This window comes from Cololabis saira, chromosome 4, assembly GCF_033807715.1.
Source record: "Cololabis saira isolate AMF1-May2022 chromosome 4, fColSai1.1, whole genome shotgun sequence".
NCBI classification, from domain to species: domain Eukaryota; kingdom Metazoa; phylum Chordata; class Actinopteri; order Beloniformes; family Belonidae; genus Cololabis; species Cololabis saira.
The window spans coordinates 47,631,102-47,703,006 of NC_084590.1; the positions used below are offsets into that span (position 1 = coordinate 47,631,102).

The window sequence follows — 71,905 nt, forward strand, 5'->3', positions numbered from 1 at the left end:
TTTGGATCAGAATCAGCAGAACCTGGACCTGAACACTGACCTGCAGACCAGCAGAGGAAGATCCCGCTTTGGTCCTGATGCTGGACTCCTGGTCCTGGTTCTGATCCCGGTCCATCTCCGAGTCCTGGTTCTGATCCCGGTCCATCTCCGAGTCCTGGTTCTGATCCCGGTCCATCTCCGAGTCCTGGTTCTGATCCCGGTCCATCTCCGAGTCCTGGTTCTGATCCCGGTCCATCTCCGAGTCCTGGTTCTGATCCCGGTCCATCTCCGAGTCCTGGTTCTGATCCCGGTCCATCTCCGAGTCCTGGTTCTGATCCCGGTCCATCTCCGAGTCCTAGTCCTGGTTCTGGTCCTGCAGATCTTCAATCTAAAAGTTCGTCTGCAAAACCTCCACTGTGAGGACGGAACCGGAACCACGTGACCTCTTTATAACTTTATTATCCAAACTTGCTGAACAAACAGCAACCAGGTTTAAATAGTTGGAACAGAAATACAATGATGGAGTAAATGATACAAATATATCTGAATCAAATGTAAAGTGATTCCATGTGATGAAACCAGAGACATATGCCGCGTTCCATTTGTCCTCGGAAGTGGGGATTTCCCAGTTCCCAGTAGTATTTTTCAACTGGAACGCCCCTCGAAGTGGGAGAGTCTTCACCACCCCCGACTTCACATTCCAACATGGCTGCCCCGGTTGTAAACAGTAGTTAGAGCTCTGTAAAATTTCGTAGCACTTCATTCTAGTTTTGGTCACACTAAATCAGTCGTATACAAGTATTGTTCGGCATATATATGCTGCTATAGTGTAATTTACATTTTTCATGTGGTATATGCGAACTACAAACTTGTTTACCTACTTTGTAACTGGAACGCTGATAACTCGGCTGTGACGTCATTCCCAGTTCCCAGTTCCGACTTCCGAGGTAAATGGAACGCAGCACAAATAAAGACCTGAACATTGAACGTTTTCTGGAAACTTTACATTTGATTCAGAGATATTTGTATCATTTACTCCATCATTGTATTTCTGTTCCAACTATTTAAACCTGGTTGCTGTTTGTTCAGCAAGTTTGGATAATAAAGTTTTTTTTTTTTAAAAGAGGTCACGTGGTTCCGGTTCCGTCCTCACAGTGGAGGTTTTGCAGACGATTGAAGATCTGCAGGACCAGAACCAGGACTAAGACTCGGAGATGGACCGGGATCAGGAGTCCAGCATCAGGACCAGAGCGGGATCTTCCTCTGGTCTGCAGGTCAGTTTCAGGTCCAGGTTCTGCAGGTTCTGCAGGTTCTGCAGGTCAGAAACGTGTTTTAAACGTGTTTCTGTCTGAATGTGTGAATGTGGAGGAAACACGGACCAGCAGTTAAGGCTGATTTATGGTTCCGCGTCACACCAACGCAGAGCTTACGGCGTAGGGTCGCCGCGTACCCTACGCCGTAGGCTTTAACGCAGAACCATAGATCAGCCTTTAGTGTTTTATTGTGATGTTGAAACACATAATCTAAAGTTAAAACACACAATCTAAAGTTAAAACACACCATCTAAAGTTAAAACACACAATCTTCGTTCGTTCGTTTTTATTTATCTCGAACATGTATACAGACCCGTCGCCAGACCTCAATCTTAAGGGGGGCATATCAACTGCATGGGGAGGCACCACTGTTTTAAAATCGCTGCATTGGCTCCCCGTGCGCTTCAGGGTTGATTTTAAGGTTATTTTACTAGTTTTTAAGTGTGTTAATGGTCTTGGGCCTTCTTATTTGTCTGCGCTACTTTTACCCTATCGACCCTCGCGGACCCTGAGGTCCTCCGGCCTTTTAACCATACCAAGAGTTAGAACCAGGACACACGGGGAGGTTAATTCAGTTTTTATGGTCCCCGATTGTGGAACAGCCTCCAGGAGAACCTCAGGGCCGCAGAGACTGTTGATGTTTTTAAAAAGAGGCTCAAGACCCATCTCTTTAATCAGGGCATTAATACATTTTATGTTTATGTTTTATGAAAAGCACTTTGTGTTACATTTTTTGTATGAAAGGTGCTTTACAAATAAAGTTTTATTTTATTTTATTTGATTTGATTACTTCAGCCATATATTCGCGCAGCACTGATACACGTAACCATCACGTTGAACATAACCAACAGTAAATATGACCAGCTATATACCCTATATAGCATAATTCCTTGCAATTTTAAGCATAACATAAAAGCAGTATCCACAAAACACTTGACTATGCAACATAGATGTAACGCCAGAATCGTCTCTCAAACTGAAGAAGCATCACGGCGGGTGCATTTTAAAACAGTCAACAGAGGGATATGCATTTCCATTACGCACACGCGCGCGCACACATATACACACAGGCACACGCACTTTGATCCTACTTTAGTGGAGGCAGCGCTGTCCTCTTATTGGTCCATCCTGTGTCAGTACAGCGGGAGGCGGTGTCGTGCCAAAAAGTGATTGCCTGCCAGAATCTGTTTTCTTCTGATTTCTTCTGATTTCTGGCCGCGGGAGCGCGCACAGCAGCCCGCTGAACGATAGCGCTAAAACGTCAGATTTTCAGATTATGAAGCTCAAGAATGAGATCAAGTCATATTTAGGCAGAAACAACTTTTCATTAACTGTATTTGGCCTCCAATCAATTTTTGGCAGGTGAAAAGGCCTATTTTGTGTTGTAATGGTCCTTTAAAAGAGTTAAAAGCAATCCTGTGAGCTCTAGTGTTTATATTATGAAGCTCAAACATGACATCAAATCATATTTAGGTAGAAACAACCTTTCATTAACTGTATTTGGCCTTCAATCAATTTTTGGCAGGTAAAAAGACCCATTTTCAGGGGAGAAATCAGATTCTGGCAGGAAATCACTTTTTGGCACGACAGTCCATTTTCCATCTACGGGGGGGACCGGGGTGTTGGTCATTTTCTTCGCCAAGAACTCACGGGCCACAGCATATTCAGATTCAACCACATCAGCTCCAGCTAATTCCAGTAGAGGGGTTACATGGATGTATTATAAAACTGGATGGGACACTAAAAATGGCCGCCCATTCATTTCAATGCATTCTGCTCAGCCAGCGCATAAGCCGAAAAAATCTCTGACTTCCGGGTTTACTTCCGCGTTATGCGGCCCATAGAGCATGCGCAGTTGAGTCACCTCCCATGATGCTCTGGGGCCTCCCATCATGCCCCGGGGCAATGACGCAATAATAATTAATATAATGTATAAATTAATGTATATTATTACATGTATAGCGTTACATATATTATTAATATAATATAATTATATAATATATATTAATATAAACATCCGTGGAATGCACGGACACGGCTGTGACGTCAGCCGTGACGTCACGCCCAGAAAGAGACTTTTCTTTGACTTTTCTGGCCGTTATAAAACATTTTTGACGGATATAAAGTCCATGACTTAAAAATATAGAATACAAAGATTAGTAATTGCCGGGGATTACAGCTGGAGGTTCCTGTGAACAGTTTTAGAGGCTTCTCTTTTACTATTGCGGTCTATGGGAAAAAAGCTTTTTGGGCCGCATGGGATTTTTTGTTGCAGTACCGCGGTTGGCCACTGGAAAAAATCGGCGCGCCTTGTGACTGCCAGACCCGGGGGCTGAGGGGTTACCTTTGATGGGTCCAGGAAATTATCCTCGGCCTCTGGACCCAGAGCAGCCAGTGCGCATAAGCTCGCTGCTGCGGCGCAGGAGAGATGGATGCGCGTTTTGGAGAGCGCAGCAGCTGCGCTCTCCAAAACGCGCATCCATCTCTCCTTGCACAGCATCGATGACACTGTAAAATAGCCTCTTGAACTCGGTCTTTTCGTCTATGTCACTCTGTGCTTGCCCAATGGTTTCTTCAACTGCAAATTCACGGAGGTTCTTGTTAACTGTGCGTCTTCTCTTGCTTGGACCGGGGCCGGTCACTGGCACAGCCTCGCTGGCCGTGACTGGAGGACCGCAGAGATCTCATAGCGCAGCAAATTCATTTTCTGTGCGCAGTGTCTTCACAAGTCCATATCTTCACCAGCGAAAACTCGACCGCAGATGAATTCATTCATTCGAATTGCGCGGTAACGGTTATTGACGTAGGCTACGTCAAGTACAGTATAGTAATCTAACGTTTTGGCCGTCGCAGTGTAAATTTCCCAATCAAACATAAACACACCATTCTTATATTATATTTTTAATATTTTAGTGATAAAGAGAGCAACATTTTACCTAAACCTAAAATAATAAAATAAAGATTAAAAAAATGTTTGTTTGTTTTTAAGTGCCCCCAGTGGGGGGGCACAGCTGTTGCTATGGGCGGGCCCGGCCCCCTATGGCCCGCCCATAGCGACGGGTGTGCATGTATATATAAAAAAAACAAGAAAAAAGATAAGAGAAACAAATCCAGGTGGACATTCCGCCACATAAAGAAAAAAAAACACATATTTCAGTTACATGTTGGAAAAGGAGTGGGAGGAAGTATAAACTTATTTAATCCCACCCCCTTTCCACAACTAAACATAAATTATATGCCTGTATTTACGCTTTATACTCTACACTAATTTGTATAAATAAATGTATATAATCTTTACAAAAATAACCTGTTTAATACCAAATCAAATGTAAGCTCTATCATAAATATAATATAACTATGATATAAATATAATACGTATATCTATACAAACATACAAAGACAGCATGACTAAATAGCAAAACACACACAATCTAAAGTGAAAACACTAAATCTAAATCTAAAGTCCCACCAACTGGTGAGTCTTCAGTTCTGGAAACATGTGGTTGGTTCTACAACCGAGTAGCAGCAACATCTCCAGAGGGGTTTGTTGGAGCTCCGATCCTGGGTAGTTCTGCTGTTTGTGCTGAATAAGAACAAGGGACTCAGGGCCCGATTTACTAAAGGTTTGCGTGCGTAAAAACCTGTGCAAACTTGACAGCACCCGCAAACCAATGTGCGAGCTGATCTACTAACAGCGTGCAAAGACGACTGCGTCTCTGAAATGCGCAAAATTGCACACGCAATTCAATTAGTACTTTTGCCCTGATGAATAATCAATATGGGGCGTACCCGGCAGAAATCCTAAATACTGGGAGGGGAAGATGCAAATTGCTCCATTTACCACACACAATGAGATTTACCAAGCCTGAAAGTAATTGCGCGTATTGTGATTGCGTCTGTATTTAATACGTTCGAAAGGAAGGTGCTAATCTGCTGCTGCTGTTATTGTGGCAAGGAGGCGACATCCAAAATCAAAGAATACGCAGAGAGAGTCTTTATTTTGCTGCATGCTATTTTAAAAATGGTTGCACAAGTTTTATTAAAGGCCACTTTTTCTTTAGTTCTTCGCCTTATATCTTGCCACCTTCTCTTATTGTGCCCCCCTCCACTCGCCCACAAGCAGGCCAAGCCTTTGTGCCAAACTTTGTATTTTATTGATTACTTATCTTATTGAACGTGAAATCATTCTTCGTAAATTACATTTAATTAAAACCCGTGCTTATTAATCACAAAACACAGGTTAAACATCATGACCAAATCCGCTCCGACCCGGTGTGTCAGGATCAGCGCAGACAGACTGCAGCTTCGCCTGAATTATGCTTCTGCGTTAAATCGACGGCATAGCCGACGCGTAGGGCCGCGGTGCGGTGTGCGTCGCCGCGTACCCTACGCCGTCGGTTCTGCGTTGGTGTGACGCGGAACCATAAATCAGCCTAGTGTGCGCTCTGTGCGCTGTTCTGAACACTTCTCTTCTTTCGGCATATGATGGTCTCGTCTGTCACACATTTACTGTCAGTGTTTGCTATATAATATATAATATTTGCAATATACTGTGGACATCTGAATAAAAACTTAACTCATAAATAGATTGAATCAAAGCGCTCTCCAGCTCTGCGTCTGATATAGCTGATGTCTTTTTCTCCTCAGATCATGCCGAGCACCGCCGGGTCACGCAAACCCGACCAATTCAATATTAAAATCAAATTCAGTCCTGTGGCCCGTTTTTCTATTTCGTATTTTTGATCTGTGCCTAAAATTGAAATATGAAAAACCAGACGTTTTTCCGTTTTTTGTGTTACCAACTGCATTTATTCTTGCAGGTTTTCTCCGATATTGCGTTTCTTTTGGTAATGTTTAAATTTCTTTGTAGTTCATGAATGTGTTTATTTGCCTCTTCCACTAATATCTCTAACTCCAACTCGTTAAATTTCATTTTGCGCTTGTGACTTGTGACTGTGCATTCCATCCAGACTCTCCATGGCGCAGAGTTTGCGCTCGCAAACCTTAAGACACGCAACACCTCATTTAAATACTGCTGTTTGCACCTGTTATCAATTGCGCACGCAATCTTAGTTGATCACCCGCAAACCACACGCAAACAGCACGCGCAAACTTTTTCAGTGCACACGCAATTTAGTACTCTTTATTTAGGATCTTAGTAAATCAGGCCCATAATCTAAAGTCTCCACCAACTCGTGAGTGTCTGCAGTTCTGGAAACATCTGGTTGGTTCTACAACCGAGTAGCAGCAACATCTCCAGAGCAGCGGGGTTTGTTGGAGCTCCTATCCCGGGAGGGAGACGCCGCCGGCGGGTTAAAGTCGGAGGGAGACGCCATTATGAGCAGAAAATCCGCCGTAAAAGCCGCGTTTTAAACGAGTGGCGTAAAAACCAGCGTTTTCTGCTGTCCATGAACGCCGCTGAAAGTATGGCAAGCCACAAGGGCCAAAAACCGGGCTTGAATGAATGCACTGCCGAACAAAAGCATAGACATATAAACGTAGACGCCCCATGGAGCTGCTGCGATACGTCAACGTCGCCGCCATATTGGATGTGGCAAGACTGAGCTGTAAACTAATACAAGTAAATGGACTTATTTTCATAAAGCGCCTATCTACAAAGAAATGTACGTTTTATGTCTCATTTATTCATTCACAGACGCAATAATATACTTGGGAAACAGTTAGGCACCAAATATAATATATTTAATTTTCTTAGATGGCAAAAATAAGAACTTTATTGATCCCACATAGGAGTAATTCATGTTGTATCATCTATAGAGAACAAGGTAATTTCAAAAAACAATATATATCCCCCCTCAAAAAATAATAAAAATAGTGAAACATATTTTCTCATCAACAAAACAAATTTTAAAATGACAAAATAACATATTTGAACCATTTTTCAGACAATAAAATAACATTTGAATCATTTTTCAGACAATAAAATAACTGAAAAAATCTTAAAAATGATTCAAATATGTTATTTTGTTACTAGAAAAATTTTATTAGTTAGTTTATGTAGTTAGTTAGTTTATGTAAAATATACTTTGTTGATGAGAAAATATGTTTCTCTATTTTTCTTATTTTTATGAGGGGATATATATATATATATATATATATATATATATACCGTATTTTCGCGACCATAAGGCGCACATTTTTTTTTTTTTTATACATGTCCCGGGCGCCTTTTGAAACGGTGCGCCTTGTCTATTACCTGAATTACGGTAATGTAAGGCCGGCCACCATGAGAACGGTAAAGGGAGAAGGGGGCGTGTGAAGCCCCCGTGAGTTGCGACGTGAATGAGACCATCCACTGAGCTGTTTAATGCGAAACAGATGATGAAAACTTTTAAGGATTTGCTTGATGTGTAAAGTGAAATAAAATACAATCAAACTAAGTTTTGCTCCACTCTATTTAAATAAGCACACTTGTGTGTGTGTGTTCTGCAGCGCGCGTGTGTTTTGCATGTCAGAACCGAGGATGCACCTGCCGTGGGTTTGCGGGGTCCGATCGCCGGTTCCCCGGGGCAGATCCGGCTGAAATGCCGGTGCTCTTTCCCCGGGAGCCCCTACTACAAGTCCATGTGGGCTCCTCCGGTCCCGGCCGGTCAGAACCGGTGACTTTCCCCGGTTAAATTCAATTCAATTCAATTTTATTTATATAGCGTCTAATACAACAGAGTTGTCTCTAGACGCTTTACAGAGACCCATACCCAGAACATGACCCCCGAGCAGTTATTACATAAACAATGGCAGGTAAAAACTCCCCTAGTGGGAGAAAAACCTTAAGCCAAACAGTGGCAAGGAAAAACTCCCCTTTAGGAGGGAAGAAACCTTGAGCAGGACCAGGCTCATAAGGGGGGACCCTCCTGCCGAGGGCCAGACTGGTGGGTCAGGGACGGCAACAGCACAGCAGGCAGGTGGAAGCAGCAACGGGATGACCAGGGGTGGGGACCGCAGGCCAGCACGCAGCTCCCGAAGCTCCGGCCCAATCAGCAAGTCCCAGGTTGGGGTGCAGGGTCAGGGAAAGACTTGTGCTCCGTAATGCAAGCTACAAGCCACCCACGACCACCTGCATGACAAAAGAGAGAAAAGGGAGGAGAAGGGGGGGCCAGCAATGGGATGACCAGGGGTGGGGACCGCAGGCCAGCACGCAGCTCCCGAAGCTCCGGCCCAATCAGCAAGTCCCAGGTTGGGGTGCAGGGTCGGGGAAAGACTTGTGCTCCGTAATGCAAGCTACAAGCCACCCACGACCACCTGCAGGACAAAAGAGAGAAAAGGGAGGAGAAGGGGGGCCAGCAACAGGATGACCAGGGGTGGGGACCGCAGGCCAGCATGCAGCTCCCGAAGCTCCGGCCCAATCAGCAAGTCCCAGTTTGGGGTGCAGGGTCAGGGAAAGACTTGTGCTCCGTAATGCAAGCTACAAGCCACCCACGACCACCTGCAGGTTCCGGTGTCCGGCAAAGGATGCTGCAACATGGACAAAAGAGAGAAAAGGGAGGAGAAGGGGGGGCCAGCACAAGAAACTACAGGAGCGACTCTGACACACTAAAGTTTACACTACCTAGAGATTTACCAACACCAGCTAGAGGTTTACTAAACACTAACTATAGGCTTTACTAAACAGAAAGGTTTTAAGTTTAGTTTTAAAGGTGGAGGTGGTGTCAGCCTCCTTAACCCAGATTGGAAGTTGGTTCCATAGTAATGGTGCCTGATAGCAGAACGCCCGCCCTCCAAATCTACATTTAGATACTCTAGGAACTACGAGTAAACCTGCACTCTGAGAACGGAGAGCTCTGACAGGAACATAAGGCACTATCAGGTCTTGCAAATAATGCGGAGCTAAGCCGTTTTGGGCTTTATACGCAAGTAATAAAATTTTAAATTGGATTCTGAATTTTACGGGTAACCAATGGAGCGATGCTAACACTGGAGAGACATGGTCTCTCCTGCTGATTCCTGTCAGCACTCGTGCTGCTGCATTCTGGATCAGCTGGAGCCTATTCAGCAAATTACTTGGACATCCTGCTAACAACACATTACAGTAATCTAGTCTAGAAGATACAAACGCATGAACTAGTTTTTCTGCATCACTCTGCGAGAGGATTTTCCTAATCTTTGCAATATTACGGAGATGGAAAAACGCTATTTTACAAACCTGATTAACATATGGTTTAAACGACAAATCCTGATCGAAAACAACACCAAGGTTTCTCACAGTTTCACTGGAAGCCATCGCAACACCATCTAATCCCATCCTAAGATGCTCTGGACCAAGAATGATAACCTCTGTTTTATCTGAATTTAGAAGCAAGAAATTTCTGGACATCCAGTCCTTGATGTCCCTAAGACATGCCTGAAGTTTAACTAACGGTTCTGTTTCATCCGGCTTCATAGACAAGTAGAGCTGCGTATCATCAGCATAACAATGAAAGTGTATGCCGTGATTCTGGATTATACTTCCCAATGGCTGCATGTATAAACTGAACAAGATTGGCCCTAGCACTGAACCCTGCGGAACACCATAACAGACCCTTGACTGTTCTGAAGAAACCTCATGTACATGAACAAACTGGAACCTGTCAGATAGGTATGATTTAAACCAACGTAGAGCTGTCCCTTTAATCCCAACAACATGCTCTAACCTGTGCAGTAAAATGCCATGATCTATAGTGTCAAAAGCAGCACTGAGGTCCAGTAGAACCAGTATGGAAACTAATCCCTTATCTGAGGCCATAAGGAGGTCATTCGTGACTCGAACCAGTGCTGTCTCTGTGCTATGATGCATTCTGAACCCTGACTGAAAGACTTCAAACAGATCATTTCTATACAAATAGTCACATAACTGGCTTGAAACTGCCTTTTCCAGAATTTTAGATACAAATGGAAGGTTGGAAATTGGTCTATAATTAGCTAAGGTGTCTGGGTCAAGAGAAGGTCTTTTAAGTAAAGGTTTACTTACTGCGACTTTGAAAACCTGTGGTACATATCCTAAACTTAGGGATAGGTTAAGGATATCTTCAACTCCCACCTCCGAGAGAGCTTCTCTTGGATCCCGGGGGAGGCGGAGGACATCGAGTCCGAGCAGACCATGTTCTCTGCCTCCATTGTCGACGCGGCGGCTCGAAGTTGTGGTCGCAAGGTCTCCGGTGTCGTGGCGGCAATGCTAGAACCCGGTGGTGGACACCGGAAGTACAGGATGCCGTCAGACTGAAGAAGTTAGCCTGTGGGACTCCTGACGCAGTAGATGGGTAGCGGCCGGCCAAGCGAGCCGCGGCTCGGGCGGTCCTGGAGGCAAAAACCCGGGTCTGGGAGGAATTCGGGGAGGCCATGGAGGAAGACTTTCGGTCGGCCTCGAGGAAATTCTGGCGGACCGTTCGGCGCCTCAGAAGGGGGAAGCAGTACTCTGCCAGCACTGTTTATGGTGTGGGTGGGGAGCTGTTGACCTCGACTGGGGATATCGTCGGACGGTGGAAGGAATACTTCGAGGATCTCCTCAACCCGACTGACATGCCTTCCTCAGTGGATTCATCCATCACCCAAGCCGAGGTCACTGAGGTAGTTTGTAAGCTCCTCGGTGGCAGGGTATCGGGGGTGGATGAGATTCGCCCTGAGTACCTCAAGTCTCTGGATGTCGTAGGGCTGTCTTGGTTGACACGCCTCTGCGACATCGCATGGAGGAAGGGGACAGTACCACTGGAGTGGCAAACAGGGGTGGTGGTCCCTCTTTTTAAAAAGGGGGACCGGAGAGTGTGTTCCAACTATAGGGGGATCACACTTCTCAGCATCCCCGGGAAAGTGTACGCCAGGTTACTGGAGAGGAGAATACGGCCGATAGTTGAACCTCGGATTCAGGAGGAACAATGCGGTTTTCGTCCCGGTCGCGGAACACTGGACCAGCTCTACACCCTCTGCAGGGTGCTCGAGGGTTCATGGGAATTTGCCCAACCAGTCTACATGTGCTTTGTGGATCTGGAGAAGGCATTTGACCGTGTCCCTCGTGCCATTCTGTGGGGGGTGCTCGGTGAGTATGGAGTCCGGGCCCGCATTCTGGTTCGCATTGCCGGCAGTTAATCAGACTTGTTCCCGGTGCATGTTGGACTCCGGCAGGGCTGCCCTTTATCACCGGTCCTGTTCATAATTTTTATGGACAAGATTTCTAGGCGCAGCCAGGGGCCGGAGGGGATCCGGTTTGGGAACCACAGGATTTCATCTCTGCTTTTTGCGGATGACGTTGTCCTATTGGCTTCATCGGACCGGGACCTTCAGCATGTGCTGGGGCGGTTTGAGGCCGAGTGCGACGCGGCAGGGATGAGAATCAGCACTTTCAAAACTGAGGCCATGGTCCTCTACCGGGAAAGGGTGGCGTGCCTTCTCCGGGTGGGTGGAGAAGTCCTGCCTCAGTTGGAGGAGTTCAAGTATCTCGGGGTCTTGTTCACGAGTGAGGGAACGATGGAGCGTGAGATTGACAGACAGATCGGTGCAGCGTCCGCAGTTATGCGGCCGATATACCGGACCATCGTGGTGAAGAAGGAGCTGAGTCGAAAGGCGAAGCTCTCGATTTACCAGTCAATCTACGCACCTACCCTCACCTATGGTCATGAACTTTGGGTAGTGACCGAAAGGACGAAATCGCGGATACCAGCGGCCGAGATGAGTTTCCTCCGCAGGGTGGCTGGACGCTCCCTTAGAGATAAGGTGAGGAGTTCGGTCCCCCCCCTCCTTCACATTGAGTTGAGTCAGCTGAGGTGGCTTGGGCATCTGTACCGGATGCCTCCTGGACGCCTCCCTAGGGAGGTGTTCCAGGCATGTCCCACCGGGAGGAGACCCCGGGGAAGACCCAGGACACGCTGGAGAGACTATGTCTCTCTGCTGGGAACGCCTCGGACTCCCCTCGGAGGAGCTGGAGGAAGTGTCTGGGGTGAGGGAAGTCTGGGCATCTCTGCTGAGGCTGCTGCCCCCGCGACCCGGGAACGGATAAGCGGCGATGGATGGATGGATGGATGGATGGATGGATGGATGGATGGATGGATGGAGATTACACATGTCTGTCTGAGACATAATGTCCTTGGGGTGTCACGTAACCCTGCATTTTATCACTATCTTTGTTTTCAGATTATGAGCATCCTATGCCTCAGCAGGAAGCAGGGCCAGACTATACCCAGTAAATCTACCAAATAACTTTCTCTTCTGTGCTCACGGAACAGCTGCTTCTGTCCTGTATGATCAACATGACTAATCTGAAGTGGTTACATAGGGGTCATTGGTAAATTTCCATCATACTTTACAAATAATAATGATGATATTAATCCTCAATATGTAGGGGTGTAACGGTACACAAAAATCTCGGTTCGGTACGTACCTCGGTTTGGAGGTCACGGTTCGGTTCATTTTCGGTACAGTAAGAAAACAAAATGCAAAATATAAACGTGCTAGTTGTTTATTACACACACACAAAATAACATTGGCTCTACGTGTGCCGGCGCTAGGACCCCGCGGACGCATTGTGTGTCGTCGGGCTGTGTTTTCCTTCATGCTTCATGCAGAAACATTTCTCTATATAATGTTGTCTGTCGCCTGTTATATTTTTTCCTTTTTTGGCCGGCGCCATAGTTGGCTGGCTACAAACTATACATCCCATAATGTCTAATAATATGCCCGCGCTCAGCAGCGGTACTTGCATCGTTAAGGCTGATTTATGGTTCCGCGTTAAACCAACGCAGATCCTACGGCGTAGGGTACGCGGCGAGCGGCTGTAGGGTGCACGTTGCCGCGTACCCTACGCCGTAGCCTACGGCGTAGGGTACGCGTCGATTTAACGCCGAACCATAATTCAGGCTTTTCTAGGCAACGAAGCAGGTTGACTCCCGTTGCAGAACAGCTGCAGAGCCGCTCATGAACGTAAATGATCATTGTTTTTTTTTTTTTAGGCCTGGCGGGGGGTCTCGATGGTAGGGGAAACACTGGACTTGTCACAATTATGTGCTTAGCTCTTTAGTTCTTCATTAGTTGGTGCTTTTTTCTTTAATCTTAATACTTTCTCGGTGTGAGCGCAACTGCATGTGCAGCTGCAGCAGCGCTCTGCTCCACAACGTGCGGTCCTCTACTTAATATGTACCGAAACTCGTTCGGTACGCCTCCGTCCCGAACCGAACACGCTATACCGAACGGTTCAATATAAATACATGTACCGTTACACCCCTATCAATATGGCATTAGACATTCATTTCACTATTCAAAGGCCACCTACTACTATTAATGTACCAAGTAAAAAAAAAAAGCCATTACCATTTATAATTCTTCTTAAATTGGTAAATATCCCACTTTTAATGCTGGAATCTATGTTGTCACCTGCCCTTTTTACACTGAACTAACACAGGGTGGTGGGTCGGGGGAGGGATTCATTAATGACAAGACAGTGATGTCTGCAAGGTTCTCATCCACAAAGTCATAAATCAGCATATTGCAGGGCTGTCAATTGCAACTGCCTACTAAAATGACAGACCTTTGTATAACATGACACTCTGGTCACAACTTAACAAACACATAAAGAAGTTATTTGCGTTACAAACACAACAGCAGGAGTGGCAAAGGAGCCTGCTGGTGATATTTGTGCAACATGATTTGTGGCAAAGTCGCTATGTAAATCCCGTTACTCAGCATTGATCTGCCACCTGCTCCATCTCCTGCATCAGTCAACTCTTCTGATGGTGGTGAAGCCAGCAAGACCAACCAAACAGACAGTGGGCTGTCACGTTAGGTAGGACCCCTCGATAATTCCTCCCGAGTCCTTTTCCCTCCCCATAACTCCTCCTCAATTGCAACATACAGATTATTAAATTTGGCTTATATGGGTTGTTTCGATGTATAGGAAATAAAAATACTCAATAAAATGGCAGTATCCTATGCAAAAATGTTAAAATATGCTTAGATGGACTTGTTCTATGGTAAGTCAAAAAGGGTTAAACAAACATTAATCATCCATTGATAATAATGGGGTTGTATCTAAAAACGCTGACCATGGGGTGTTTTTTTCCTTGTCCTGTTGGTGGAATCTTGAAATTCCAAAGTTTCTGGCAAACTTCACCCCAAAAGGTTCCTCATGACTTCCTTCAGTGGTTTTTTTTAGGCTTGGCAGTGACGGTCAAAAGTTTGAAGAAATAGTTATAGACTTTACAAGTCTAGAGAACAAATATTACTTTTAAACAAAAACATTAAACTGGTCAACAATAAATCTATATGAGGACAGGAAGCTGTATAACTGCACTGCAATTTTCAACTGGCCAGCAAGAATTCGCTTTGCGATTTGTATGGATGAAGAGGTCCCACACTGGCAAAAGTGGTCCTAAAGGAGAAGCAAAACGTGCTCAGTAAGATACTTTATATTGCAGGCACCATAGAAATGTTTGCATGTAAATTATTAGATCGTGATCAAATGAAAAGCACAATAGTACTTAAATATTGAAGTTGTGTATGTTACCCCTCGGAGCCACCCAAACACATGCCGCTCCTTGATAAAATGAGGACTTAAGAAGAGCAGAGGAGTTTGTGCTGCTCATACAAAAGCATTACACCTTTACACTGGCAGTCTCCAGTGACAAAAGTGCGACCTATGGTGAGATTTTACCCATCCTGCAAAAGCTACAGCAACACTACACCGTGCAGGAAGAGAACTCTGCCTTGGTTGTATTTGTCACTGGCTCACTGGCTTTATTTTTGACTGCTCAGTTCATATATCTTTTAAAAAGGACAATTTTATTTATTTATTTTTTCTTTTAGAAACATCTTGGAATCGTGGAATTGCCAGAGAATGATGCATGTTGTATTTGTTCATTTCTACAGGAGAATATTTATTTTATATTGGTGATGCAAATCAACCTTTTGTTGTCTCTTTTTTCCCAAATGAGAATTGATAAGGGAATCGATAAAAACCGAATCGTTAAGCAGAATGAAAAATGGTTGGAAGATCTTATCAATGCCCATCCCTATTAATGAACTATTTTGATGGTTTTCGTGTTAGTAGCTTTAACCATTTACACTTTTGATTTGACGTACTGAGATGTTTCATCTGAAGGTTTCTGGCTGTCAAGAACAGCACTTTAGACAGACAGCACTTTATAGAAACTCAAAAGCTTTTGAGAGTCAGCCAACAAGATGATTTAATTATTCTTCTTTGTCCTTACAGAAACATAAAGGCAAAGAGAGACCCACAAGTTATCGCTGTGATCACTGCAAGAAAGTCCTCACCACTTCATCAGGTCTGAGAATACATAAGCTGATTCACACTGGAGATAAACCGTTCACTTGTGATCAGTGTGGAGCAGCTTTTACCAGACAAGATAGTCTAAGGACTCACCAACGTATTCACACTGGAGATAAACCGTTCACTTGTGATCAGTGTGGAGCAGCTTTTATCACTAAAAGTAAACTAAAGATTCACCAACGTATTCACACTGGAGATAAACCGTTCACTTGTGATCAGTGTGGAGCAGCTTTTACCCAACAAAGTAATCTAAAGATTCACCAACGTATTCACACTGGCGATAAACCGTTCAGATGTGATCAGTGTGGAGCAGCTTTTACCACATCAGGTAGTCTAAGGATTCACCAACGTATTCACACTGGAGATAAACCATTCACTTGTGATCAGTGTGGAGCAGCTTTTACCATATCAGGTAATCTAAGGACTCACCAACGTATTCACACTGGAGATAAACCGTTCAGATGTGATCAGTGTGGAGCAGCTTTTACCAGACAAGATCATCTAAGGACTCACCAACGTATTCACACTGGAGATAAACCGTTTAGGTGTGATCAGTGTGGAGCAGCTTTTACTGAGTCAGGAAAGCTAAAGATTCACCAACGTATTCACACTGGAGATAAACCGTTCACTTGTGATCAGTGTGGAGCAGCTTTTACCACATCAGGTAGTCTAATGATTCACCAACGTGTTCACACTGGAGATAAACCATTCAGATGTGAACAGTGTGGAGCAGCTTTTACCACATCAGGTAGTCTAATGATTCACCAACGTGTTCACACTGGAGATAAACCGTTCACTTGTGATCAGTGTGGAGCAGCTTTTACCCAACAAAGTATTTTAAGGACTCACCAACGTATTCACACTGGAGAAAAACCGTTCAGATGTGAACAGTGTGGAGCAGCTTTTACCACATCAGGTAGTCTAATGATTCACCAACGTATTCACACTGGAGAAAAACCATTCAGGTGTGAACAGTGTGGAGCAGCTTTTACTGAGTCAGGAAGGCTAACGATTCACCAACGTATTCACACTGGAGATAAACCGTTCAGATGTGAACAGTGCGAGGCAGCTTTTACCACATTAAGTCAGCTAAAGAGACATCAACGTACTCACACGAGTGATAAATTCTAAAGATGTGATCAGTATGAAGTGTGGAATTGCAAAAAACACCTCTCCACAGCAAAAAAAAAAGCAAAATAATCAGACAACGTCATACCAAGACTTGAAAGACTAACATATGATGCCCCCTGGACACCTCCTGGGAAGGTGTTCCTGGCATGTCCCACCAGGAGAAGATCCAGGACACACCGGAGGGAATGTCTTTTGGCTGACCTGGGAACGTCTCTGGATCCCTCCAGAAGAGCTGGAGGAAATGTGTGGGGTGAGGGAAGTCTGGACATCTCTGCTCAGACTGCTGCCCCCGCTAACCAGTCCCACATCAAGTGCATGAAAATGGATGGATGGACAAAATCCACATATCTGCAAAAAGCACAACTTTATTGTTACACCATACTGAGATACAGAATGTAATCTAACTATAGCATTAACTATTCCACAAATACTGCATTAGCACATCTCTAACATCTCTGCCTTCCTCCTCTCCACCCCGAGCCACTGCCACCACTGGCTGAAGTGGTGCTGCTGCAGGTACATCCTATGATGTTTCATAAGTCTTTCCATGACTTTCACACAGATTATGCAGTGAACAGGAAGTCATCACCATTCATTTCACCAGTCGGACATCACAGAAGGCAACCTGCTGAATTCATCTTCCACAACCCCTCGTGCTCGGTTGACTTTGTGCTTAAACGCAGACTGTTCTGCTGTCAGTCGTCCAGTGTCATGGAATGGTTTCAAGAGCCAGTCCTGCAAAGGATAAGTAGATTCTCCAAGAAGGAAATACCCAGCAGTCACTGTATATTCCTGATGTGAGCTAGGAAGATGGACAGGAATATATAATGTTTCATATCATATTTACCAATAAGATCATAACAGTGTTAACATATGGATATTTAGTAAAATCCGTGAATAGCGGAAATAAAACGTCAGATGTTCAAAAAGTGATTTGAACTTTGAAAAGGTGCGGTTCTTCACGCACACATCAAGGCTGGCGTACACACATTTCTGAGGTTTTGTTTGTTGGCGACACTCACTGGTGATGCATTGAAGTCCAGTATATGAGGAAACATGACGTCAACAATAAGTTCAATACCACAAGTGAAGGACATGACAGTCCCCACATCACCAGTGTTGTGCTACGTCCAGTGATCATGTGAACTCTGAACTTATAAATGTTTGTGAACATTTTTGTGAACGTGTATTTCAACTTTAAAAGTCGGTTCAACCCCGACCAGCCTCCTAAAATGGCCGCCTTGTCCAGAACTACAAGACCAGCATGCTTTGCGAGTGGGGGCGGCGCCTAAAAGCGGCGCGCATCCAATCACAAGTGAGGTGCTGGTGACATCATCGCAGCGCGCGTAGGATAAAAACGCTGCCGCTGCCACAGTTTAACTCCCTTCCTTCTTCATCAGCCAAGCTGGTCGGTTCGTCCAGCTTGGTCTCGTGCCAAGAGCCCCTCAGGATCACACCTTCTTCGGTTCGGCGGGGAAAGAGACCCGAGGTGCGCTTGCCTCGGGACTGCCCGGGGAATCTGCACGACGAAGCTCAATTCCACGGAGCGCACTGCGCTCTGCTCTTCCTCACAACCTCTCATCCTGAGCAGCTGGATCTTTGGCTCCGGGCCAAGGATCCCATCTTTCTCCCCCCCGGCTGGGGCAAGGCAGGAGGCCCGCATCGGACCGGAGCCCGCCCGTTGGAGCAGCGGTCTCGCCGAGCTGTGAGCTGCCTTGCCGGGCCCGGATGGCCGTGCGTCGGCGACCGGAGGGCAGGGACGCACAGCAACGAATTACCCCCTCCCCGCCGCGCCTAGGACCGCGTGAGAGCCTCCGTTGATCCCGACCCGCCGCTGTCCATCCCGTTTCAGGGGAAGGGGCAGGGAACGAGAGCCTGACTGGGAAACCCCCAGCAGGACCGCGACCCGCAGTCGACAAAGCCCGCAGCTGCCCGACCCGGATTCCGAGGAGGCGTGAGCTCATGAGCCCTGGTGATCAGTAAAACTTAGAGCGGCTCAGAACTGAGATTACTGCATACATCATCATCATTGTGTTCGTTATGTTGTAGTCGCCATTTTCTGCCAGTCATTCACGTTTGAAACGCACGTGTTTGCCATCCGGTTTAGTTGCACGTGGCGAGGACGCGTCCATTTTTAAAATACCAGAGTCCCGCCATCTTTAAACACTGCAGCCACGTTGTTTGAACCTGTTTTGTTGGTGTTTATTATTGTTTGAGTCCATGCATTTAACTTTCATTTCATTTTTATAGTTGTTGTTTTTTCTTGTTAGTTAATGGTTTTTGTTTATCGTAGTGTGCCATCAGGATTTATTTTGGGTATTTATTTACATCTGCTTTGGTACCCGTATGTAAATAAATTCTGATTGATTTTTAATGAGGAGTTGTTTGTGTTTCATACAATTTTAGTCACATTGACTGTTTGACAGAGCCAGTGCCGAACTCTTTAAAGGAGATTGAGGCAGGATTTATGAAGAAAATCCGTATACGTTTTAAGTTTTCTAGTAATAATGTCAGATGAAGCGTTCCAAACCAAAAAGAATGAGCCCTCTACCGTATCTCTCCGTCTGCTTGAACAGGCTGTGTGCTGCAAAATGTGCTGCAATTCGGACTCCGAATTTCCCGCGCTGGGCGGCGGATGTGACGTCACATGACGCATGCACGTTCTCCCCGTTCTCCCGTGCCGGCTTCACTGTTGGCTGCAGTACCCCCGACGGCCGTCGTGGCGAAGGGTGGCGCTAGAGAGTCTCATTTCTTAAAAGGAGCCTCATGCTCCTTTAAGAGCCTTCAACATTATTCACCAGGAATAATAGAACCTTCTGGTTATTCTGGTGGAATAATCCCTAATTTACGAGACTGATTTCTGCTGTTAAAAGTCATCATTTTCCTGGTTAAGGCCCAGGTGGTACCCCTACGAGGATTATTATCATTTTGGTAATTCAATTTGATAAATAGTCGACTTTATTCATTCATAATAATTGTTGAATAAAATTATTAATAACCCTCTGATAACTGGACAGCTAAGCTACCCTGTGGCACAACACCAGGTAAGTTACACACGAGTGGAACTGCAACAATCTCACAATAAACCAGATGAACATATAAAGGTAGGAGCACGAAGATGTAACCTGTCAATCACAATGTCAGCCTTGGTTCTGTTAGAGGAACCTGCTGATGCAGGATCAGTAGTGAGTCTTCAGGGACCACGTAGACCTGCTGGTCCAGGACTAAGACTGGACCATCAGCTGGTTCAGTCTGGACCTGCTGGTCCAGGACTAAGACTGGACCATCAGCTGGTTTAGGTACCGCTGGTCATCCCGTTGCTGCTTCCACCTGCCTGCTGTGCTGTTGCCGTCCCTGACCCACCAGTCTGGCCCTCGGCAGGAGGGTCCCCCCTTATGAGCCTAGTCCTGCTCAAGGTTTCTTCCCTCCTAAAGGGGAGTTTTTCTTGCCACTGTTTGGCTTAAGGTTTTTCTCCCACTAGGGGAGTTTTTACCTGCCATTGTTTATGTAATAACTGCTCGGGGGTCATGTTCTGGGTATGGGTCTCTGGAAAGCGTCTAGAGACAACTTTTGTTGTATTAGACGCTATATAAATAAAATTGAATTGAATTGAATTGAACCAAGAGGATTCTTCTGGATCTCTGCCCTGAACTGGACCAGCTGCTCCGGTTCAGACCAACATGATGCTTTCAGCTGGAGCTGCTACAGGTCGGACATCTGTCGCCATGACGACCGTATGTGACGACTACTCGAGATTAAAGCCAGATGTAGCGAACACACACATAAACACTATTTTCTGTGTGAATTGATTTATTTTACTTTAATATCCATTTATATTTTGATTATTGTGTGCATACTTTGGGGATAATTGGTTAATTAATAACTCCATCAGACCACGCCATCACATGGTCACGTGATGCCTTTTGGTAGAGACGTGAGTTTTTTCATGGTCTGTTGGTGCGTGCAAGCAGTAATTGGAAGACAAAGAAGTGAAATACAGAAGAAATGGACTTCTAGCAACTCCTAACATTCTGGTTGGAGGGGCAAACGGTATGGACAATTGAGTGAAATATTCTTCTTTATATGTGTATAATTTGTATTTTGAGAGCATTAATATTTTGTTTAATAAGTTTCAGTTAAGCAATTCATATATGGGAATATGACGGTTTCACTGATGAATATTTGCCACTGTGTATTTTATTTCAGTGTTCACGTTGGTCTTGGGCGTTTACAAGACTGAAAATACTGTAATAAAACGTTTACAACCATCAGTCGGAGCGTTGCACTTTCATTAACCAGTTGGAAAAAGTTGGGAGCAGCTACAGTGAACACGTGCACCGTGTGCAGCGCAGCCCGAGAACAAGAGGGATGCCGCGGTGAATGCAAGCTGTTAACTTCCATGATCCATGGAAGCCATGATGAGATGGACGGAAAAGAGCAAGAAAGGACTGTCGCAGCTTGAAGATTACAAGTCGTCGGCGGCTCGAAGTGACGGCTCGTCTAATCAACTCGCAATCTGCTCGGACCGCTGCGCTTGGGTCGGCTGGATTAAGACTGCAGTTCCACAACTCACCACAAGAGAGCAACAGCGCGCCGTGGTCGTGAGTGGAAACGAGAAGGGTCCAGCTGCAGGCTCGGAGGCTGCAGTTCCAGGACCCGCAGTTCTAGGACCCGCAGTTTTTGCAACAGCGCAACTCAATGAATTGGAGTTGTCATTGCAGGTTTGCAGGTCGCAGATTGCAGATTGTATCCGGACTTCGATGACGAACGTAAGTAACATGTCAAGTTATAAGTTGTTATTTTCTCTCATTTACTAGATGCATATTACTATACAAAGAGGGAGCCCTTTGCCAGAGTTGCAAAGGTGCCGTACATACTTACGAGAAAATGTTATGATACTGTGTTATTGCATGTTCAATAAAAAAAATAAAAATAAAAAAAAAGTGCCGTACATGCTGCAATCAATATCACTGCCCTTTCTGCCAATCATCACCTGTATAATGGCTGTTTTGTATCGGTAGACTGGAATAGATTTTTGAAAATACTAATACATTTATTGATATATTAAATTACATTTCTCTTGGTAGGCTATCATTTATGGTCTTGCGAGGACACATAACGTGCCCGTGCTTCAGGCGGAACAGCTGTTCCTTGCTGGGCAACCCTTACATCCAAGGTGAGAGAATAAAATATAAATATATTTCTAACAGAATGACATTAAGTCTTAATCAATTTATGCAATGCGTTACATACTATAATTAAGAAATGTGCATAATTATTCTAATTCCTGTAGCACTTAATGTTTTAAATGTTAAACACATTTCTGTCAATAAAGCTGTGATTTTTATGTCTACTATTTCAGTGAAAGGGAGGAATTTAAAAGGAAGCTCCAAAAACAACTGCTCCAACAAAGGAGACACTGAGGGAGATTTTTTGGGTTGCTTTTGGTCTGTATAAAGTTGAAATAATGTGTGTGTGTTTGTGTATGTGTATAAAATAAAATAAAAAATATGATTGGAAAAAGAGTTTGTGAATTTGATGGGGAAACATTTAAAGTCTTAAAAAAATAGAACTGGGTCATTTAATGTGTTTAGATTAAGATTTATGCTAGAATTTGATATATTGTTTGACTTCAGAAAGGCTTCCATAAAACCTGCTGCAGTGTACTACCTAATCTTGTAATAGGAAATCATAATTATCTGTCTCAAATTATACATTGTAGGGTCTATGAATTTGATGTTTGAGAATGTGTAGGAACCCTGGTTGTTAATATTAATTATTTGATTATATTACAAATATAGAGACATAATCTTAAATCTGCCCTTAGAGGCCCAGCTGTGTGCCTTTCAAACCTTATAAATATCTCAATAGTATCTTGCCAAATATGATTCCATCTTAAGTTTACCTGTAATGAGCTAATTATGCTGATCACAAATTTGCAATTTGTTTGCAACTCTTAGCAACCTATTTGATTTGTATTGCAGAGTAGGCTGTTCAAAGTAATTAATATTTGGTTGGAGTAAACCAATGTACTTGTTAACTATTATTATTTGTTTATCAACTCCATACAAAGTAATAATTTGACGGGATTAACCTCAATAAATCAAAATATTTGTTAATTATCCTTGTTTATTTACTACACATGAAGTAAAAGTATTAATCTGGTGGAATAAACCTTTACACATAAAAATGCTTGTTTATTAATTATCCGTACCTGATTATTAACCTAAACAAGCTTTAAATAAGAATTTCTAACTAAAACTTAAAAAAAGTTATACTTCAATTCATCATGTTAAGTAATCTTTAATAATAAATTTAATAATAATAAACGTTTAATTTGCTAAACTGAAGGTCCTGGAACTGCGGGTCCTGGAACTGCAGCCTCTGCAATGACAACTCCAATTCACTGGGGGGCGCTGTTGCAAAAACTGCGGGTCCTAGAACTGCGGGTCCTGGAACTGCGGGTCCTGGAACTGCAGCCTCCGAGCCTGCAGCTGTATACTATTGGTGGAAACACCAAGCCCTTGGCTTTAAGGTTTTTTCAGTTGATAAGAAACGGACATTATAACTTGTAGATATTAGAATTGAAGTGTGAAAGGCCATTGTCTGCATATTTGTGTGAGTATTCCTGGCCTGTGTTACTAAGTAATTTGACATTCCTACCTTGGATTTCTTGTTTGGTTTAAAATGTGTATGCTTGGTATTTGAAATTAATACTGAGGATTACGCGATTTATAGCACAAGTTTTGCTTAAGGTTTAAGATTTTGATTACTACAGTACTATTAGTGTTGTTTCAAAATAATTCAGAAAATGGATCAAAATGAAGAAAGTGTTCTTGTACTTGAGGGTGTAATTCAGGCTCTTGAAGAAGAAAAAATAGAATTACAAAACGGGTTAGAAACTGAAACAGATGCAGCTTTAAGAGACCAAATGACAGAACGCATTGCTGAAATTAATAACACTCTGCAAGAACATAACGTAGAGAGCCAAGAACCAACTTCTGAACATGAACAACCTAGGCGATCAGAAAGAGAGCGAAAACTTACTGAAAGGTGGCTTGACTATGCAAAAGAAGAGAGTGCAAAAAAGGAAAGAAAGTTTATGCTAACGTATGTAACCTTCAAAAGTGAGGTTCAGTACATTAGGTGCAAACTCAAAGAAGAATGTGACAAAGAGACTCTTGAAGGTATGACAGCTACTTTGGAAGAATATGAGTCAAACTTAAAGCAGGAGTATGAAAGCATACGTGCATTGACCACACCAAGTCAAGACATAAGACGGCGAATGGATAGCTGCACTTCAGTAACTATGGAAGTAGTTGCTCTGTTGAAAATGCGTTGCTCGGAAGTAGGCAAAGAGTTTGATGCTGCCGCAGTTAAGAAATCACTCCTTAAATTACTTCAGAGAGACGATGCAAAATCAATATATGGGTCCACCGTATCAAGAGCTGGCGCGAGTAGCGTAGCAGTAAGTCAGGTGTCTGCAAAGAAAGCAGAAGCAGCAGCACGCTTAGCGTCAAAACGTGCTTTGACTCAGTGTTTGCTCAGCAAGAGAAACTGAAAATGCTGGAAAACCAAAGGGATCTGGAAGCTATGCAAGCTGAATATGATGCGTATGAGGAGGAGGAAATGAAAATGAATGCTGAAAAAGGAGAAAAGCAAGAAATAACTCTGCCTCCAAGTCAGCCCCAAGGACAAAAGAAAAACATAACTCTGCCTCTGAGTCAGTTCCAGACTCAGCATAACACAGCTCCATATGCTCAGATTCTCCATGACACACCAGTCCCTTCTCATTCTGAGAATCAGTCAGAGCAAAAACTGAATGACGCGACACTAGTGCAAGCCTTCAAAGAATCTCTGATAATGACAAGACTTCCTGCACCTGAGCCATCTGTGTTTACTGGTGATCCTCTCAAGTTCACTGAATGGCGAACTAGCTTTAAGGCCTTGATAGAGACTACTTGTACAAGCCCAGCACATAGACTGTTTTATCTCAAAAAATACATAAGCGGAGATGCGCTGTCTGTGCTGGAAGGAACCTTTTACCGAAGTGATGATGAAGCATATACGCAAGCCTGGGATGCACTGAACAAGCGCTATGGCCACCCATTCATAGTGCAAAGAGCCTTTAGGGGTAAACTTAGTAGCTGGCCCAAGATAGGACCAAAAGAGCCACTAAAATTAAGAGAGTTCAGTGATTTTCTTGTGTCATGCAAAAATGCAATGCCTCACATATCAGGTCTTAAAATTCTAGATGATTGTGAGGAGAATCAAAAGCTACTCCAGAAACTTCCTGATTGGGCCACAGCTCGATGGAATCGCATTGTCACCAAGGAATTGGATGATGGCAAGCCATACCCAAGTTTTGAAGCATTCTCAAACTTCTTAGCCGTGGAGGCACGCGTTGCCTGCAACCCGGTTTCCTCCCTTCATGCTTTGAAAAACACAGACGAGAAATCAGCCACAGAAGTAAAACGCATCAAAGCCAGAACCCTAGTGACAACAACAAAGGTTGCACAAGGAAAAGGCCACCCAGCTAAGGATTCAGGTGAATCAACAGACTCGACAGTTAATCCATATGCTGCTCAAACAAATAAGCAAATAAAATGCATATGCTGTCAACAGAACCACTTCATTTACAAATGCGAAAAATTTACTGCTCTGACTCTTGATGAGAAGAAAGCGTTTGTGAAAACCAACAATATGTGCTTCGCTTGCTTGAGAGTTGGCCATGTTGCAAAAGATTGTCGGAAAAGGGCTACATGCAATGTTTGTAGAAAGAACCATCCAACTCCGCTTCATGACGAACCGGCTCAAGAGAAAAAACCTCAAGCAAACCAACAGAGAGACAGAACCTCTACTGCTTTGTGTAGTATGAACATGACCAATGCTGACCGCACTTCAATGATAGTCCCGGTGTGGCTGTCTAGTACTGTCAAGAATAACACAGAGATCTTAGTGTATGCTCTGTTAGATACACAAAGTAGCAATACATTTGTCACTGAAGATGTGTGCGAAAAACTGGAAGTGCACACTGAGCCTGTTAAACTCAAGTTGTCAACAATGACTGACAGGTCAATAGTGAATTGTCACAGAGTCAGTGGGTTAAAGGTCAGAGGATACAGTTCCGAAGAATGCATTGAACTACCACCAGCTTACACTCGAGAAGATATTCCGTTGGAGAAGACCAGCATTCCAACTCGGGAAACAGCCAAAGGATGGACACACTTGCTTAGCATAGCTGACGAAATGCCAGACTTGCTAGGCTGTCCTGCTGGACTGCTAATAGGCTACGACTGCGTCAGAGCTCTAAAACCGAAAGAAGTCGTATCCAGAGCTGAGCATGAGCCATATGCAGTGAAAACAGACCTCGGGTGGAGCGTGGTTGGTGCCAAAACGCCTACTACTGGTGGAGGAACAAATACCGGATTCTGCTATCGCATTTCTGTAAAGGAAATTCCACCTATTACACCTGCATGTGCAATTAAGGCTCTTGAGAAAGATTTTCAGGATACAAATCCTACGGATGGAACGATCTCTCAAGAAGACATTCAGTTCCTACAAATTCTGAATGAGAGAATTCATCATAATGACAATGGTCGTCTGAAGATGCCTCTGCCTTTTAGAGAGCGCCCCCAGCTGCCTAACAACAACCATCTTGCCACAGTTAGGCTGAAACATCTGAAAGGAAAGATGGATAAAAATCCCAAATACAAGAAGGACTATGTTCAGTTCATGGTCAATGTTTTCAAAGATGGTGATGCAGAGGAAGTGCATGCAACACCAAAAGACGGGAACACTTGGTACATCCCACACCATGGTGTGTACCACCCACGAAAGCCAGAGAAGATTAGAGTTGTCTTCGACTGCTCTGCCAAATACCAAGGCACCTCGTTGAATGACCACCTCCTCACGGGACCTGATTTAACCAACACCTTAACTGGAGTGCTGTGTCGGTTCCGACAGTATCCAATTGCGATCAACTGCGACGTGGAGAAAATGTTCCACCGCTTTCCTGTCTTTGTTGCGAATCGGATCCAGAAGATCAGAGACACCACCGACCCCAATCGATGGTTTTACATTGAAACAACTCAAAATCCGGCAGATCATGCATCTAGAGGACTCAAGGTGGCAGATCTAATGGCATCAGATTGGCTAAGAGGACCCAAGTTCTTATGGGAACAGGAAATTGTGACTAACCCAATGGCCCCAGAGCTTCTCATAGGTGACCCGGAGGTCGAAGTCTTGAAATCTGATGTTACCTCAACGTTATTGCTCGGAGGGTGAACGCTTAACGCAACCGTCATTTCTTGAGCGTCCAGTGCAGAAATTAGTGGTGTTAGTTGAACATTAGTCAAATTAACTCTGCATGAACATGAAAATGAAAGAATCAGTCACTTAATATAACAGGTGTTGATGGAAATTATGTGTAATGGTTAAGTTTGAAGTTATTGGAAAATTACAAGTTTATTTCTTTGAATATGATGAAAGTTAATCTTTTGTAATTTTGGTGGCAGTGTAGCGAACACACACATAAACACTATTTTCTGTGTGAATTGATTTATTTTACTTTAATATCCATTTATATTTTGATTATTGTGTGCATACTTTGGGGATAATTGGTTAATTAATAACTCCATCAGACCACGCCATCACGTGGTCACGTGATGCCTTTTGGTAGAGACGTGAGTTTTTTCATGGTCTGTTGGTGCGTGCAAGCAGTAATTGGAAGACAAAGAAGTGAAATACAGAAGAAATGGACTTCTAGCAACTCCTAACATTCTGGTTGGAGGGGCAAACGGTATGGACAATTGAGTGAAATATTCTTCTTTATATGTGTATAATTTGTATTTTGAGAGCATTAATATTTTGTTTAATAAGTTTCAGTTAAGCAATTCATATATGGGAATATGACGGTTTCACTGATGAATATTTGCCACTGTGTATTTTATTTCAGTGTTCACGTTGGTCTTGGGCGTTTACAAGACAGAAAATACTGTAATAAAACGTTTACAACCATCAGTCGGAGCGTTGCACTTTCATTAACCAGTTGGAAAAAGTTGGGAGCAGCTACACCAGATCCTAAAACATCCCATAACTGTGGACAGAGAAACATTACAATACATTTTGTATGCGAAAAACTGGTTCTGTAAAGTTGTCTTTTAAAATAAAACTAACACTGAAAGGTTGGTTGGTTCCAACCTTATGTGAAACAGCAATATATGAATAAAGTTTTTATTGAATGTTTGGGCTACTTTCAGAGTCTTATATGGAGTCGGCTGCAGGTCTATAGAAAGTGTTAGACCGGTCTCTCCTCCTGCGGCTGCAACAATACGAGTGGAGGAATCCGATCGTGATGCTTCATGTTTTAAACATGAGTTTATGTTGTTCACACTGTTACACAGAGGTGATCACGAACATCCACAATGCAAACTATGAGACTCAATACACGTGTACATTGGGCTTAATCCGTTAGTATATCAAACGCGTGACAGTAAAACGGAACAAGGAGCTGTTTTTCGTCCCACCAACTTAAGTTCTGGTGTCGGTTCTTAAATTACAAACAAGAAAAAAAAAGAGTGTAATGATGCACTAACGCTAAATATTAACATTCACAAAACATTACGAACATAATAAACCCACAACTCTTCACAGAACTGCATGTGTACTCGACTCCACGTTGATTGTGATGTTCAAAGAAACGTGCATGGATTTGGGCGTACGCACAGTTTTGAACATCTGAATTTTTTTTTTCCGTTGTTGGAATTTTTTTTCGCAAGAATTCCAACCACGGACCAACGTTGAAATCCACGCACTCTTTGTATATGAGGCCCCAGTTGTGCAAATTCTCCCACTTAAAAAGATACAAGAGACCTGTTATTTTCATCACAGAGACAGAATGACAAAAAAAAGAAAAACTGAAAATCACATTGTCTGATTTTTAAAGAATATATTTGCAAATTATAGTGGAAAATAAGTATTTGGTCAATAACAAAAGTTGATCTCAATACTAATTATAGTATACTAATACCCTTTGTTGGCAATGACAGAGGTCAAACGTTTTCTGTAAGTCTTCACAAGTTTTGTTGCTGGTATTTTGGTCCGTTCCTCCATGCAGATCTCCTCTAGAGCAGTGATGTTTTGGGGCTGTCGCTGGGCAACACGGACTTTCAACTCCCTCCAAAGATTTTCTATGGGATTGAGATCTGGAGACTGGCTAGAAGAGTCTTTGGTTTTAAACTTACATCCTTACTTTTGTGTTCATGAGTTTAGAGGCTCTGCTGGGAGTTGAACCCAGGATCTCCTGTTTACGAGACAGGCGCTTTGACCACTAAGCCACAGGGCCTCCGTAACCCCTCACTTACCTCGTCTTCATGGGGATTTCTCTAAGAACAACCGGGGCCTCACATACTAACGTTAATAATAAATAAATAATACATAATAAAAAGTGTTGTACACCATGTTCCACTCATGTCAGGATGTAGTAAAATCCCCTTTGAGTAGATTGAAGAACCAGGTATGTAGAGACATATGGTGCTTTTACACTAGTACCTACTCAGCACGTTTCTACTTTCCACGTCCCCGTTTTGAGCTTTTAAACTACGGTCCGAGGCGGGTGGAGGCGTGCAGAGTAGATACTTTTTCTGTATCTATTCTGCCGAGGTTCTTAGCGTGCTGAGTCGGCCCTGGATCTGACGTCATCACACTACACGCCACCGATTGGTCGGGGGGCGGGGCCACCAAATGTAGCAACAGCGCCCTCTGCTGTTTATATTGAAACGTAAACATTTTGCTTAACATTCTGCTGTGTATTCCATGTGCAAAAAGCAACATATGGGTGCGTCCGAAATGCCATAGTAAAAAGTATATACTAAAAAGTATACTTAAATTTGGCACACTTTTGAGTAAATATCAGTAGTGTGCATTAATTTGGACGTACTATTAAGAACGCACACGGCACTTCCTGCCGTGAATCATCTTACAGGCTCCACATAGATGAGAATTAGAAAGGTGATGGCAGCTTTATTTCTATTTTCTTTCTTCAACACACGTGTATTTATATTTAGTTTTACACTCTAAAGACCATAAAAAGACATTATTTGTTGCACTTATGTCTTGCTGTCTCCTGAATGAAATGATGTTAACAGACTTATTAAGACATGATAGTAAAAACTTAGAAAAAGATGTTTTTCATGTTCAGAGTTTTATATTTGGTAAACTTGTATTTGTTTAAATGAAATTTAACGTTAGTCAAAGGAAGCCAATGTTGGTTTGACTGATTTCAGCCACAGTAAGAAGTTATTCAGTAAATGAGCTCTACAGCTCATATGTTGGACGACTACACATTCAGTCTGTCCACTGTTGTCTGTCAGACTCTCTGAGTTCATTAACAGCGTCTGGAGGACATTTCTGAACGTATCAGCTGTTTAAGCTCCTCCTACGTTTCCATTAGAAGCTGTTGTTCACTCGGTGAAACATCAGCAACACTCGTCCTCCATTTCTGAATCAGGACATCTGGGACCGACCTCACAGTCTGCTTAAGACAGACGTCAACGTGCACGAACCAGGATTAGTTCAACCTGGCTTCACATAGCTGCACCTCCTCATCCTGGATCGTCTTCCTGCAGCGGAATCATCCAGGATGAACTCAGGAGGAGATGTCAAGCCTTTCTCACACATCCTGGACTTCTTCTTTCTACTTTCATGCAACAAACCTCCCAACTGTCCCAGAAAAACTACATCAAGATGATCAACAATGAAACTAATCCAACCGTGGAAAACATTTGAAAAAGCAGCAGAGAAAAGCAGCTGGAGATGACTTTGGAGGTCTGGAATACAATATGTAATCCTGGATCAATCTGGGAACTTTATATTCAGTTTGTTTCTTAAAAGATCTTAATATCAAGATATAATTGACATTTTTCTGAATAAAATACAAATGATAAATATCACTTTTCTATTATTACCTACAGTATTTAAATGTTGGATCAAGTGTATTTTTCTAATTTCCCAGTTAACTCTTGTTTGTTCAGATGTTTTATTCCAGGTTCAGACACATCTCTGTTTCTTCACTTGTTCCTGTCTGACACGTTCAGATGTTTAGTTTTTATGTCATAAATCAGAAGAGGAAGTTTAAGAAGAAACAAAGTGTTAGTGGACTAAAGCAGAGAAGAAGAACTCGGTTCCATATGAAGGGAAGATAGACTGGAAAGCAGCAGTAAGGATGGCAGATAATCAAGACAGTTTCAGAGGAGAAGGTGAAGACTTGACCCAAACATGTAGAAGAGTCTTTGGTTTTAAACTTACATCCTGAGTTTAAAGACTCTGCTGGGAGTTGAACCCAGGATCTCCTGTTCACGAGACAGGCGCTTTGACCACTAAGCCACAGGGCCTTCGATTGAACAGCCAGGTATGTAGAGAGATGTCGTGCTTTTACACAAGTACCTACTCAGCACGTTTCTACTCTCCACGTCCCCGTTTTGAGCTTTTAAACTACGGTCCGAGGCGGGTGGAGGCGTGCAGAGCAGATACTTTTTCTGTATCTATTCTGCCGAGGTTCTAAGCTAGGCTGACCAAACGTCCTCTTTTCCCCGGACATGTCCTCTTTTTACGTCCTGTCCGGGGCGTCCGGGGGGGTTTTATAAATTGATGATAATGTCCGGGTTTCCTTTTGTGTGTGTGTGTGCGTGTGTATATGTGTGTGCGCCCCCCGCTTATCCTTGTTTGGTTCAGCGTGGGTGACGTAATCCCCGAGAGCCTGCCTTGTGGGCGGGTCTCCAACACTCAACACTCACACACAGCAGCAGACAGCGGCAGACACACGCTCCCAAAATGCCGAAGCGAAAATGCATCTTTACCGATGCACTGAAAAAAAAATTCCCGATGTACAAAACCGGTCGGGACATGTGGGAAGCTGAATGCACCGTGTGCAAAGCGGGCACTTATGTTTCTGTGTCCAATAAAGGTGCCGGGGACCTTGCAGCTCACATGGACACAGAAAAGCATAAAAAGGCAGTGCGAGGTGAGACTAGCAGTTCAAAATTGACCGAGTTTTTTATAAGACCCGGAAAAACAGAGGATGCTGTAAATGCAGCGGAGGGTGCATTTGCATTCCATACTGTGAAACACCACCACAGCTACAGATCAATGGATTGCACAAGTGTCTTGCTGAAAACAGCATTTCCAGACTCTGACACCGCCAAGAAGTTTAGTAGTGCCCGCACTAAGACCGAAGCCATTGTGAATGGTGTTATAGCGCCCCACTCTGTTGAAGTCGCTCATGAAGCACTCAAAGAAATCCAGTACTGTGGTGTTTCTACAGATGGGAGTAACCACGGAGCAGTGAAGATATTCCCAATCATAATCCAGTACTTTGACTGGAAGAAGGGTGGTGTGCAAACAAAATTAATTGAGGTTAAAGACACACCTAATGAGACAGCAGAAACCATTGCTAAATACCTCACTGAAACACTGGCAAAAAACAATTTGTCTGAAAAATGCATCGCATTTACTGGCGACAATTGCAACACAAATTTTGGAGGAATCCGACGTAAGGAAGAGGGAAATAATGTGTTTGCAAATTTGAAGAAGTTGCTGCAGAACAAGGCTCTGATCGGTGTGGGTTGCCCAGCACACATACTGAATAATTGTGCTCATCATGGGGCAGACACAATAGATGTTGACCTTGAGAATATTATGTTCAAAATCTACCAGTACTTCCACATTTACACTGTGCGCACTGAGAATCTCAAGGAGTACTGTGATTTTGTTGACATTGAGTACAGAAGGATGCTTTCTCACAGCAAGACAAGGTGGCTGTCATTGTTCCCAGGCATTGAGAGGATGATACAGATGTTTCCAGCTTTAAAAGCATTCTTTCTGTCTCAGGAAAAGCCTCCCATAGTAATTAAGAAGTTTTTTGAAAACGACTTCAGTGAGCTCTACCTCTGGCACATGCACTCATTCATGTCTGTGTTCCACACCCACATTCAAGCCATGGAAAAGGAGAACAACTCCATTATGGAGATGAAGAAAATATTGAACAGCATCCACACCATTCTTCTTGAACGCAAAAGCAACAACTTCATGTCCCTTAAAGTTAAGGGACTACTGGCAGAAAAGCGCAGAGACGGACTTGGTAAGGGCTATGACCAGTTCTGTGCTGATGTGCAGGGCCTGTACAGTGCATGTCTGGAGTATCTAGAGAAGTGGATGACTCCCATGGAAGAGTTCTCCACATTTATGTGGATGGATCTGAGTGAGCCACCAGATTGGATTGATGTGGAGGCCTGCATCAAGTACCTTGGAGAGAAGGGGGTGCCAATTGACGATGTCAAGTGTTTTGACCAGGTCACCAATCTGAAGAAATTCACAGAAAGGTGCAACAGTGATGAGGAGTTCATTGGCCTGCAGGTGCACCAGAAATGGACCAAATATTTTGAGAAGGCCAAAAGCATTGCATGTTACTCAGAACTACTGAAGATTGCACAGTTTGTCTTTGCACTTCCCTCTCAAAATGCAAATGTTGAGAGGGTTTTCTCACTGATGCAGAGCCAGTGGACAAAGGAGAGGAACCAGCTCTCTGTTGCATCGCTGAAGGGGATTCTATTTGTGCAATACAATTTCAAGGACTATTCTTGCAAAGACTTTCATACTTACATGTTGAGCAACCGAAAACTGCTGGGAAAGATCAGCTCTACAGCTAAATATGGATGGGCAGACAAGGAGGATGAAGAAGAAAACCAGGATGAAGACAAGAACTAAAGATCCTGAAGAAAACAAGGATGAAGAAGATAACTCAAGATTTTAGTTCAGAAATTTTTTTGTTTGTTCAAGTAATAACTGTTATATTATTTACATTACACTGAAAAGCTAGTGAGATATAGTTCAAGTTCAAGTTTGATTTTCTAACACAGAAGAGGTATTATTTAGAACATTATGTTTTCATATTATTTATTATTTATATGTTATTACATATTATTTATCTATTTGTCCTTGTAAAGAGAGCTATTATTATACAAGTTGATTTTTGTAATACAGAAGAGGCATTATTTCAATCATTATTTCATTCCAGATATTTTACATTTATTTTACATTCATATGTATTTATTTTTATATTTGAAACTTGAAAAGGATTATTATTTTAGAAATAATAAAGAAAGTTGAGTAACCTCTGAGAAGCCTATCTGAATTTCTGTCTTTGAGAGATATTATTTTGTAATATAACTGAATATTCTATCCATACATACAAACTTTACATATATTAAAATTATAAGGAATCTTTGAGTAAACTGCGAGTATCATTTAAGTAGGCTATCTCGTGGCCGGGCCGAGTGTCCTCTTTTTTGAAAATCAAAATATGGTCACCCTATTCTAAGCGTGCTGAGTCGGCCCTGGATCTGACGTCATCACACTACACGCCACCGATTGGTCGGGGGGCGGGGCCACCAAATGTAGCAACAGCGCCCTCTGCTGTTTATATTGAAACGTAAACATTTTGCTTAACATTCTGCTGTGTATTCCATGTGCAAAAAGCAACATAGGGTGCGTCTGAAATGCCATACTAAAAAGTATATACTAAAAAGTATACTTAAATTTGGCACACTTTTAAGTAAATATCAGTAGTGTGCATTAATTTGGACGTACTATTAAGAACGCACACGGCACTTCCTGCCGTGAATCATCTTACAGGCTCCACATAGATGAGAATTAGAAAGGTGATGGCAGCTTTATTTCTATTTTCTTTCTTCAACACACATGTATTTATATTTAGTTTTACGCTCTAAAAACCATAAAAAGACATTATTTGTTGCACTTATGTCTTACTGTCACCTGAATGAAATGATGTTAACAGACTTATTAAGACATGATAGTAAAAACTTAGAAAAAGATGTTTTCCATGTTCAGAGTTTTATATTTGGTAAACTTGTATTTGTTTAAAGGAAATGTAACGTTAGTCAAAGGAAGCCAATGTTGGTTTGACTGATTTCAGCCACAGTAAGAAGTTATTCAGTAAATGAGCTCTACAGCTCATATGTTGGACGACTACACATTCAGTCTGTCCACTGTTGTCTGTCAGACTCTCTGAGTTCATTAACAGCGTCTGGAGGACATTTCTGAACGTATCAGCTGTTTAAGCTCCTCCTACGTTTCCATTAGAAGCTGTTGTTCACTCGGTGAAACATCAGCAACACTCGTCCTCCATTTCTGAATCAGGACATCTGGGACCGACCTCACGGTCTGCTTAAGACAGACGTCAACGTGCACGAACCAGGATTAGTTCAACCTGGCTTCACATAGCTGCACCTCCTCATCCTGGATCGTCTTCCTGCAGCGGAATCATCCAGGATGAACTCAGGAGGAGATGTCAAGCCTTTCTCACACATCCTGGACTTCTTCTTTCTACTTTCATGCAACAAACCTCCCAACTGTCCCAGAAAAACTACACCAAGATGATCAACAATGAAACTAATCCAACCGTGGAAAACATTTGAAAAAGCAGCAGAGAAAAGCAGCTGGAGATGACTTTGGAGGTCTGGAAAACAAAATGTAATCCTGGATCAATCTGGGAACTTTATATTCAGTTTCTTTCTTAAAAGACCTTAATATCAAGATATAATTGACATTTTTCTGAATAGAATACAAATGATAAATATCACATTTCTAGTATTACCTACAGTATTTAAATGTTGGATCAAGTGTATTTTTCTAATTTCCCAGTTAACTCTTGTTTGTTCAGATGTTTTATTCCAGGTTCAGACACATCTCTGGTTCTTCAGTTGTTCCTGTCTGACACATTCAGATGTTTAGTTTTTTATGTCTAAATCAGAAGAGGAAGTTTAAGAAGAAACAAAGTGTTAGTGGACTAAAGCAGAGAAGAGAGACTGGAAAGCAGCAGTAAGGTCGGCAGATAATCAAGACAGTTTCAGAGGAGAAGGTGAAGACTTGACCCAAACATGTAGGAGAGTCTTTGGTTTTAAACTTACATCATGAGTTTAAAGGCTCTGCTGGGAGTTGAACCCAGGATCTCCTGTTTACGAGACAGGCGCTTTGACCACTAAGCCACAGAGCCTTCGATTGAACAGCCAGGTATGTAGAGACATATGGTGCTTTTACACTAGTACCTACTCAGCACGTTTCTACTCTCCACGTCCCCGTTTTGAGCTTTTAAACTACGGTCCGAGGCGGGTGGAGGCGTGCAGAGCAGATACTTTTTCTGTATCTATTCTGCCGAGGTTCTAAGCGTGCTGAGTCGGTTCTGGATCTGACGTCATCACACTACACGCCACCGATTGGTCGGGGGGCGGGGCCACCAAATGTAGCAACAGCGCCCTCTGCTGTTTATATTGAAACGTAAACATTTTGCTTAACATTCTGCTGTGTATTCCATGTGCAAAAAGCAACATAGGGTGTGTCCGAAATGCCATAGTAAAAAGTATATACTAAAAAGTATACTTAAATTTGGCACACTTTTGAGTAAATATCAGTAGTGTGCATTAATTTGGACGTACTATTAAGAACGCACACGGCACTTCCTGCCGTGAATCATCTTACAGGCTCCACATAGATGAGAATTAGAAAGGTGATGGCAGCTTTATTTCTATTTTCTTTCTTCAACACACATGTATTTATATTTAGTTTTACACTCTAAAAACCATAAAAAGACATTATTTGTTGCACTTATGTCTTGCTGTCACCTGAATGAAATGATGTTAACAGACTTATTAAGACATGATAGTAAAAAAATGATAGTAAAAACTCTGAACATGAAAAAGATGTTTTCCATGTTCAGAGTTTTATATTTGGTAAACTTGTATTTGTTTAAATGAAATGTAACGTTAGTCAAAGGAAGCCAATGTTGGTTTGACTGATTTCAGCCACAGTAAGAAGTTATTCAGTAAATGAGCTCTACAGCTCATATGTTGGACGACTACACATTCAGTCTGTCCACTGTTGTCTGTCAGACTCTCTGAGTTCATTAACAGCGTCTGGAGGACATTTCTGAACGTATCAGCTGTTTAAGCTCCTCCTACGTTTCCATTAGAAGCTGTTGTTCACTCGGTGAAACATCAGCAACACTCGTCCTCCATTTCTGAATCAGGACATCTGGGACCGACCTCACGGTCTGCTTAAGACAGACGTCAACGTGCACGAACCAGGATTAGTTCAACCTGGCTTCACATAGCTGCACCTCCTCATCCTGGATCGTCTTCCTGCAGCGGAATCATCCAGGATGAACTCAGGAGGAGATGTCAAGCCTTTCTCACACATCCTGGACTTCTTCTTTCTACTTTCATGCAACAAACCTCCCAACTGTCCCAGAAAAACTACATCAAGATGATCAACAATGAAACTAATCCAACCGTGGAAAACATTTGAAAAAGCAGCAGAGAAAAGCAGCTGGAGATGATTTTGGAGGTCTGGAATACAATATGTAATCCTGGATCAATCTGGGAACTTTATATTGATGATGATGATGATGATGATGATGATGATGATGATGATGATGATGATGATGATGATGATGATGATGATGATGATGATGAAACAAATGTATATTTGTCAATATTTCATGTTTGAGTTGTCTTAGGGGAAGAGGTGGTTACTTTAAACCAGTTTCTTCTATTTCACATCTGGATAACTCTCCGTGGGTAAAACTGGTAAAACAATGTTTAAATCATCTCTGGAAACCATGATTGTCATGTAAAATTTCATTGATAACTTTGTGAGGTGTTATAGTTGTAGTCAGAATGGCCGAGTGGTTTAAGGCGCCAGACTTAAGGATAATGTACTTTCTTCATGTGTACAGAGTATTCTGGTCTCCCAAGGGAGGCGTTGGTTCAAATCCCACTTCTGACAGTTTCATGCTGCTTTGACCAACAAAGCTCTCTTTCTGTTTACCAACAACGCCACAGTCGGTTAGGGCCCAATAAATCAAAATGTGTACCCAAATCTACTCAAAGGGGATTTTACTACATCCTGACATGAGTGGAACATGGTGTACAACACTTTTATTATGTATTATTTATTTATTATTAACGTTAGTATGTGAGGCCCCGGTTGTTTTTAGAGAAATCCCCATGAAGACGAGGTAAGTGAGGGGTTACGGAGGCCCTGTGGCTTAGTTGGTCAAAGCACCTGTCTAGTAAACAGGAGATCCTGGGTTCAAATCCCAGCAGAGCCTCTAAACCCAACTGTCTTTGGATGAGAGAAAGATTAGAGATGTCTCAGTCATTATGTCTGTTACCAACAACCATGCCATGTTCAAAGTCACTTAAATCACCGTACTTCACCATTCTGGTGCAGGTTTGAACCACAGCAGATTCTCTTGACCATGTCTACGTGCCTAAATACATTGAGTTGCTGCCATGTGATTGGCTGGTTAATGCAAGCCATTAAATATCACATTTTTCGCCAGGCCTGGCTTGCGTGCAAAATTTGGGGCACGTTTATGGGGCAAAAAGGCCCTCATTTTGTCGGAAGAAGGAAAACAAAAAAACAAGGAAAATTCTTACAGATACAATAGGGCCTTCGCACTATCAGTGCTCGGGCCCTAATAAGGACGAGGTTTTTTATATAAATGTGTATAGTTTTTTTATAATGTGTATACAGTTACTTTGTATATAAATGTATATATCTGTTTATCATGTGTGTATTGTCCTTTTTGTATTAATAAATGTGGCTTGTTTCTCTTTCAACTTTGAAGCTTTGTCTCGTTCCTTGTTAAATTATACATATATAGTTTGATTATCCACTTGAAGTGATTGTTAATTATATGACTGGAACAGATAAGATCACATTGAAAAAAAATCAGGGAATACCTTTAATTATAAATAAATACCAACAATAACTGGAGTAAGTAGCCAAAACACAAAGGTTAGGAAGGCGACAAAACCAAATGACCAGAATGACTCAGTGGAAGGTGGAGCTGCTTTATTTTTGGGGCTTTAAGTTTCCATAAAGGACAGACTCTTGGCAGGTACGTTGTCTAGTTGTTCTCCAGGTCCACGTATCTGAAAGAGAAAGAAATTTAATATAAACCATATTAAGGTATAAACCATATTATGGTTTTATAAAGAATTCTAGAATGAGTTTTCCTCCTTCCTCCTCCGTTTGTTGTTGCAGTTCAGTTATTCGTCCAGCAGATGGCGACATTTCCCCGAATCACCGCCCGCCACATGAAGACGCTCTGGGTTCTTTAGTTCTGCTTAGAGTCTCTGTATTTAAATTAAGTGCATGTGAGTGATAGCGTTGCTGAAGAAATGTTTTTTCTGCTTTGATTATCTTCTGTCTTAAACTGAAATAAAAAGGAAGAGTTTTTGTTGTTGATGTAATGTCACTTTCCTGCCACTTGATGTCGCTGTGACGGCTCTCCTGCAGCTGCCGGCGGAGCCCAGCGCCTGAAAGGGAGAGGAATCCACTTAATAGGTTTGAATCAAATGTAATGACGTTACATTTGATTCATACTAGATATTTGTATCATTTACTCCATCATTGTATGTTTGTTCCACACTATTGTAAACCTTGTTGGTGTTTGTTTAGCAACATTTGCTAATAAAGTTTTTAAAAAGAGGTCACGTGGTTCCGGGTTGCGTCATCACAATTTTTGCAGACGAACTTTTAGATTGAAGATCTGCAGGATCAGAACTAAACGAGAACGAAGCAGAACCAGGACTCGGAGATGGACCGGGATCAGAACCAGGACTCGGAGATGGACCGGGATCAGAACCAGGACTCGGAGATGGACCGGGATCAGAACCAGGACTCGGAGATGGACCGGGATCAGAACCAGGACCAGGAGTCCAGCATCAGGACCAAAGCGGGATCTTCCTCTGCTGGTCTGCAGGTCAGTGTTCAGGTCCAGGTTCTGCTGATTCTGATCCAAACACTTTATTTGATTCCGTGTCCGTAACTTTGAACGGAACCGCAGAAAACACAAACACGTGATCTTCCTCGGAGACTTTGAAACGTGTTTCCGTCTGAATATGTGAATGTGGCGGCGACACGGACGCAGCAGTTGGAGATGCTGCTGGTTCTGCTGGAGTTTTATTGTGGTGTTGGAACACACAATCTAAAGTTAAAACACACAATCTAAAGTTAAAACACACAATCTAAAGTTAAAACACACAATCTAAAGTTAAAACACACAATCTAAAGTTAAAACACATGATCTAAAGTTAAAACACACAATCTAAAGTTAAAACACACAATCTAAAGTTAAAACACACAATCTAAAGTTAAAACATAATCTAAAGTTAAAACACACAATCTAAAGTTAAAACACATAATCTAAAGTCTCCACCAACTCGTGAGTGTCTGCAGTTCTGGAAACATCTGGTTGGTTCTACAACCGAGTAGCAGCAACATCTCCAGAGCAGCGGGGTTTGTTGGAGCTCCTATCCCGGGAGGGAGACGCCGCCGGCGGGTTAAAGTCGGAGGAGACGCCATTATTAGCACAAAACCCGCCGTAAAAGGCCGCGTTTTAAACGAGTGGCGTAAAAAACAGCGTTTTCTGCTGTCCATGAACGCCGCTAAATTATATGGCAAGCCACAAGGGCCAAAAACCGGGCTTGAATGAATGCGCTGCCGAACAAAAGCATAGACATATAAACGTAGACGCCCCATGGAGCTGCTGCGATACGTCAACGTCGCCGCCATATTGGATGTTCAAGACTGCACTGTAAACTAATACAAGTAAATAAGACAAGTAATAAGACAAATAAGACTTATTTTCATAAAGTTCCTTTCTACAAAGAAATTTACATTTTACGTCTCATTTATTCATTCACACACGCACTAATATACTTGGGAAACAGTTAGACACCGAATAAAATATATATAATTTTCTCAATGGCAAAAATAAGAACTTTATTGATCCCACATAGGAGTAATTCATGTTGTATCAGCTATAGAGAACAAGGTAGTGCCGAAAAACAACATATATCCCCCCTCAAAAAAAAAAAAAATAGAGAAACATATTTTCTCATCAGCAAAACAAATTTAAAATTTTTCAAATGACAAATTTTCAAATGGCGGCTCATATACTGAAGCTACAGTCCTCCACCTGCAGCGGTCGCGGGTTCGAATCCAGCCAGCGCACCTTTGCTGCGTGTCTTCCCCGTTCTCTCTCTCTACCCCTTTCCAGTCTGCATCTCAATAAAGGGCCACTAGAGCCCAAAAAAATCTTTAAAGAAAAAAAAAAAATGTTATTTTGTTACTTGAAAATTATAAAATATGTTTATGCAAAATATGCTTTGTTGATGAGAAAGTATATTTCTCTATTTTTCTTATTTTTATGAGGGGATATATATATATATATATACTGTATATATATATATATATATATATATATATATATATATATTTATGTATTTATGTATTTGTTTTATCGGCACTACCTTGTTCTCTATAGCTGATATAACATGAATTACTCCTATGTTCTTATTTTTGCCATTGAGAAAATTAAATATATTATATTTGGTGTCTAACTGTTTCCCAAGTAAATTAGTGCGTGTGTGAATGAATAAATGAGACGTAAAACGTAAATTTCTTTGTAGAAAGGCGCTTTATGAAAATAAGTCCATTTACTTGTATTAGTTTACAGCGCAGTCTTGAACATCCAATATGGCGACGACGTTGACGTACGGCTCAGCGCTCGATTGGGCGTCTACGTATATATGTCTATGAACAAAAAACGCTGTAAAAAGCGGCGTTTTCTACGAGTGGCTTAAAAAGCAGCGTTCATGAACGCGTGTAAAAAAACTGCGTTTTTACAACTATGACGTGCGTAAAATACGCTGCTTTCGTTCAAACTTAAGATCACACCCCCTCTGAATTTTCCAGCCACGAAAAGTGAACTGTTAGGAGCCAATGAGAAAGGAATCAGAGCAGAACACACCAATGTCTGTGTACTTAGGTTAACGTTGCTGCAACTGAAGAGGGGCACCACGTTGACTTGAAATGTGAACAATGTAATGTTAACTGAATATTATATTGTTGTGTAAAGTTTGTGTATTGCTTTCTAGCTAAATCAAAAGCTCTTGATGACAAACAGATGTTACTTTTGTTCAATTGTGGTCAAGTATTGGGACGCCTGGTTGGTTGAGGGAGAGATACGGCGGTACAGAACTCTGCTCTGTCAGTTCAGTAACCTGGTGGTGACTGTGAGGGAAACTTATCACACCTGGAAACCAGGTATCTGTGTGTCCAAGCTTCACTTATCACACCTGGCAACCAGGTATCTGTGTGTCCAAGCTTCACTTATCACACCTGGCAACCAGGTATCTGTGTGTCCAAGCTTCACCTATCACACCTGGCAACCAGGTATCTGCTTCACTTATCACACCGAACAGAACAGGAAGAAAGCAACCAAATTCTGCAGGGTCTGTTCACCCCGCCCGGAGGATCCTTCCAGTGTCATATGACTTTTACGAGCCGTTCAGATTTGTGCATTTTCGGTACGTAAGTAAAATGCAAACCACGCCTCGGTCTCCTCCGCTGCTGAAACCACGCCCACAACTAACTCCACCGGCCGGAGCGTCTGCCATTGTTCAGAAGCGGTGAATCGTGTGGCTGTTTCAACGAGGGACCGTAAAAATGAGGTTTTGCATCGACACTTACCCTCATAAAAGGATCAGTACCAACAGCACGGACTACGGCAACTGCACACGAGTCAGCGGTAAGAACATACATTTTTTATGTTATTTATATTTGTTTACAAGTAGGATCTTTGCACTGGCTAAGTATTTAGCTCAGCTCCGGTGTTACTCCATGTTACGGAGCTCAATTAGTACCGTAATACATTTTTTATCCTTTATTTATTCAGGAGGGTTCCATTGAGATACAATATCTCTTTTGCCAGGGAGTCCTGGTCAAGATGGCAGCAGAAATTTTTTTTTTTCTTCTGTTCATGGTTTCAGATCTTCCAAGCACCTGAAGCTGTTCAACGACACCTTCAGAAGACGCACGGCCCTTCCTTGAGCCAGCAATAGTGCATACATGTTATTTATATACAACTTATGTTCTTTTATTTTTTTAACAATAAAATTGCCATTTGTGAACCTTCAGTGTTGTGATTTCTTTACAGTCAACATGATTAATTTGTCTTGTAACATAAGAAATGAAATGATGAGGAATCTGAGTAAATAACTGTGGTGTACCTGTTTAGAATTCAATTAAATCTTCCTGTGTGAAGACGAGGTGACTAAAGGCTGATTTATGGTTCTGCGTTACACCAACGCGTACCCTATGCCGTAGGCCCTACGGCGTAGGGTACGCGTCGATTTAACGCAGAAACCGTAAATCAGGCTTTAAGATCCGTTTACACCGTGTAACTGAATGAGAGCGTCCGACTATCGCGCCGAGCTGCGAGACATCGGACGCTCTCTGTCCACACTGAAACCGTTAAACTCGGGGCCAGTTAGGACAGTCCAATAGAAAAAAAAAAGCAATGGAATTGATTTTGTCACTGAAGTTCGATCGCATGGCATGGGACACGCTTGTACGGAGCCGCTGCTCTTCTCCCAGAGAGGCTTTGTTCCCTCCCCTGCTACACGTCATTCAAGCAGCCAATCAGCAAAGAGCCTCATTATCATAGCCCCGCCTCCCCTCAGAATCCCTCACAGAAAATCAGGTTAGAAGTGGTAAAACTAGAGACATGGCCCAGAGGGTGAATTTCTGATTTATGTAGAATAAAGAAGCTTTTGATTGTTTTTAAGACATTCAAGACCTGTTTAAAATATACATTAAATGCTATAATAGGTCTCCTTTAAGCTGAAGATGAGAAATTATCAGGTCTTGCAAATATCTCGGAGCTAGTTTATTTAGGATATTTATACACAAGTAATAACATTTTGAATTGGATTCAAAATGGGGTTTTACGGGGAGTCTATGGAGGGATGCTAACTCAGGAAAGATGTGGTCTCTTGCTGATTCCTGTCAGCATTCGTGCTGCTGCATTTTGGATCAACTGGAGGATATTCAGAAAATTACTGACATCCTGCTAATGGGTTGGTTGGTGATGGGAAGGTTTATTTATTGTGTTTATTTGTAAATATATGGTGACAATAGATTTTGGGTGACAAACTTCCTTGTTCTGTGATAATTTTTCTGTTTGTTCATAACAGCTACACGTATCACATACAATCTCAGAATGAAGAAAGAAGCCTTATTTGTTTGAAATATTTCCCCTATGAGGTAGAGTGTTACACAAGGTACTCCCGGGCATCAGATGTGGAGCTTCCTCGACGTCTCCTTGGTGAGGTTTTCTAAGCTTGTCCCACTGGGAGGAGACCCAGGACCAATGGAGGGAATCTGTCTCTCAAATGGCCTGGAATGTCTTGGGTCGCCCTTAGATGAGCTTGACAAAGTGGCTAGGAAGTCAAAAGTCTTGGCTTTCCTGCTTACGCTACTGCCCCTGCGAACCAACCACGGATAAGCAGAGGAACATGGGTAGATGTTATGTTTTGAATGTATTATCATGTTTAAAATGTGGTTTATAAGTATAGTGTAAAAATAACCGTGCTTCACGCTGTAAAGTCCAAGGCTGACGCCAGTATTTATGTGAACCTGTCATTTCCAAAAGCTCTGCACATGGTCAGAGGCAGGAGTAGATTTTGTTTACACCAATGAAAAGTTTAGAACTATGGACATTTCAGCAACACAAAGTGAGGAAATTTTCCTCTGCTGATTTTACCTCTGAATCTATTCTTTTTTTTTTGTTTTTTTGTGGAAATTCTGGTTATCAAGAACAGTGAGACATCCAGGTTAAAAGCAAAACACATTTATTTCTAATGCATGCAAAAGGAAAGGGTCTCAGGGTGTACGGAGAATAAAGGGAGGCTCTTTGTGCATCTATGTTATATAGAGTTAGATTACACATGTCTGTCTGAGACAGAATGTCCTTGGGGTGTCACGTAACCCTGCATTTTATCATTATCTGTGTTTTCAGATTATGAGCATCCTATGCCTCAGCAGTAAATCTACCAAATGGTACTGTTTTTAACTGGTTCCGCTCCTATCTCACAGATCGATCTTTCTTTGTAAGTTTGGATACATGTTCCTCCAGAATGCATGAAATTAAGTGTGGGGTCCCCCAAGGGTCAATTTTAGGTCCGCTTCTTTTTAACCTTTACATACTTCCCTTGGGGGACGTCATCAGGAGACACGGCATCAGCTTCCACAGCTACGCTGACGACACACAGCTGTACATCGCCGTGTCTCCTGATGACACAGGGCCACTTGATGCCCTTTTTAACTGTACTTTAGATATTAAGTCATGGATGGCAGATAATTTCCTACAGCTCAACCAGGACAAAACAGAGGTTTTAGTTATTGGTCCTGAAGGCCAGAGAGAGAAACTTTTACCAAAACTACAAGATTTTAAACCTTTGAAATGTGTAAAGAACTTTGGTGTTATTTTTGACTCTGAGCTCACTTTTATTCCACACATAAAGAATATTACGAAGATAGGTTTTTCCCATCTTAAGAATATAGCCAGAGTCCGCCCGTTTCTCTCTCAGGCCAGCACGGAGGTGCTGATGCATGCTTTTATCTCTAGTCGTTTGGATTATTGTAATGCCCTGCTCTCTGGTCTTCCTAAAAAGAGTATTAAGAACCTACAATTACTACAGAATTCAGCCGCTCGCGTGCTGACAAGGACCAGAGGGCGGGAGCACATTACACCTGTTTTAAAATCGCTGCATTGGCTCCCCGTCCGCTTCAGGATTGATTTTAAGGTTCTTTTACTGGTTTTTAAGTGTCTTAACGGTCTTGGGCCTTCTTATTTATCTGACCTGTTTTTACCGTATCAACCCTCACGGACCCTGAGGTCCTCTGGCACCGGCCTTTTAACCATTCCCCGAACCGGGACTAAAACCCACGGTGAGGCTGCATTCAGCCATTATGGCCCTTATCCATGGAACAGCCTGCCAGAGAACCTCAGGAACGCAGAGAACGTTGATATTTTTAAAAGGAGGCTCAAGACACACCTTTTTAGGTTGGCTTTTATCTGATCTCATTTACCTAGTCTTTTCAGCTATTTATTGTATTTACTTTTTTAGCTTTTTTATTATCTTTAAACCTTTAATCCATTTTAGTGACTTTGTATTTTATGTTATTTATTATTCATCTTAAGTTTTGTATAGATTTCTCTAAAATTTTACACTTTTTAGGCATTTTTTACTTTCTTTTAATCTTTTAGTTTTTAGCTCCAGTGTTTCCTCAGGGGGGTCGTCCAACCTGGGAGGTGTGCCTGCTCTGCCCATGGGGGTGTCGTCATGGGGGTCCCTCAGGCCTGGGTAGCTGGGGGTGGGACTCCACCTTCTGTGTGGGGCCTGTCCTGGTCTGTCCGGGTTGGGGGGGTCTCTGTGGCGATGCTCCTTGTGGTCATGGCCGGTGGAGCCTCTCGGTGTGGACGGCCACCCATAGGTAGTGTTTTCCTCACCTGGATCGTTAGTGCTAAGCCATGTCAGCAGTCCACTTATTGTGTGTGTGTGTGTGTGTGTGTGTGTGTGTGTGTGTGTGTGTGTGTGTGGGCGTGTGAGTGTGTGCACATGTGTATGAGTGTGAGTGAGGGTGTGTGTATGCGTCGGGGGGGTGGGGTCGTATGGGATGTTTTAAATTGTACTTTTGATTGTTATTTTATTTTGTATGTAAAGCACCATGAGTTGCATTTACACTGCATGTGTATGGGATGTTTTAAATTGTACTTTTGATTGTTATTTTATTTTGTATGTAAAGCACCATGAGTTGCATTTACACTGCATGAGTTGGTGCTATATAAATAAATAAAGTTTAAGTTTAAATAAGTTTCTCTTCTGTGCTCACGGAACAGCTGCTTCTGTCCTGTATGATCAACATGACTAATCTGAAGTGGTTACATAGGTGTCATTGGTAAATTTCCATCATACTTTACAGATAATAATGGGCACATTAATCCTCAATAAGGCATTAGACATTCATTTCACTATTCAAAGGCCACCTACTACTATTAATGTACCAAGTAAAAGTAAAGCCATTACCATTTATAATTCTTCTTAAATTGGTAAATATCCCACTTTTAATGCTGGAATCTATGTACAGGGTGGTGGGTCGGGGGAGGGATTCATTAATGACCCCCGTTCTGGCCTCCCTTCACTGGCTCCCTGTCTCTTTTAGAATTAATTTTAAAATACTATTGTTTGTTTTTAAGTCACTAAATGGGTTGGCACCAAAATATATCTCAGACCTCCTACATGTTTATACTCCCTCAAGGTCTTTGAGGTTTCTACTCAGTCGCGTCTCGTTGTTCCAAAAACTAGGCAAAAAATCAGGGGCGACCGTGCTTTTTCAGCAGTAGCCCCTAAACTCTGGAACGAGCTACCTCCCCACATAAAAATGGCCCCCACCCTCGAAATTTTTAAATCTTGTCTTAAAACGTATTTTTATTCTTTGGCTTTTAATCCAGCGTGAGAGTTGTGTGGTCTCTGTCCTGTCTTTTATGTTTCTGAATCACTGGTTGTTGTCTGTTTGGTGTGTTTTTATTTCGTGCTTTTATGTGCTTTTATCTATTTTACTCTGTTTTTAGTTTTTACTATTTTATTATGTCTTGTTTTACTTATTGTGCAGCACCTTGGTAACCTTGTTGTTTTTAAAATTTGCTATATAAATAAAGTGGATTGGATTGGATTGGGATGAAAAGACATGTCTGCAAGGTTCTCATCCACAAAGTCATAAATCAGCATATTGCAGAGCCGTCAACTGCAACTGCCTACTAAAATGACAGACCTTTGTATAACATGACACTCGGGTCACAACTTAAGAAACTGTTGAGGAATTTATCAAAAACCAGTTCAGAAGTCGGCTCGTGGTATAGAGAGGTTTTAATCAGTTAAGCCGGCGGTCGACATGACCAGCACAGATCGAGTCTGTATTTGGTGTGTCGACCCAGATGGGTTCCAGTGTTTCCTCTAGGAATTTTTTCAGCAGTGGGGGCATGCTTCCCAGGGGGGTGGCGGCGGCGGCGGCGTTGACTAGGCCCGGCCCAAAGCAATCGGCGCGTGGAAACTCAACAACAATAACGCCTGGCATGAGTGTCACAATACTTAATTGTGGCTCATGATACTATACCATCCAAATTATAGCAATAGCACTGATTTGACTAGATGTGTTAAGAGCACAGTATTCTAGTTTAACTTGAATACTCTCACATAGAAATTAAGGTCTCACTGCAGTCCCTCTGGTTGAACCAATACAAAACAGGTATCTGAAATACACAACACTGTATGAGTTATGAAAAATCACAATGTAACGAGGGTGTAAATACACAGTTTAACTTGAATACTCACATAGAAATGAAGGTTGAATACTAACCTAAAAAAACAAACCAGCAATGCCATTTTTCTCAATGTTTAGGGATAAGGAGTTTCTTCAACAGGTCACTTTTTTCTGCAACTCTGTCATTGTCAAGGGACATGAGGATCTTTCTCTGTGGTCATAAGCATGAATGCTTCCAGGTGTTCTTGTGACTGTGCGTTCCCCCCTCACAAAAGAAAAACAGAGAAACATATTTTCTCATGAACAAATTTAATTGTCTGAAAGATGGTTCAAATGTTATTACATTGACCGAAAAATGTTATTTTGTTACTTGGAAAATTTTAAATATGTTTTGTTGGTGAGAAAATATGTTTCTCTATTTTTCTTATTTTTGTGAGGGGGATATATATTGTTTTTAGGCACTACCTTGTTCTCTATAGCTGATATAACATGAATTACTCCTATGTGGGATCAATAAAGTTCTTATTTTTGCCATCTGAGAAAATTAAATATATTATATTTGGTGCCTGTTTCCAACAATATTTTTCATGTGGGAAGTCAGGATGACATTCCCTTGTTCCAAATGCACTATTGTTCTTATTCTACCAAAGTCCATGTTGTGCACCTTTCCAAAAAGACACATGTTTACAGCACCAATAATTTCTGTATTAATTGTGATTTTTGATCGATTTCTTTTTATGTTTTGAAGATAATTTTAAAAATAAAACCGGGTTAAACTTTAGCCAAAACGAGGCGTAGTTTAATAGAAAAACACAGAAAAACTCCCACAGGGAACTCAGAACTTCTTCACAAATAACTTAAAAATCACAGAGAGGAAAAAAAAAACATCAGCAAACTAACAAACAAAGCAACAAAGCTTAGAGTTAAGAAAACGAACCAGCAATGCCGATTAACAACTCGCAGCCGCTCCTTAACTTTTCCTCCCGGGCTGCAGGTGGTTTAAGGATGATTTATGGTTCCGCGTTAAATCGACGCAGAGCCTACGGCGTAGGTTACGTGGAGACGCGCGCCGTACGTTGCGCGTCGCCGCTTAACCTACGGCGTAGGTCTGCGTCGATTTAACGCGGAACCATAAATCAGGCTTCACAGCGCGACTCACTGTCCGCCGCGCAGCTCCTCGCCACGCCGACTCCGCGCTCATATATGTAATACATTTATAAAGCCCATATATTTATAAAGCCCCGCCTGGCCGAGCCCTAACACTGTGGCGGGCCACCATCCGTCCTGGAGTACTGGCCGATCACACAGATGGCCAGTCCGCCCCTAATAAGTCTACCTTTTCTCCGGTAATTCGCTGCCTTTTTTTCTTACGGCGACTTCTCCTTTTTTTTTTTCTTACGACTCTGACTCTGACTCTGACCTGGTGCCTGACGTGATGTCACTTTAGGCCGCGCTCTCGCGAGTAATTAACTCCAATAGGATCCCCCAAACACCCCACTCCCTCCCCTCCCCTCCCCCCACCGTTGCGCTCATCATCACACAGGCTGTGCTGTGAAGGTGGAGAGATGCGGCGATGGTGCATTTGCAAAAAAAAAAAAATTATAATAAAAAAAAAATTTCAGGGGTGGCGGCTATGATTTAGCAGTGGCGGACCGCCACTGCTGAATGAATGTAGAGGAAACACTGGGTTCAGTCAAAGGGTTTTTATACAAAAGTTACAGGAATAAACCAGCCCAGTGAGAGCCAGTCAGAGCTGTGAATCTTTAGCTTTGGGACCACCCCTGAGGGATCAGGAAGTCCGTATGGTCTTTGTCTCTGTGGGGGCTGGAAGTGGGGGCCATTCCCCCGGTGTCATCTCGGCAGGGATGCAAGACGCCGGAACTTGAGTGAGACAATAGCTCACAGACGAAAATCACCCCATGGGGTGATCTAGTGTTCCGAGTCTGTTTGAGTCAACTTCCAAGGTGTGATCTTCTACATGGGGGTAGGAAGTTTGAAGCTAACACAAAGGTGTTGGGTCCTAGTTCAAAGCCCTGCAGGAGGTAGAACTGGGGCAACCTGCCCCTGCAGGGGGCCAAGCTGCTTCATCAAAACACATAAAGAAGTTATTTGCATTCAACAAACACAACAGCAGGAGTGGCAAAGGAGCCTGCTGGTTATATTTGTGCAACATGATTTGGGGCAAAGTCGCTATGTAAATCCCTTTATTCAGCATTGATCTGCCACCTGCTCCATCTCCTGCATCAGTCAACTCTTCTGATGGTGGTGAAGCCAGCAAGACCAACCAAACAGACAGTGGGCTGTCACGTTAGGTAGTACCCCTCGATAATTCCTCCCGAGTCCTTTTCTCTCCCCATAACTCCTCCTCAGGGAGCAGGGAGGAAATAACACGCCCTGCATTTACATTGCCTGTTAAACAGGAAGAGTTTCTCTTGCATATCTTGCATTTAGTGTGTCCCAGTGTTCTGCTTTGATCCATTAAATCATTTGGAAAAATCACATAATAATCCAGTAAAATTGCGCACACAGAAATCTTCATAATTGACACGGCAGGTTATTTATCGATCCGGTACGTGTTCACAGCACGTCCTAGGTTGACATAAGTTGACACATACAGTACATCATCACGTTGTGAGCGTGTCATTGGGTTGTATTTTTTCACAGTATTTTTTTAACGCCACTTCCCGTCAAAAGGGAGGTGACGTCATTCATGGGATTTCTGTATTTAGAAAAAAAATAACAAAACGATTTACATTTTTTTGGTAGTTATTTGCACTTTTTGGCAATTTATTTAGTTAGTATGGTCTTGCAACATACAGCTTATTAAAATTGGCGTATATGGGTTGTTTTGATGTATAGGACATAAGAATACTCAATAAAATGGCAGTATCCTATGCAAAAATGTAAAAATATGCATAGATGGACTTGTTCTATGGTAGGTCCAAAAGGGTTAAACAAACATTAATCATCCAGTGATAATAATGGGGTTGTATCTAAAAACACTGACCGTAGGATGGGTTTTTTCCCTTGCCCTGTTGGTGGAATCTTGAAATTCCAAAGTTTCTGGCAAACTTCACCCCAAAAGGTTCCTCAGGACTTCCTTCAGTGTTTTTTTTTAGGCTTGGCAGTGACGGTCAAAAGTTTGAAGAAATAGTTCTAGACTTTACAAGTCTAGAGAACAGATATTACTTTAAAAAAAAAAAAACATTAAACTAGTCAACAATAAATCTATACGAGGACAGGAAGCTGTATAACTGCACTGCAATTTCCAACTGACCAGCAAGAATTCGCTTGGTGATTTGTGTGGATGAAGAGGTCCCACACTGGCAAAGGTGTGGGACTGGCAAAAGTGGTCCTTAAGGAGAAGCAAAACGTGCTCAGTAAGATACTTTATATTGCAGGCAACATAGAAATGTTTGCATGTAAATTATTAGATCATGATCAAATGAAAAGCACTACAGTACATAAGCATTTAAGTTGTGTATGTTACCCCTCAGAGCCACCCAAACACATGCCGCTCCTTGATAAAATGAGGACTTAAGAAGAGCAGAGGAGTTTGTGCTGCTCATGCAAAAGCATTACACCTTTACACTGGCGGTCTCCAGTGACAAAAGTGCGACCTATGGTGAGATTTTACCCATCCTGCAAAAGCTACAGCAACACTACACCGTGCAGGAAGAGAACTCTGCCTTGGTTGTATTTGTCACTGGCTCACTGGCTTTATTTTTGACTGCTCAGTTCATATATCTTTTAAAAAAGACAATTTTATTTATTTTTTTTTTTTTTGTTTTAGAAACATTTTGGAATCGTGGAATTGTCAGAGAATGATGCATGTTGTATTTGTTCATTTCTACAGGAGAATATTTATTTTATATTGGTGATGCTAATCAACTTTTTGTTGTCTCTTTTTTCCCAAATGAGAATTGATAAGGGAATCGATAAAAACCGAATCGTTAAGCAGAATGAAAATTGGTTGGAAGATCTTATCAATGCCCATCCTTATTAATGAACTATTTTGATGGTTTTCGTGTTAGTAGCTTTAAGCATTTACACTTTTGATTTGACGTACTGAGATGTTTCATCTGAAGGTCTCTGGCTGTCAATAACAGCACTTTAGACAGACAGCACTTTATAGAAACTGAAAAGCTTTTGTGAGTCAGCCAACAAGATGATTTAATTCTTCTTCTCTGTCCTTACAGAAACATAAAGGCAAAGAGAGACCCACAAGTTATCGTTGTGATCACTGCAAGAAAGTCCTCACCACTTCATCAGGTCTGAGAATACATAAGATGATTCACACTGGAGATAAACCGTTCACTTGTGATCAGTGTGGAGCAGCTTTTATCACTAAAAGTAAACTAAAGATTCACCAACGTATTCACACTGGAGATAAACCATTCACTTGTGATCAGTGTGGAGCAGCTTTTACCACATCAGGTTATCTAAGGACTCACCAACGTATTCACACTGGACATAAACCATTCACTTGTGATCAGTGCGGAGCAGCTTTTACCCAACAAAGTAATCTAAGGACTCACCAACGTATTCACACTGGAGATAAACCGTTCACTTGTGATCAGTGTAGAGCAGCTTTTACCCAACAAAGTCATCTAAGGACTCACCAACGTATTCACACTGGAGATAAACCGTTCACTTGTGATCAGTGTGGAGCAGCTTTTACCAGAAAAGATCAACTAAAGATTCACCAACGTATTCACACTGGTGATAAACCGTTCACTTGTGATCAGTGTGGAGCAGCTTTTACCACTTCAAGTAATCTAAAGATTCACCAACGTATTCACACTGGAGATAAACCGTTCACTTGTGATCAGTGTGGAGCAGCTTTTACCCAAAAAAGTAGTCTAAAGATTCACCAACGTATTCACACTGGAGATAAAATATTCACTTGTGATCAGTGTGGAGCAGCTTTTACCAGACGAGATAATCTAAGGACTCACCAACGTATTCACACTGGAGAAAAACCATTTAGGTGTGATCAGTGTGGAGCAGCTTTTACTGAGTCAGGTAGTTTAAGGACTCACCAACGTATTCACACTGGAGATAAACCGTTCACTTGTGATCAGTGTGGAGCAGCTTTTACCCAACGAGGTAGTCTAATGACTCACCAACGTGTTCACACTGGAGAAAAACCATTCAGATGTGAACAGTGTGGAGCAGCTTTTACCACATCAGGTAGTCTAATGATTCACCAACGTATTCACACTGGAGATAAACCGTTCACTTGTGATCAGTGTGGAACAGCTTTTACCCAACAAAGTCATCTAAGGACTCACCAACGTATTCACACTGGAGAAAAACCGTTCAGATGTGAACAGTGTGAAGCAGCTTTTACCACATCAGGTAGTCTAATGATTCACCAACGTATTCACACTGGAGAAAAACCATTCAGATGTGAACAGTGTGGAGCAGCTTTTACTGAGTCAGGAAGGCTAAAGATTCACCAACGTATTCACACTGGAGATAAACCGTTCACATGTGATCAGTGTGGAGCAGCTTTTACTGAGTCAGGAAAGCTAAAGATTCACCAACGTATTCACACTGGAGATAAACCATTCAGATGTGATCAGTGTGGAGCAGCTTTTACCCAACAAGGTCATCTAAAGATTCACCAACGTATTCACACTGGAGATAAACCATTCAGATGTGAACAGTGTGGAGCAGCTTTTACCCAACAAGGTCATCTAAAGATTCACCAACGTATTCACACTGGAGATAAACTGTTCACTTGTGATCAGTGTGGAGCAGCTTTTACCACATCAAGTCAGCTAAAGAGACATCAACGTACTCACACGAGTGATAAATTCTAAAGATGTGATCAGTATGAAGTGTGGAATTGCAAAAAACACCTCTCCACAGCAAAAAAAAAGCAAAATAATCAGACAACGTCATACCAAAACTTGAAAGACTAACATATGATGCCCCCTGGACACCTCCTGGGAAGGTGTTCCTGGCATGTCCCACCAGGAGAAGATACAGGACACACCGGAGGGAATATCTTTTGGCTGGCCTGGGAACGTCTCTGGATCCCACAAGAAGAGCTGGAGGAAAATGTGTGGGGTGAGGGAAGTCTGGACATCTCTGCTCAGACTGCTGCCCCCGCTAAACAGTCCCACATCAAGTGGATGAAGATGGATGGATGGACGAAATCCATATATCTGCAAAAAGTACAACTTTATTGTTACACCATACTGAGATACAGAATTGAATCTAACTATTCCACAAATATTGCATTAGCACATCTCTAACATCTCTGCCTTCCTCCTCTCCACCCCGAGTCACTGCCACCACTGGCTGAAGTGGTGCTGCTGCAGGTTCATCCTATGATGTTTCATAAGTCTTTCCATGACTTTCACACAGATTATGCAGTGGACAGGAAGTCATCACCATTCATTTCACCAGTCGGACATCACAGAAGGCAACCTGCTGAATTCATCTTCCACAACCACTCGTGCTCGATTGACTTTGTGCTTAAACGCAGACTGTTCTGCTGTCAGTCGTCCAGTGTCATGGAATGGTTTCAAGAGCCAGTCCTGCAAAGGATAAGTAGATTCTCCAAGAAGGAAATACCCAGCAGTCTCTGTATATTCCTGATGTGAAATAGGAAGATGTTCCTCCGACTGGCTAACTCCTGTGTATGTATTATATATGTAATCAACCATTTGTCCTTGAGAGCTGAACTTTCAGGATCGATTCCTCGAATGCTTTGCTAAATTTTCCCCTTTTTAACATTTCTTGATATTTTGATGTTAAAGGTATTGTGACATCATTTTTAACATGCTTTTAACACTATTAAAAGTCTTGGCCAACATCCCTCAAATGTGTCTAAAAGAGTGTAACAAGAAAATATTCACTCTAGTACTCTATTCCTGGCTTTTTATTACAGTGTTTTTTTGCGCCGTGAAAAATGCTTCCTTTCCCCCTTTCCTGTCAATCATTTCGCCGCTCCTCCTCCAAACCTCCTCCTCCTCCAGCCATACGCTCACAGCGGCGTCGGAGCGACAGGCGAAGCATGCACGGAAAAGCAGCACGGCCAACCACAGCAAACAATCATAAAAATAAAGGCATGCAAGCAGCAGTGTCACTTTATCTTAAGTCCAGTCAGTGGCCGCGGGTGTTCTTAGCAGTTTTCCTCCGGTGATTAGAACAAAAGAGGCTCTAAACACTAAACAGCTCCGTGTTAAGCCTGATTTATGGTTCCGCGTTAAATCGACGCAGAGCCCTACGCCGTAGGGTTCAGCGTACGGTGCGCGTCGCCGCGTAACCCTACGCCGTAGGCTCTGCGTCGGTGTAACGCGGAACCATAAATCAGCCTTTATGGTGCGCTGGAGAGGAGAGGAGGCAGGGAGCTGGGTGGAGGGGGCGGTGATTTAGCGGGCCGTTACGTAACGGCCCGCCACCAAACCACATGCGCCGTTTTTGCACAGTTATGCGGAAAATCCCAGAAAGCACACAATACACTGAATGTTAAAAGTTCGTTGTTTTTTGGGTGTAATTGATGTCAAGACCCCCAACAAAACACAAAAAATCAAGAAAAATGTGTTTTTCATGTCACAATCCCTTTAAAGCCACTGTTTTTGGCAATTTCTGTACATTTAATACATTTCAGTAGCCTTTTACCTGAAGTCTCCATTAACACCAAACTTGGCACTATTAATTTTTTGGATTGTACTTGTGAAGCGTAACAGGTTTGAGGACGATTTGTTAAAAAACTTAATCGTACAGAATATATCATGTTTCATATCATATTTACCAAAAAGATCATAACAGTGTTAACATATGGATATTTAGTAAAATCCATGAATAGCGGAAATAAAACGTCAGAATTTCAAAAAGTGATTTGAACTTTGAAAAGTTGCGGTTCTTCCCGCACACATCAAGGCTGGCGTACACACATTTCTGAGGTTTTGGCGACACTCATTGGTGACTCAGTGAAGTCCAGAATATGAGGAAACATGACGTCAACAATAAGTTCAATACCACACGTGAAGGACATGACAGTCCCCACATCACCAGTGTTGTGCTACGTCCAGTGATCATGTGAACTCTGAACTTATAAATGTTTGTGAATATTTTGTGAACGTGTATTTCAACTTTAAAAGCGCTTGCCTCGGGACTGCCCGGGGAATCTGCACGAGGAAGCTCCATACCACGGAGCGCACTGCGCTCTGCTCTTCCTCACAACCTCTCATCCTGAGCAGCTGGTTCTTTGGCTCCGGGCCAAGGATCCCATCGTTCTCCCCCCCGGCTGGGGCGAGACAGGAGGCCCGCGTCGGACCGGGCCCGCGGAGCCCGCCCGTTGGAGCCGCGGTCTCCGGGAGGCTCCGGCCTCTCACTAAACTCTGTCCTCTTTAAGTTGCAGATCCGAGCTCACGAGCCCTGGCGCTCCCGGCCATCAGATCGGGAGATTGCTGCGACTTGAAGCTCCGACTGAAGCCCCCCTTCCCCGCTCCGAGCTCCTGTTGCATCAGGAACCGGGACGTTTTCCTGGACAGACGCCCGGCGTCTCGCCCAGCTGTGAGCTGCCTTGCCGGGCCCGGACGGCCGCACATCGGCGACCGGCGAGCAGGGACGCGCGGCAACGAATGACCGCCCCCCCCCCCCCAGCGCACCTAGGACTGCGTGAGAGCCTCCGTTGATCCGGACCCGCCGCTGTCCATCCCAGGGGAAGGGACAGGGACCGAGAGACTGACTGGGAAACCCCCAGCAGGACCTCGACCCGCAGTCGACAAAGCCCGCAGCTGCCCGACCCGGATTCCGAGGAGGCGTGAGCTCATGAGCCCTGGTGATCAGTAAAACTTAGAGCGGTTCAGAACTGAGATTACTGCATACATCATCATCATTGTGTTCGTTATGTTGTAGTCGCCATTTTCTGCCAGTCATTCACATTTGAAACGCCCGCGTTTGCCATCCGGTCTAGTTGCACGTGGCGAGGACGCGTCCATCTTTAAAATACCAGAGTCCTGCCATCTTTAAACACTGCAGCCACGTTGTTTGAACCTGTTTTGTTGGTGTTTATTATTGTTTGAGTCCATGCATTTAACTTTCATTTCATTTTTATAGTTGTTGTTTTTTCTTGTTAGTTAATGGTTTTTGTTTATCGTAGTGTGCCATCAGGATTTATTTTGGGTATTTATTTACATCTGCTTTGGTACCCGTATGTAAATAAATTCTGATTGATTTTTAATGAGGAGTTGTTTGTGTTTCATACAATTTTGGTCACATTGACTGTTTGACAGAGACAGTGCCGAACTCTTTAAGAGCCTTCAACATTATTCACCAGGAATAATAGAACCTTCTGGTTATTCTGGTGGAATAATCCCTAATTTACGAGACTGATTTCTGCTGTTAAAAGTTATCATTTTCCTGGTTAAGGCCCAGGTGGTGCCCCTACGAGGATTATTATCATTTTGATAATTCAATTTGATAAATAGTCGACTTTATTAATTATTAATAATTGTTGAATAAAATGTTAATAACCTTTTGATAACTGGACAGCTAAGCTACCCTGTGGCACAACACCAGGTAAGTTACACACGAGTGGAACTGCAACAATCTTACAATAAACCACGTGAACATATAAAGGTAGGAGCACAAAGATGTAACCTGTCAATCACAATGTCAGCCTTGGTTCTGTTAGAGGAACCTGCTGATGCAGGATCAGTAGCGAGTCTTCAGGGACCACGTAGATGTGCTGGTCCAGGACTAAGACTGGACCATCAGCTGGTTCAGGTACCAAGAGGATCTTCTGGATCTCTGCCCTGAACTGGACCAGCTGCTCCGGTTCAGACCAACATGATGCTTTCAGCTGGAGCTGCTGACAGGTCGGACATCTGTCGCCATGACGGCCGTATGGGACGACTACACGAGATAAAAGAAATATCCTAAAACATCAATAACTACGTCTGAGCAGACAAACATTAAAGAACCGGTTCTTTAAAGTTGTCTTTTAAATTAAAAGTAACATGTCACTGAAAGGTTGGTTGGTACAAACTGATGTGAAACAGCAATATATGACTAAAGTTTTTATTGAATGTTTGGGCTACTTTCAGAGTCTTATATGGAGTCGGCTGCAGGACTATAGAAAGTGTTAGACCGGTCTCTCCTCCTGCAGCTGCAATAATCCGAGTGGATGAATCTGATCGTGATGCTTCATGTTTTAAATATGAGTTTATGTTGTTCACACTGTTACACAGAGGTGATCACGAACATCCACAATGCAAACTATGAGACTCAATACACGTGTACATTGGGCTTAATCCGTTAGTATATCATACGCGTGACAGTAAAACGGAACAAGGAGCTGTTTTTCGTCCCACCAACTTAAGTTCTGGTGTCGGTTCTTAAATTACAAACAAGAAAAAAAAAGACTGTAATGATGCACTAACGCTAAATATTAACATTCACAAAACTTTACGGACATAATAAACCCACAACTCTTCACAGAACTGCATGTGCACTCGACTCCACGTTGATTGTGATGTTCAAAGAAACGTGCGTGGATTTGGGCGTATGCACAGTTTTGAACATCTGAATTTTTTTTTTGCGTACGCAAGAATTCCAACCACGTACCAACGTTGAAATCCACGCACTCTTTGTAAATGAGGTCCCAGTTGTGCAAATTCTCCCACTTAAAAAGATCAAAGACACCTGTCATTTTCATCACAGCACAACAACTTAAAATCACATTGTCTGATTTTTAAAGAATATATTTCCAAATTATAGTGGAAAATAAGTATTTCGTCAATAACAAAAGTTCATCTCAATACCAATTATACTATAATTATACTATACTAATACTTATACCCTTTGTTGGCAATGACAGAGGTCAAATGTTTTCTGTCATTCTTCACAATGTTTTCACACACTGTTGCTGGTATTTTGGTCCGTTCCTCCATGCAGATCTCCTCTAGAGCAGTGATTGGTAAAACCTACAGAAGTAAAGCTATGATAGCATGTCAGAACTATGTAATGGAATGTATCACAGTATTAATAGAAATGGAGAAATCTAAAAATATACTAGTAAACTGTGTCTACAGAATACCAGGATCTTGTGTTGAAATATTCAAAGAGAAGCTATCGGTTATATATGAAAAAATAAACAGAGTGACTGTAAGAGCAGATTATAAGGTGCTGATTGGCTGATGTGTGATGGCAAAACCTATTTAGCCCGTGAACCTTTGATGGCTCAACAGGTGTGTTTCCGACTGGCAGGAGGAAACAGTTTTCGACCGCACGCACGCATGTACGCACTGATTGACATGCAATACCAGGCTGATGATTGTTTGTAACTGGAAAACTGAACTACGTGAGTGTCAAAATAAATCAATATTGTGCATCGCAAAGAAAGTTGAAATGGACATTCATTCATCATGCACCTGGCATCCATAAAGTAAGCGCGTCAAAAAGGTTCTTCCGTCGAAATATACCTCAGTGGCCTAAAGCGTTGGCTTGGCTTCTACAATTAAAGTGGAAAACTGTTTGAATAATGGACAACTGCAGTCTCAAGTTGGACTTTTGTCGCGTTTTGGTGGTGGACACCAGAGGATAGAGCCGTGCGAAGGTTCTGAGCGAGGAGCGGCTGATCAGCTGATTGTCATTTGCTCACCTGGCGACTGGAGACGCGGGTGAATGATCTACGCTGCTGGGGGATCCACTGCGCTGCTGGAGCGCCGCTGGGGATCTACGCTGCTGGAGCGTCTGCGCTGCTGAGAACCTGCTGGATGATCTACGCTGCTGGAGCGTCTGCGCTGCTGAGAACCTGCTGGAGGATCTACGCTGCTGGAGCGTCTGCGCTGCTGAGAACCTGCTAAAAGATCTGCGCCGCTGGAAGATCTGCGCTGCTGAGAACCTGCTGGAGGATCTACGCTGCTGGAGCGCCGCAGGAGGATCTACGCTGCTGGACCATCTACACTGCTGAGAACCTGCTGGAGGATCTGCGTTGCTGGGGCGCTGGTGAAGGAGCGACGCTGAAGGAGCGACGCTGCTGAGACGCTGAGGAGCTTCACGTGGACGCGGCTTCAAACAGAGATCCATAGGTATGTGTTGCTACACTTACAAACATGGCCATCTAAAAAGAAAAGTGTGCACACATAAAAGCGTAATTCCAATGATTTGGTTGCCGAAGTAAAACATTTGACTGTTGGGGGAAATCAGTGACAGCTGTCGGACTTTTAAATGGAGGACAAAACGTTGAATGTTGGCACATTGTCGGGTGTCAGTGTGCCAGCTGCTGCTGGCAGATCAGACTCTGTGGCCGGCTGCAGTGACACACGGAGAAGCCAACGTGTGGTCAAACTCACTGTTAAAGGACTCGCTGAAAAGATTGATAGATTGCAAAAGGATAGAAAAGCCAAACTAAACAGAGCAAGCGCTTTAAGGGAAACGATACGAGCTTCAATGCAAAGTACTAATACATCTAAGGTACAAAAATGTCTTGATGGGTTTATCGAACTGTGTGATGAAATGAGATGCATGCATGATTCTTTAATGATTTTGTTACCACATGAAGAAAAGGAAAGGCATGAAATCTGGTTTAAAGCCAAAATGATGCACAATGATGAATTTATTGACAATGTTGGTAAATGGATGAGTTATGATGAAAATCATGCGTCAGAAATCGAAAATGATGGTAATAATGATGTTGAACATGATGATATTGAACCCAATGACAGTGTTTCAAATGTGAGTAAACATTTAATCAAAAGTGTAACGAGTAGCAGGTCAAGTACTACTTTCTCTGTAAAAATAAGAGCAGCAGCAGAAAGAGCTGCAGTCATGGCCCGTATGGCAGCCTTAAAGGAAAAACATGCACTGGATGAACAGGAGCAACAAATAAGAAGGAAACGGGAACAGCTCGAGCTGGCAACTGAGCTTGCTGCGTCTGATGCTAAGTTAGCAACGTTAGAGGCTATGGATGGACAGGGGCTCCCTCAGGCACCAACAGACGGTATGAGCTCTTATTTTGAAAGAGAAAAGAAGAAACCGGCACAAGACATGCTCAACCCCATGGCAAAGGAATATGTGCCTGCAGCCTGTGAAGCACAGAAGCAAAAGGATTGGTCAATGCCACAAAATAAACATCAAGCAATGGACATGAAAATAAAACACAAAAACACACACAATTTAGCATCTGTGGAAATGTCAAGTGTTTTGCAGCCCGAACAAACAACTGCATGGGTGACACAGAATAGGAGGCAACAAATAGATCGTGTTCAAAATGATCAGATTTCATTTGGTGATGTCGTCAGTATAATGTGCAAGCAAAATGAAATCACAGCTTCCTTAGTTAACCAACAACGCCTGCTTTCTCTGCCCCCACGAGACATTCCTGTGTTTGAGGGAGATCCATTTCAATATAGAGCTTTTATTAAAGCATTTGAACAAGGTGTGGAGGACAAAGCAAGCAAGGCTGACTGTTTGTACTACCTGGAACAGTTCACCAGAGGCCAGCCAAAGGAACTAGTGCGAAGTTGTCAACATATGGACCCTGAACGTGGCTTCATTGTAGCTAAAGCTCTGCTTAAAGAACATTTCGGCAACGAATATAAAATTGCCATAGCATACACGGAAAAAGCTTTAGCTTGGCCAGCAATAAAGTCAGATGATGTTGAATCTTTGCAAACCTATGCTTTGTTCCTACGTGGATGCTGTAATGTGATGGAAGAGCTTCCTCATATGCAGGAACTGGACATGCCAAGCAATATGAAAACAGTTGTTTCCAAGTTGTCATATAAACTCCGTGAAAAATGGAGATCGATTGCTCATGACATTATGGAAAAATACAACCATAGGGCTCATTTTAGTGATGTTGTTGCATTTTTGGAGAAAAATGTGAGGATACTTTCAGATCCAATTTTTGGAAATATTGCGACACATGTGTCACAGACTGTATCTGTTGTAAAGCCCTGTAATAATTTCAAAATGCAAGCAAAGACGTTCAGAGGGAAAGGAAGTAGTTTTGCCACTACAGTGATATCTACTACATCTGAAAATACAAGCGATGTTAAGAAACAGGAACTTTTGTATTGTCCCTGCTGTTCACGTTCCCACCTTTTGGAGAAATGCCAGCAGTTCCAATGTAAAAATCACAGGGAGAAAATCCGATTCGTAAAAGAAAAGGGAATATGTTTTGGATGCTTAAGAGTTGGACACATGAGCCGTGACTGCAACAAAAGCTTGGTTTGTGAGGTTTGTGATCAACAGCATCCTACTGTACTTCATATAACAAAGGTCAATGCTGAGTCACAACAGGCAGGTGAGCCAGCAGGAGTGAATCCATCTACTTCTTCCCATACATGTGGACGCACAGGGGTCGAAATTGATTGCTGTAGTCTTTCCATTGACCCAGTGCAGGTCAAGTCCACAAAGGGAACTGAAATAATTCAGACGTACGCATTTCTTGATCCTGGTAGCACCGCTACATTTTGCTCTGAAAACCTCATGCAGCGATTAAACATCACAGGAAAAAGAACTTGCTTTCTCTTAAAAACGATGGGACAGGAGAAGGTTGTTCCCACTTGTGTTTTGTTTGGAATGGAGATTGCAGGCCTTGAAGGAAATAACTTTTATCCCTTGCCTGAAGTTCTCACACAGAGGGAGATGCCAGTCACTCCAGACAACATTGTCACTGCTGCTGATCTGAAAAGGTGGCCTTATTTGTCCAAGGTTCACATTTCCCCTATAAAGGCCAATGTCGACCTATTGATAGGAACCAATGCGCCCAGGTTATTGGAACCATGGGAGGTGGTGAACAGTTGTGGATCAGGTCCATACGCTATAAGAACAGTGTTGGGCTGGGTCATCAATGGGCCTTTAAGTGGAATTGGCAGCACTAGTGAAAAGAAGCTCTCCCCCGTAATGGTAAATAACATTTCTGTCTCTAACTTGGAAGTCATGCTGAACAATCAGTATAAACATGACTTTAACGAACGGCCCTTCGAGGACAAAGGGATGTCTCAAGAAGATGTTAGGTTTATGGACATTATGGAATCCTCTGCAACTCTACAGGATGGGAGATATTGCATGAAGTTGCCCTTTAAGAAACCAGATGTTCATTTGCCAAATAGCTTCAAGGTGGCAGAGCAAAGGATACTTGGACTGAAGAAAAGGTTTATGGGCAACCCAGGGTTTTATAGGGAGTATTCAAGTTGTTTAAACAACGTCATTGAAAAGGGGCATGCAGAAAAGGTGCCTCCAGAGCAGTTGCAAGGCAGACCAGGAAAAGTATGGTACATACCCCACCACGGTGTTTATCATCCTAAAAAAGGCTCTCTTCGTGTGGTTTTTGATTGTGGAGCCACGTATCAAGGCACGTCATTGAACAGTGAACTGTTACAAGGGCCAAATCTTACCAGTTCACTGCTTGGAGTCCTCACTCGGTTCAGGCAGGAGCCGTTGGCAAGTATGGGTGACATCCAGGCTATGTTTTACCAGGTGAAGGTTGCAGAACAAGACAGGGATTTTCTGCGCTTTCTCTGGTGGCCGGATGGAGACCTCAGAAAAGAACTAGAAGAGTTTAGAATGACAGTGCACCTGTTTGGGGCAGTCTCCTCTCCTAGCTGTGCTAGTTATACGCTCAGAAAAACTGCTGACGACAATAGCTCTGACTTTTCTGCAGAAACTGTTCAAGCTGTTAAGAAAAACTTTTATGTGGATGACTGTTTGTTGAGTTTGAGCTCTGAGGAGGCAGCAGCGCAACAAATCAAAGAGCTCAGTGCTCTTTGCAAGAGAGGTGGCTTTGTTTTAGAGAAATGGGTGAGCAACAGTCGTTCAGTGCTGCAGACCATCGCTGAAGATCAGTTGGCAAAGGGCGTTAAAGAGCTTGATCTGGACAGAGATAAACTCCCCATTGAGAGAGCTTTAGGTCTGCTCTGGTGCATCGAGTCAGACTCATTTAAGTTTAAGATGGAAGTAAAACAGCAGTCTTTAACTCGGCGTGGAATGTTGTCTACAACCAGTTCTGTGTATGATCCTCTGGGATTTCTGTCACCAGTAACTCTGTCTGCTAAGATGCTTCAGCAAGAGCTCTGTAGGAGAAGTTGTGGGTGGGACTATGCTATACCACCAGACATCTTGTATCATTGGGAAGTGTGGCTACAGGAAGTTAAGCTACTGTCATCATTTAAGGCTGAACTGTGCTTAAAACCGAGAGGCTTTGGTGACCCCATATGCAGCCAACTGCATCATTTTGCAGATGCCAGCAAAGATGGCTATGGGACAGTTAGCTACATCAGGCTGAAGAACTCAAGAGATGAGGTTCATGTTACATTTCTTTTGGGTAAAGCTAGAGTCACCCCTCTAAAGGCTGTAACAATTCCACGTTTGGAACTGACTGCTGCTGTCCTGGCGGCTAGAGTGGATGTTATGTTAAGGGCAGAGCTGCAGATCCAGCTGAATGAGTCTGTGTTTTGGACCGATAGTACGTCAGTTTTGAAGTACATCAATAATGAAGACAAGCGGTTCCATACATTCGTGGCAAACAGGGTCTCAGCCATAAGAGAGGTCTCAAGCCCTTCTCAATGGAGGCACATTGGCTCCAAAGACAATCCAGCTGATGTTGCATCCAGGGGGATGAGGGCGGCAGACTTTCTAAAAGATCAAAGGTGGTTGGAGGGACCCAGGTTTCTCTGGAAATCTGAGATAGATTGGCCAGCAAATCATCATGGTGCCAAGGTGGATTCTGAGGATCCTGAGGTTAAAAAGGATGCCTATGTGAACGCCACTGTTTTTGATGCACTGAACGCCACTGACCACCTCATGAGCTACTTTTCAGATTGGAGAAAGCTTAGAGTGTCAGTAGCTTGGTTTCTGAGACTGAAAAATCATCTGTTGGAGCTCAGTCATCAGAGAAAGGATTTCAATGCTGCTAAAACACAAACTGGTCAAAAAGGAGAAAGGGCCGCTGTTAAGCTGAAGAGTAGCATGTTGACACCAAAAGATTTGGCAGAAGCTGAATTGGCTATCATTCGCTACTGTCAGCATCAAAGATTTGCAAATGAGATTTCCTCTCTGTTATCTGAGAGAGGTACAGTAAGCAGACAAAGTTCCATCTACAAGCTTGATCCCATTTTAGAAAATGGACTCTTAAGAGTTGGAGGGAGGTTAAGCAAAGGAGCAATGCCTTCGGAGGAAAAACATCCCCTCATCCTTTCCAAGGATCAGCATATTGCCATGCTTATTCTCAGAAACATTCACCAATGTTTGGGACACAGTGGGCGAAACCACACATTATCTACACTCAGGAGGAAATATTGGATTACCAAAGCCAATGCAGCTGTGAGGAAGATTATATCTCAGTGCAGTTATTGTAGACGCCTCAATGGCAGAGCCATGGAACAAAAGATGGCGGATCTTCCAAAGGAGAGAATTGTTCCAGACTTGCCTCCATTCACAAATGTTGGCGTTGATTATTTCGGACCTGTGGAGATAAAAAGAGGCAGAACAACCTGCAAACGATATGGTGTGTTGTTTACCTGTATGGCCAGTCGAGCAGTTCATCTGGAGGTGGAAGTGTCACTGGAAACTGATGCCTGCATAAATGCAATACGACGCTTTATCAGCAGGAGAGGTCAAGTTGTCCATATTAGGTCAGATAATGGAACAAATTTTATTGGAGCTGAGAGAGAGCTGAGACAAGCTCTTAACGAATTAAATCATGAGCGCATTCAAGGAGCTTTGATGCAAGCTGGAGTTGAATGGAGCTTTAATCCTCCAGCCGGGTCTCATCATGGTGGAGTTTGGGAGCGTATGATACGCATAGTAAGGCGCGTTCTTAACTCTGTTTTACACCAGCAGACGCTTGATGATGATGGGCTCCACACTGTTATGTGTGAGGCAGAAGCCATTCTCAATGACCGTCCACTCACACAGCTATCGGACGATCCAACTGATTTGGAAGCGCTCACTCCCAACCATCTCCTTCTTTTGAAAGGAAAACCAGCTTTGTCACCTGGAGTTTTCAGATCCTCTGACATGCACGTGAAACGTCGCTGGAGACAAGTTCAGGTTATTTCAGACTTGTTTTGGAAACGATGGATTCGCGAATATCTGCCATTGTTGCAAGAAAGACAAAAGTGGAATCAAAGAAAACAGAGTTTGGCTGTTGGAGATGTTGTTGTCGTCATGGATTCCTCAGCGCCTCGTGGTTCCTGGCTTCTTGGAAAGGTGTTGGAGATTTTTCCTGATGCAAAGGGCATGGTGCGTTCTGTGAAACTACAGACTAAAAACAGTGTTATTGAGAGACCTGTGACTAAACTTTGTCTGGTACAAGAAGTGTAAATTGGGCCATTATTAATACATTTTTCATGTATGTTAATATCTTGCTCTTATTATTGTCTGTATTGAATTGTCATGTCTGCCGGCCATGCCAATTAGGGGTCTGTGTGTAAGAGCAGATTATAAGGTGCTGATTGGCTGATGTGTGATGGCAAAACCTATTTAGCCCGTGAACCTTTGATGGCTCAACAGGTGTGTTTCCGACTGGCAGGAGGAAACAGTTTTCGACCGCACGCACGCATGTACGCACTGATTGACATGCAATACCAGGCTGATGATTGTTTGTAACTGGAAAACTGAACTACGTGAGTGTCAAAATAAATCAATATTGTGCATCGCAAAGAAAGTTGAAATGGACATTCATTCATCATGCACCTGGCATCCATAAAGTAAGCGCGTCAAAAAGGTTCTTCCGTCGAAATATACCTCAGTGGCCTAAAGCGTTGGCTTGGCTTCTACACTGACTATTTGCACCCAGGGTACAAGTAGCAAGCCCCCATCAGCTGAGCTATTCACACCCTGTTGACAAATGAAAAACAAATGTGTTGCCCATGTGCATGTGCACCAACGTGTCTGCACTGGAAGGAGCAATTTTCATTTGTTCACATTTCACTGCCCTGTGATGAAGAAAGAACGAAGAAAACCATTCTGAAACGGAATTCAGAGGTAACGTTACATTTTGTATTTGTACGGAAGAGTATCAGGGCCACGCAGGAGAAATATTATTTGACAGGGGAAGATTCTTTTTTATTGTGCACTGTGAGAAAAAAGTTGAAATGTCAAGAAAAAAGTCAAAATGTCAAAATTAATGTTGAAAAATAAATTTGAGAAAAAAGTCGAAATGTAGAGAATAAAGTTGAAATACATGTAAACTATTAATAAGTACCACATTTGATTATTTACTGTACATTTGTTTATTTACTGTTTGCTACTTTTTAAATCTGGTATGGGTACAGTGAGCGAAATAACTGAAGTCAAATTCCTTGTCGGGCAACGCTCAAACTTGGCCAACAAAGCTGATTCTGATTCTGATTCTGGACATACGAGGAATTTGTTTTGGCGTAGTTGTTGCAACAGATTTTTCTAAATATGGAGATATGGACCCGTAGTTTTTTTAACAGTATAAACAATATCAAAACATGTAATGGAATTAGCAGTATATGAGTTACTATAGTAGTAGATGAAAGAGCGGTCCAACAATATACAAGTGATCACAGTGCAAGTTTCCAAAGTGCGAGCTGAGCATCAATGTGATAGAAAAGTAGCATGCTTAAAATACAATGACCATTTCAACGTTTTCAACACTAATGACCCCTCAGTGAATATATATATTTTTTTGGTTTTAACAGTTCTTATGCTGACTAAACTTAAACAACAGTTTAAACAGAAGTCTTTAATTCGGTGTGTGTGCAGCAGTAAGGATGGCAGATAATAAAGACAGTTTCAGAGCAGAAGGTGAAGACTTGACCCAAACATGTAGGAGCGTCTTTGGTTTTAAACTTACATCATGAGTTTAAAGGCTCTGCTGGGAGTTGAACCCAGGATCTCCTGTTTACAAGACAGGCGCTTTGACCACTAAGCCACAGGGCCTTCGCTTGATGAACCAGGTATGTAGAGACATGTCGTGCTTTTACACTAGTACCTACTCAGCACGTTTCTACTCTCAACGTCCCCGTTTTGAGCTTTTAAACTACGGTCCGAGGCGGGTTGAGGCGTGCAGAGCAGATACTTTTTCTGTATCTATTCTGCCGAGGTTCTAAGCGTGCTGAGTCGGCCCTGGATCTGACGTCATCACACTACACGCCACCGATTGGTCGGGGGGCGGGGCCACCAAATGTAGCAACAGCGCCATCTGCTGTTTATATTGAAACGTAAACATTTTGCTTAACATTCTGCTGTGTATTCCATGAGCAAAAAGCAACATATGGGTGCGTCCGAAATGCCATACTATAAAGTATATACTAAAAAGTATACTTAAATTTGGCACATGTAACCCTTGTTAAGGTATAATAACAGAGCACAGGTAGGTAATAATAAATAATAATAGTTGGACCAATAACAGAAGACTTAAGGTTTTAAAGAGCCCTTATTTTTGTTTACTAATAATAAAAGCAACAATAGTTTGCTGATATTTTACCTTGTTTTTGTTTTGTGGCACTTGCTACTACAAACAGACAACACAATGAAAATATAACAATTTATTACAAAAAGAACATTCAATGAAAATAACAAACTAAAATAATAAAGCCGGCAAAAACAAACAAAAACCCTCTTTTCCCAAAGTTAGTGTTGGGGCCCTTGTTTTCTTCTCTCGGTGTCAGTGTATCAGTGTGGATGCTTATCCTACCACACAGTCCGACAGAAAGGGGGATTCAGGAAATCCTGGAAATTCAACACCAGTGGTTCGATGCGGCTCGCCACCCAGTTTACACTGGGACTCTTATCGGATCTGGAAGCAATCTCTGGATCTGGGAATCAGGAACCTCACACACACCCAGCCGGGGGTGTTCCAGGGGATGGTTGGAAGTAGTTTCAACCTCTTAAAACGATGTCACCAAAAAACCTGACCTATGGCAGGTCAGATGAGATCCAAATAACATATTACATTCACAGCTTGTTCGAATAAATCATATTCTCACAAGCTAAAGTTGTACAACTAAAATCTAAATTCAAGTGTTAACAGTTGTGAAACTATACGTACATTCAAAGTACTTCTTAAAATTATGTTCAAGTACTCAATAAATTGGGGTTACATTAATAACCATCCAAAAATCATTTTACAAAAATAAAAGTAATAATTCCCTTTAATCTGGTGGAAATTTATATTAACTGCTGTAAACATTCAAAGTAAAAAAGTAAAGTAGAGGCATTAAAGTTTAACGTGCTTAGCTGTCCCTCCTTGTACCGGTAACAGTGAGAGACTGCACTGAAAATTTACCTCTTTATATCACAAACACCAAATAAACATATGTAGCAAACTAAAATCTAGGAAAATAACATCCTCCTTTTATAAACAACAAAAAAAACACCATAGAGCATGAATATCAGCTGCAAGACGACAGGCTAAAGAGTGTTTTCACTCACCATTGAGTCAAGGCATAAATGCACTTTAATTCAGGTCGCCAGATGGGCAAAATCATCCAGTCTCTCTCGCTGCTCTAAAAGGTTTAAATATAACAGTACAGCGATCAGCAGCTGTTAAACATCACTAAGAATTTATAAAACTTAGTTTAAAGGATCATTTTCGTGTCTTACCTAGTTGATTGCAACAGATTTTATCACAAAATCTCTCAACCTTACACGAGGCAGCAGCGTGAAAAAATGTCAGCGAAACCGGAAGTAGTGACAGGAAGTAGAATTACGTGGCCAATCAACCAAATATATTTATCCTTCACCATTATAAACACGTTTTTAACCCCATTTAATCATTTTTGGTGTATATAAATATTTATTTATTTCAAAATAAAAATTAATTGTTTTAACGATTTTAATTAATTCTTTAATTCAAAATTAAACCAAATTATTTGACAAGGAAAATCTTCATATTAAAAGGGATGTCACTTAAGAACCTGGGCTACACCCTCCCCTCCTGAACTCATGTACGTCCCTGTACATGGCAGCAGTCAAATAGAATTTATCTGAGTGGGAAGGTCAGGGGGGTATAGGAAGTTCTCTTCCTCACTCAAAGCATCTGCCAGTGCTGTGGTCAGTCCATGAAAAAATGACTTAACCGCTGTGACTAAGGGTTTTCCAAAATCAACATAGTCAAGTCGCTTTGATGGTTGACGTGCCCTCTCCGACCTCCGGAGAAGGGTATCCAATCCGGTCCCTCTCTCCATCTCCATTTCATCCGATTCATCCATTATTTTCTCCTCAGACTCTTCATTCTCAGTTCCATCTATCTTCTCTTCACTCTGTGACACATCAGCACGCATTGGAAACTGTTCATCCTGCATATCATTGACATTATCAGGTAAGTTTCCTCCTTCTACAGGGCATACATTTTCAGGTAGGTCGCTATCCTTTACAGGATTATCGATATCAGGTAAGTCATCTTCAGTCTGGTCTATTTCATGTACCTGTTTGGGTAGATTGACTGATTCAGGTAAGTTCTGCATGGATAGCTCATCTCTGTCCTCGGCAGGGAGCACGTCTGACCGAGAATCAGAGAGAACAGGAGCAGATGACACATCCGGTTCATTTGACTGTCTAATCATACTTGGAGGATTCCTCAACTCCTGAGTCTCATTTACTGTGACTAATACATCAGGCTCTGGTATTTGGAAAGGAGAAAATATCCGAGTTGGTACAATTTCCGAATCAGAGTTATCCTCTTCCTCACTGTCAGTGACGGGACATTGTCTTGTCCTGGGTCTCGTGACCCGAAGCTGTCTGACAGGCTCATTTGTTGTAGCAGCAGATAGAAAACCACAAGGGAGGAGCAGATCGCGATGTAGGGTGCGCACAGGCCTAGTCTTACCCTCAGGCTTGACAGTGTAAACAGGTATGTCACAAGCCTTCTTGAGCACAACATAAACATCGTCCTCCCACTTGTTTGCTAGTTTATGCTTTCCACGCAGCTTGACATTGCGAACAAGGACTCTATCACCCACTTCCAAGTTTGAGTCTATGACTCGTTTGTCGAATCTGGTCTTATTGCGATCAGCATTCTTTTGTGCATTGGAGGTTGCAATCTTGTAACTCTCTTCCAAGCGACATTTTAAGTCACTGACATACTGGGAATGAGACAGCCCATTGGTGTTGGTGGGCAGCCCAAAGGCTAGGTCAACAGGAAGCCTGGGTTGTCTCCCAAACATCAATGTATAGGGGGAGAATCCGGTTGTCTCATTTTTCGTGCAATTATAGGCATGCACGAGGGGTTTCACAAAGTCTTTCCAATGCAGTTTGTCAGGCTGACTCAGTGTTCCAAGCATTTGGAGGAGAGTGCGGTTGAACCTCTCAACCGGATTTCCTCTGGGATGGTATGGGGTGGTGTGCGTCTTTCTTACACCAGCAAGCTCACAGAGTTCTTTTATGGTCTTTGATTCAAAGTCAGGGCCCTGATCGCTGTGGAGTCGCTCTGGAAAGCCATAATGCACAATGAAATTATCCCAAAGGCATTTGGCTACAGTTCGGGCTCGCTGGTTTGGAGTTGGTATGGCTACCGCATACTTTGTGAAGTGATCGGTAATGACTAATATATCCTTTGTGTTGGACCGATCTGGCTCCAAAGACAAGAAGTCCATACACACGAGTTCGAGAGGCCGACAAGTCTTTATATTAACTAGTGGGGCAGCTCTCTCAGGAAGGGTTTTACGGCGAACACATCGCTCGCAGGTCCTGATCAGTTTTTCAATGGCCATATACATTTTTGGCCAGTAAAATCTGGCTCTCACCAGATCCACTGTCCGCTCGACTCCCATATGGCCCATGTCGTTATGGAGGCTCTGAAGGGCTATTGCTCTTAACTCCTCAGGGAGCACTAGCTGGAAGGTGGTATTGGGTCCATCTTGCCGCTGTCGATAGAGCACTCCATTACGCAGCTCCAACCGGTTTAGCTCACGCAGTAGTAAGGGAAGTTCAGGCAGCTCTGCTCTGAGGCTGGGAGGTGGGGTTTGACCAGTCTCCATTTGAACAATCACTTCATTGATTGCAGGATCTGACCTCT

General features: G+C 42.7%; 2 protein-coding genes, 1 long non-coding RNA gene and 6 other non-coding genes across 10 annotated transcripts; 5 read left to right on the forward strand and 4 right to left on the reverse strand.

Moving 5' to 3' along the window:
- The first annotated feature begins 1,151 nt into the window (after window positions 1-1,151).
- Window positions 1,152-19,063, forward strand: LOC133442074 (zinc finger protein 431-like). Its single transcript, XM_061719985.1, has 2 exons — window positions 1,152-1,253; window positions 15,481-19,063. Exons 1-2 carry the CDS (start codon window positions 1,194-1,196, stop codon window positions 16,687-16,689), a joined length of 1,269 nt encoding a protein of 422 aa, XP_061575969.1. The 5' UTR covers window positions 1,152-1,193; the 3' UTR covers window positions 16,690-19,063.
- Window positions 19,064-21,320: 2,257 nt separating this feature from the next.
- LOC133442093 (uncharacterized) lies at window positions 21,321-22,179 on the forward strand. The gene is made up of 3 exons (XR_009782512.1): window positions 21,321-21,458; window positions 21,777-21,865; window positions 22,052-22,179. It is a non-coding gene; the product is annotated as an uncharacterized LOC133442093 (long non-coding RNA).
- A 6,783-nt stretch (window positions 22,180-28,962) lies between these two features.
- Window positions 28,963-29,035, reverse strand: trnat-cgu (transfer RNA threonine (anticodon CGU)). The gene has a single exon. It is a non-coding gene; the product is annotated as a tRNA-Thr (tRNA).
- Window positions 29,036-31,009: 1,974 nt separating this feature from the next.
- trnat-cgu (transfer RNA threonine (anticodon CGU)) lies at window positions 31,010-31,082 on the reverse strand. The gene has a single exon. It is a non-coding gene; the product is annotated as a tRNA-Thr (tRNA).
- A 4,606-nt stretch (window positions 31,083-35,688) lies between these two features.
- trnat-cgu (transfer RNA threonine (anticodon CGU)) lies at window positions 35,689-35,761 on the reverse strand. Its single transcript has one exon. It is a non-coding gene; the product is annotated as a tRNA-Thr (tRNA).
- Window positions 35,762-37,433: 1,672 nt separating this feature from the next.
- trnal-uaa (transfer RNA leucine (anticodon UAA)) lies at window positions 37,434-37,548 on the forward strand. The gene is made up of 2 exons: window positions 37,434-37,471; window positions 37,503-37,548. It is a non-coding gene; the product is annotated as a tRNA-Leu (tRNA).
- Window positions 37,549-37,799: 251 nt separating this feature from the next.
- On the forward strand, window positions 37,800-37,873 carry trnat-agu (transfer RNA threonine (anticodon AGU)). Its single transcript has one exon. It is a non-coding gene; the product is annotated as a tRNA-Thr (tRNA).
- A 1,432-nt stretch (window positions 37,874-39,305) lies between these two features.
- On the forward strand, window positions 39,306-55,661 carry LOC133442062 (gastrula zinc finger protein XlCGF57.1-like). Of its 2 annotated transcripts, XR_009782509.1 has the most exons (3): window positions 39,306-39,535; window positions 52,143-54,716; window positions 55,530-55,661. XR_009782509.1 is itself a non-coding variant. In XM_061719969.1 (2 exons), exons 1-2 carry the CDS (start codon window positions 39,371-39,373, stop codon window positions 53,769-53,771), a joined length of 1,794 nt encoding a protein of 597 aa, XP_061575953.1. In that variant the 5' UTR covers window positions 39,306-39,370; the 3' UTR covers window positions 53,772-55,636. The 2 variants fall into 2 exon arrangements, 1 of the variants encoding a protein (XP_061575953.1); XM_061719969.1 differs by having other exon boundaries at window positions 52,143-55,636.
- A 12,093-nt stretch (window positions 55,662-67,754) lies between these two features.
- Window positions 67,755-67,827, reverse strand: trnat-ugu (transfer RNA threonine (anticodon UGU)). The gene has a single exon. It is a non-coding gene; the product is annotated as a tRNA-Thr (tRNA).
- Window positions 67,828-71,905: the final 4,078 nt, after the last annotated feature.

What these genes read in the sequence shown, in the direction of transcription:
- LOC133442074 (XM_061719985.1), top strand. Translation starts at nt 1,194, where the DNA reads ATGGACCGGGATCAGGAGTCCAGCATCAGGACCAGAGCGGGATCTTCC. An exon ending in GATCTTCCTCTGGTCTGCAG is followed by an intron (nt 1,254 to 15,480) that starts GTCAGTTTCAGG and finishes TTGTCCTTACAG; the next exon opens with AAACATAAAGGCAAAGAGAG.
- LOC133442062 (XM_061719969.1), top strand. Translation starts at nt 39,371, where the DNA reads ATGGACCGGGATCAGAACCAGGACTCGGAGATGGACCGGGATCAGAAC. An exon ending in CTTCCTCTGCTGGTCTGCAG is followed by an intron (nt 39,536 to 52,142) that starts GTCAGTGTTCAG and finishes CTGTCCTTACAG; the next exon opens with AAACATAAAGGCAAAGAGAG.